Source organism: Ranitomeya imitator, chromosome 3 (genome assembly GCF_032444005.1).
Source record: "Ranitomeya imitator isolate aRanImi1 chromosome 3, aRanImi1.pri, whole genome shotgun sequence".
Lineage (NCBI taxonomy): Eukaryota > Metazoa > Chordata > Amphibia > Anura > Dendrobatidae > Ranitomeya > Ranitomeya imitator.
The window spans coordinates 811,803,123-811,875,211 of NC_091284.1; the positions used below are offsets into that span (position 1 = coordinate 811,803,123).

Genomic DNA, 72,089 nt, shown 5'->3' on the forward strand with positions numbered 1-72,089 from the left:
CCTCTCTGGTGGGGGTGGTGGTAGCTCTTCCTCAGGCGGGATGGAGTGCACAAGATGCACTGGACGAGGTGGGGTTGGTGGGGCTCCCTCCGAATCCTTGAGGGACAGCCAGACTGCAAATGTCCAGGTTGCCCACACCCATAACATCTCCTCTCTGTGATACCCCCAGGTTGTGGTCAAAACTGTTGGGGCCCAGGATTGTGAGGTGTGATTGTCATCGGCTTGCGACTAGGTGGAAGGGCAGATATAATCGGAGGGAGACGGGGCACGGGAGCAGGCCAAGGTTTATTGTCCAGAAGCCTCCTCCATTGTGGTTGGATAGTAAGGGCTTCATCGGCCAGGGCTGCAGCTCTATCCACAGCGTGCGCTCCCGGACCTATTCCCGCACCTCTGCGGTGCACTCGGCAAGAAATTGTTCTATAAGGAACGCCTGTGTAACATCTTCCACAGTAAAGGCGTTTTCGGCTTCCAGCCATCTCCGACATGCCTGGGACATCTTATGTGCATACGTCCTAAACGATCCCCCTGTAGTGCATGGGAGGTCTCGGAACTTGGCACTATATGAGTCTGGGGTGATAGCATGGTAATCCAGGATAGTCTGCTTTACAATGTTATAATCCCAATTCCACTGTGAGTCAATGGTTCGGTAAGCACCATTGTGGGGCACCTTCATCACAACACATTGCTGCTCTAAGTCCTTGAAGAACCCCTCCACATCTCCGGAAGCCTCATCAAATGGCTTAAACTCTGTCCGGGTGATCCGTACAGGCTCCCGGATCGTTGGGTTTACATTCCACATTGCGTTACTCCCTCTTTCAAGCTCCATTGCTTCTTGTCTCCGCTGTGCCCGGCGGGCAGCCTCCCCCTTGTACTCCTGAGAGACGCCTGGGCCCAGAACCGCAATCTCTTCTTCGTACCACACCACCCACTGACTTTTTGGGGTGGGGGTCCTCATCTCCTGGGCTTGTCCTTCAGACATATGGGAGGTGGTGGTCTGGCTGGCACCCACCAGTAGATAAATTAAGGCCTCTTTAGTCAGTCCCTGGTAGTTCAGGCCCAGGCTCTCTGGCTCTCTCCTGTAAACTGGATACAGTCCAATTTCTGTACTCACTCTGTGGGAGGTTCTCCATTAGGTTACACTCTGTTGATCCCACTGCTGCCACCAGTTGTCAGGGTGTCCTTCTCCAGTATCACACAATCAACAGAGCTAGAGTATAGTAAACAATTCCAAGACCTTTATTTAGGCAGAAATACAAAAGGTCCATATACAATCCACCACACAAAGGATAAAATAGTCCAGAACACGAATGCAGTTCAGTAACAGGATAAAAGTCCAACAATCCAGCAGACAGCATAGTCCATATACTGTTCTTGCTCTCTGAGATGCTGTGAACACATCATCATTCCACACAGGACTTATCTGTGTCTCACCTCCATGATATTTTAACAAGTCCCCCTCCTCATTCACAGGTCAGGAGGGGGAAGGTCTCAGGGGCTCATTGTTTCAACAAGCTAGGTCAACATGTCATTAAGGGTACCGTCACACAGTGCAATTTTGATCGCTACGACGGCACGATTCGTGACACTCCAGCATCGTAACAATATCGCTCCAGCGTCGTAGACTGCTGTCACACTTTGCAATGTACGACGCTGGAGCGATAATTTCATGACGTATGTGCGATGTAGAAGCCGTTGGTTACTATGCGCACATCGTATACGATATATGTTACACCATGCGATCATGCCGCCACAGCGGGACACTAGACGACGAAAGAAAGTTTCAAACGATCTGCTACGACGTACGATTCTCAGCGGGGTCCCTGATCGCAGGAGCGTGTCAGACACTGCGATATCGTAACTATATCGCTCGAACGTCACGAATCGTGCCATGGTAGCGATCAAAATTGCACTGTGTGACGGTACCCTAACATATTAGCAAACAATACAGTACTGTGGAGGCTCATATCAGATGGCAGCAACAGCCATTCTTCAATTAGCAAATAACTCCTTCTACAAGAGAACACCCTGAAAATAAGTAATAGAAATATACACAAAAATGATACCCACATAGCATATCACACCTTCACACGCGGATTCGGAAAATATTTTTGAGTTTGAGACGACAGGAGGAGGCAAGGGCTTGGATATGTGGCTTGAAAGAGAAGGTAGAGTCGAGGATCACCCCGTGGCACCGAGCTTGTGGGACTGGGGAAAGTGAGCAGCCACTGATATTGATGGGTAGGTATAGTGGAGGGGTAGAGTGAGATGGGGGAAAGATGATGAATTCTGTTTTGTTCATGTTCAGTTTTAGAAAGAGAGCAGAAAAAGAAGGCCGAGATAGCAGACACAGTGTGGGATTTTGGTGAGTAAGAAGGCGAGGCCGGGTCCGGATAGGTAGATCTGCGTGTCATCGGTGTAGAGATGATACTGCATACCGTGGGAATTCTATGAGCTGTCCCAGGCCGAAGGTGTAAATAGACAAGAGTAAGGGTCCTAGAGCAGAGCCTTGAAGAACACCGACAGACAAGGGGCGATGTGAGGAGGTGGTGTGGGTGAGGGAGACACTGAATGTCCGGTCTGTCAGATATGACGAGATCCAGGATAGGGCCATGTCTGTGATGCCAAGAGATGGTAGAATCTGTAGCAGGAGGGAGTGGTCCAGTGTGTCAAAGGCAGAAGACCGGTCCAGAAGGAGGACAGAGTAGTGTTGCTTGCTCTTGGCGGTTAGTAGGTCATTGGTGACTTTAGTTAGGGCAGTTTCAGTTGAGTGATGGGCTCGGAAGCCAGATTGTAACCAGTCAAAGAGGGAGCAAGAAGAGAGGTGGGAGGAAAGTTCATGATGGACGTGTTGTTCCAGTAGTGTTGAGGCATAAGGGAGAAGAGATATTGGGCGATAGCTAGACACATAGGATGGGTCGAGGGAGGGCTTTTTGAGGATGGGTGTGATCGAGGCATCCTTGAAGGAGGAGTGGAAGACACCAGTTGTGAGTGAGAGGTTGAAGAGGTGTGCTAGGGTTGGGATTAAGACTGTGGCGAGGTTAGGGATGAGGTGAGACGGGAGCTGGTCAAGCGTGCAAGTGGTGGTGTGTGATCTTGACAGGAGGGTGGAGAGTAGTGATGAGCGAATAGCATTGTTGCTCGGGTCTCCCCAAGCACGCTCGGGTGGTCGCCGAGTATTTGTTAGTGCTCGGACATTTAGTTTTCATTGCCTCAGCTCCATGATTTACGGTTGCTAGACAGGCTGAATACATGTGAGGAATGCCTGTGTTAGGGAATTCCCATATGTATTCAGGCTGTCCAGCAGTGGTAAATCATGCAGCTAAGGCGATGAAAACTAAATGTCCGAGCACTAACAAATATTCGGAGACCACCCGAGCGTGCTCGAGGAGACCCGAGCAACAATGCTATTCGCTCATCACTAGTGGAGAGGTGATCTTCTGCCATGGTGGAGAAGCTGGTTTTGGAGGAACAGGGTTGAGCAGCTAAGAGGGGGCATTGGGGGCTGCGGGCCACAGCTTTCTCTGATCGCATCAATGTTCTGCTTAAAGGGAACCGGTCATTCCAGAATGCTGTAGATAAGCCCCTGATGCCGGTGGGCTTAGCTCAACTTCCGTTTTGACGGTGACAGGTTCCCTTTAAAGTAAGAGGCAAAGTCTTCAGCAGAAATGAGAGAAGGAGGAGGTGCTGGGGGACGGAGTAGAGAATTGAAAGTGTTGAAAAGCTGTTTAGGGTTGTGAGAAAGGGAGGATATGAGAGATGAGAAGTTTGTTTTGCACCAGTGAGCATGGTCTGGAAGCTGGCGAGGGAATACTTGTATGCGATGAAGTGGTCGGCAGAGCGGGATCGCTTCCATTTCCACTCAGCGACCCTGGAAGCCCGTCTCAGTTTTTTGACGTGTCTGTAAAGACACGTCACAGACTTCCCATAAAGACACATCACAGACTTCCCGTAAAGACACGCCACCCGCTTCCCGTAAAGACACGCCACCCGCTTCCCGTAAAGAAACGCCACCCGCTTCCCTAAAAGACACGCCACCCGCTTCCCCTAAAGACACGCCACCCGCTTCCCGTAAAGCGATAAAGATCCGCCCTCACTTCTTATAATCAATCTAAGAGATGATTGTCTTAAAGTGCAGGGACCATGTAAAGGTTTACAGTGCACCATTGCCAAATGCGGCATAGCCCAAATCACAAAACAGAACATTCAAGTTTTCATTGTTAATTTTTTTTTAATTATTCTCGTTTCTCCATTACATGACGCATGATGATAGTTTTACTTTCAGACTCTTTCCGAGCAGTTAAAATTCTTCTTTTTTTTTTTTGGATTTAGTCCACTGTGAACGTTACAGTCCGTAACCATCAAAAATATTCTTAAATTAATAACAACTACTTTAAAAGGCTACAAACAAAATATTTACATAAAGCGGAACATAACCGTCCCGTCTTCCCAACGAGTCTCGTGTCTCACAAACATACAAAAGACGCCATATACATCAGACAGTAAATACATTAAAATCCGTAAAAACATTACAGACGTTACAGAAAGCTGTACAAAAATAAAAAATTGTTTTTGTCTTTTTTTTTTTTTAATAAAAGCAGCTGAATTGTAGCGAAATGACAGTACATAGGGGGTTCACTAAACTCAGCTTTGGCTGACAAGCCTCCTACAAACACTAGTCGCCAGACAGAGCACATTACACCACATTGGTCTTTCATCAGGGAAGGAGGAGGAGGGTGGTGGTTCACCGGAGTCGGTCCCAGCGCCAGATAGTGGCGTCATCGCAAACCGCTATGAGGATGCTACTGTCTCTGCTGAAGCTCGTTTGTCGGATTGCAGCCACGCATTTGGGATGAGTGAGAGTTGTGCACCTGCAAAGAGAGGATTATGGGTTACTCGTATGTACGCCTCATCTCAGGAGGCTTCGCTGTATGACCTGTCTTTAAGTGTACCCATCATTTCAGGTGACTTGAGATGTCTTGGGTGTGTGTATATGAGGAATAACACCATTTCTGGCCATTCGCTGCTGCTTTCTAGTGTTTTGTCAATGCAGAGCTGGATTCAGCGCTACGCTGCTCACAGCTGGATTCACAGCTACGCTGCTCACAGCTGGATTGGATGATACACTTTCCACCTAGTTTTCAGCCGTCTCTGGGCTAGTAGGTGTAGACTAGCTGGTATGTCTCCAATACATAGCACACACAGACATAAGAGATTCCTTTCTCTACTGTCTATATCTAGCACATGCTCAGAAGCAGCAGCTTCATGGAAGACATACATACATCATTGTACCTACCCAACCGTGGATGCGCGGAACCGTGAAACGCAGCCTCGAGTCATGAGTCCAGCTGTGAGCAGTATAGCTGTGATTCCAGCTCTAGCATGATGTAAAATACTTACTAGAAAGAAGGAGCGTGATCTGTTTCTTCTTTCCGTCTTTTCCATAGATGTCAATCAACATTTGTAATCTGATCCCAGTCTCAATTTTCACCTTACCAATTTTTTTTTTAAAGCTAATGTTAGGTTCAGGAGAGAGAAGTGGCTCGGTCATATCTGGAGAAAGCAGCTTATTTCTCTCACAAGATATTAATGATGATTAATTTATGTGAAGTTTGTTGAGACGACACTGATGTTTCTGTGGCCCTCCATTAACTAGTGCTACGTGTTCCAGATAGAGGTAGTAGTGCTTTTCTGCCAACTTTTACTTTGTTCTCTGCCTCTTTTGTCTTAAAGGGATTGTTTGGTTTGTTCAACCTGTTGGTGACATGGTTGGTCAAGAGAAATAAAGCATTGGTTGAAATTATTGGGTTGTCTGTACAAAGCCCAGATGAAACTGGTACTAGGCAGCAGCTCTTCCCCCATGGTTAATATAACTGGCCCAATCACACTCTCCATTATATATGTCTAGCCCATATGTAAACTGATCATCTAAAGCAGATGAAGGGTCGTCCTACCAACATAGCACCTATTCAGGAGATCGGTGATAAATGTAGAATCAGTTGGGGTCTAACTGCTGCTGAGACCCCCATATATTACAAGAACAGGAATTCTAAAGTCCTGTGGGTGAATGGACCTGTATGAAGATGCAAGACCACATCTATTTCAATTGTAAATTAGCCACAATGAACAGACTCTGACCCTGACTTGTATTGAAGCATCAAAGGAGTGAGTGCAAAAGTCATTATGAAGAGAGGGGAGAGGAGGTGAGCTGGGACATAACCTATTGTGAATGATGGATCCTGTGTTATCTACTGTATATTGAGGTGTTATCAGTCATTGTACAGGAGGAGGAGGTGAGCTGTGATATCACCTATTGTGAATGGTGGATCCTGTGTTATCTACTGTATATAGAGGCGTTATCAGTCATTGTACAGGAGGAGGAGGTGAGCTGTGACATCACCTATTGTGAATGGTGGATCCTGTGTTATCTACTGTATATTGAGGTGTTATCAGTCATTGTACAGGAGGAGGAGGTGAGCTGTGATATCACCTATTGTGAATGGTGGATCCTGTGTTATCTACTGTATATAGAGGTGTTACCAGTCATTGTACAGGAGGAGGTGAGCTGTGATATCACCTATTGTGAATGGTGGATCCTGTGTTATCTACTGTATATAGAGGTGCTATCAGTCATTGTACAGGAGGAGGAGGTGAGCTGTGACATCACCTATTGTGAATGGTGGATCCTGTGTTATCTACTGTATATAGATGTGTTGTTAGTCATTGTACAGGAGGAGGAGGTGAGCTGTGACATCACCTATTGTGAATGGTGGATCCTGTGTTATCTACTGTACATAGAGGTTTTATCAGTCATTATACAGGAGGAGGAGGTGAGCTGTGACATCACCTATTGTGAATGGTGGATCCTGTGTTATCTACTGTATATAGAGGTGTTATCAGTCATTGTACAGGAGGAGGAGGTGAGCTGTGACATCACCTATTGTGAGGTGTTAGCAATCTTTTTGTAATAATGATCCTGATGTAGTAAAAGAAAAAAAAGAAAACATGTTACAAAATGTAAGTACGGTAAAAAAAAACGGATTTAAACAAAAGGTGATTTTCTGGCCAAAAATTCCCTTTAATGGTGCAGTGGTCGCACCTTTCATAATGAGGGGCATAAAGCCCTGTCCTGTGTGTGTAGTGTGAACTCAGACTCAGAGCGTCAGCTCCGGGATCGGCTCTACCAGGCCGCGGCAGCACTTACTTGGCTTTGTGTGGATCCTCCACCTCCAAGTCCCAGACATACAGCTTCCCCACCTGATTTCCGAGTGCAAGCATCTGCAGGGGAGAGACATGAATCATCATAAAACTGCAGATCCCGAATACAAGGAGACTGATATGGAAATTATATTTTTATTTTACCCCATGTTCACTTTTTTTTTTTTTTTTTTTTTCAACTTCCGCTTTTTCCTCTCTATTTTCATTTATTTTTTTAATTTGACTGTTGACAGCTATATGAGGACTTTTTTCTTTTTTGAGGGTTAAGCTGTCATGTAGAATGACACCATTGTACAGCTGTGCTTTTTTGTATTTTGGTATACATACGACTCATATTTTTCTTTTTGGCTAAAAAAAAGACAACCGTAAGTCTGACCTTTTTTTTACCCCTCTTTCTGGTATATGATATGACAGATTGGGGACAGGGGGGGTGTTCGTTATACAACTATTATTCTTCTCTCTAGATCACTTGTGCTATATATTGCAATTTATAGGAATATAAATATGGAAGCAAAAAGGTGTCTTCAGGCCACCGGCAGCCATGGTAATCATCAGCACCCTAACCAGGCGGCGGATGCGTGAAAGCCCGGCCAGGAGGCAAGCAACCGTCAGTAACAGTCACGTTACCGTTACACTATAGTAAATACATTGAAAATGTAGATACTTGGACCCAGCAGCCCCTGCAGATATCCATCAGGCGCTGTATACAAGGAGTTGTCCCTGAACATTAGCAAACACCAGGCGGCATAACAAACCTTTTGCCAGAAGTCCATGGAGAATCTCATGTACCAGATATCGCACTGGCTGTAATCAAACCTCCCCAGGATGGTCACATTAGATTCGCTTGGCTTGATCTTGTCTATGTCGTCCTCCATTTTGCCCGGTTTCCAGCACACAATGGCATTTTCACAGGACTGAAAGAAAAAAGAAAAGTTAATAATTGGAAATTTTATATTGAGTCACCGGCCCTTTAACGATATTGTTATCAGTGCAATATGACAATGATCCTTGTCTGCCCGCGAGATGTCTATGCCAAGATATTAATGTTTATCTTCATCGGCTTTATTCTGAGGTTTATACCTTGGCGCTTGTCTGATAATTCTGCCCATCCCCGCATCATATTCCTGGTTCTTTCCTTTTTTTTCTGTGTTCTTAATATACAGTGGCTTGCAAGAGTATTCAGCCCCTTGGCTTTTTACTTATTTTGCCATTTCTGGTTGTAGCAACTCTCTTCATAAGTCCCATGCTTAGTGACGGGACGTCCCCTGTGTGCAATCTAAGTGTCACATGTCTGTCAGTATATACACTTTACCTTTTCTAAAAGGCCACAGAGGCTGCAACACCATTAACAAGAGGCAGAACTAACCAAACACCACCATGAAGACCAAGGATATCTCCAAACACCACCATGAAGATCAAGGAGATCTCCAAACACTACCATGAAGGCCAAGGAGATCTCCAAACACCACCATGAAGACCAAGGAGATCTCCAAAACCCACCATGAAGGCCAAGGAGATCTTCAAACAACACCTTGAAGACCAATAAGATCTCCAAACACCACCATGAAGGCCAAGGAGATCTCCAAACACCACCATGAAGACCAAGGAGATCTCCAAACACCACCATGAAGACCAAGGAGATCTCCAAACACCACCATGAAAACCAAGGAGATCTCCAAACACCACCATGATGGCCAAGGAGATCTCCAAACACCACCATGAAGGCCAAGGAGATCTCCAAACACGACCATGAAGGCCAAGGAGATCTCCAAACACCACCATGAAGGCCAAGGAGATCTCCAAACACCACCATGAAGGCCAAGGAGATCTCCAAACACCCCCATGAAGGCTAAGGAGATCTCCAAACACCCCCATGAAGGCCAAGGAGATCTCCAAACACCACCATGAAGGCCAAGGAGATCTCCAAACACCACCATGAAGGCCAAGGAGATCTCCAAACACCCCCATGAAGGCTAAGGAGATCTCCAAACACCCCCATGAAGGCCAAGGAGATCTCCAAACACCCCCATGAAGGCCAAGGAGATCTCCAAACACCACCATGAAGGCCAAGGAGATCTCCAAACACCACCATGAAGACCAAGGAGATCTCCAAACAAGTCAGGGACCAAGTTGTTGAGAAGTACAAGTCAGGGTTGGGTTATAAAAAATATCCCAATCTCTGATGAATTCTGGAGAATCATCAAATCCGTTATCACTAAACAGAAAAAAAAACATGGTACCACAACAAACCAGCCAAGAGAGGGCGCCCACCAAAACTCTCAGGCCAGGCAAGGAGGGCATTAATCAGAGAGGCAGCACAGAGACCAAAAGGTAAACCTGAAGGAGCTGCAGAGTTCCCAAGCAGAGAATGGATTATCTGTCCATACGACCACAATAAGTTGTGCACTTCATACAGGTGACCCTTTATGGAAGAGGGTGCAGAAAAAACCCTTTACTTATACACCAAAATTCTAAGGCTCGTTTTGCGTTTGCTAAAAGACATGTGGAGACGCCCCAAATGTATGGAGGAAGGTGCTGTGGTCAGAGACCAAAACTGAATTTTTGGGCCAAGGTAAACGCTATGTCTGGCAAGAAACCAACACAGCTCACCATTCCAAGGACACCATCCCCCAGTGAAACATGGTGGTGGCAGCATCACGCTGTGGGGATGTTTTTCATCAGCAGGGACAATGAAAATGATCCGAATCAAGGTGGAAGATGGTGGGCTGCGAAATACAGGGATATTCTTGAGCAAAACCTGTTTCAAGTCTGTCAGTGATTTGAGACTGGGACGGAGGTTCACCTTCCAACAAGACAATGACCCAAAGCAAAATGCTAAAGCAACACTCGTGAACGTGTAAATGTTTTGGGAGCGGCCTAGTCACAGCCCAGACCTTGATTCAATAGAGAATCTGTGGTCAGACTTGAAGATAGATGGTTCACCAGAGGAAACCATCTGACTTGAAGGAGGTGGAAATTTTGTCTTGAGGATTGGGCAAAAATGCCAGCTCTAAGATATGGAAAACTCAGACTTATTCAAAGCGACATGCAGTTGTAATTGCCGCAAAAGAAGGCTCTTTAAAGTAATGACTTTAGGGGGGTGGGGTGAATAGATATGCACATTGAAAGTTTCAGGTATTGTGTCTTATTTGTCGTTCGCTTAAAAATAAAAAAAAGAAAACCAAATAGTCAGTTGTAGGCATGTACTTTACATGAACTGATGCAAACCCTCAAAAAAAGAAGAAATTACAGGTTAGGAGGCAGCAAAACACGTAAAATGTCAATGGGGTGAATACTTTCGCAAGCCACTGTATAAATTGTGAAGTTTTTACAGTGGTCATCCATCCTCTCACCTTAGACAATATCAAGTCTCCCAGCCACCTCACACAGTCAACGTAATTTCTGTGAATATCTCTTGTGGAAAAGTCTGGGAAATGGATCTTTTGTGAAATAAATGGTCTGTGGAACAGGAAGAAAAAAAAATTACAAGAAGGTAAAACCTGCAATCTCTAAATAGTCACCCTGTAGAACAGATGGGAACGATGCATCGAACCGTTGTAGCAAAAACCTGCAAGATGCTATAAAGGTCTATCAGAACGGCTGGTTTTCTAGTGCCACCCTATAAGGCAAGATCGGACCCTTTAACAAGACTTCTACATGATTCTGGGCATTAAACTAATGTCTACTCCAAAAGCAAAATTTGGTAGCTTCTTTCTAAAGTCTATGGGGCTCCATTAAACAAAAACAAAATGTATGGAATCCGAAAGCAACATCTGGCAGGGTTATGTGAATGTAACCATAGAGGCCTTCGATGAAGATGTAAGGGGCACTTTCTGCTTGTGGAGACCACCATGCTGGCATGGAAAGACCTATAGGTCTGGGTGCATTGTGTACAGCCACCTAGACCTCAACGTGTAGAGCGGCAGTGCCGGGGTATCAGGACGCGCCCCAGAATCACCTGTTTGTTTTGTTGGGATTGTAGTCGTAGGATTCCTTTATGGCGATTTTCATCCTTTTGGAGTTCAGCCGCCACAGTTTGAGGGAGTGATCCATGCCACAGGACATTATCTTCTCCCCTAGAAGATCATAGTCCTAGGAAGAAGAAAAAACAAAAAGACACTTTCTATTTTGTTCCAATTCTGCACTACTCACCGAGATAGGATTGAAGTTAAAGGGGCAAATTCTGAGGCTGCAGCGCTCGGGGATCCAGATATCCCCCCTCTAGACGTCAGGGAGACCCTGTATAGATCCATATCGATACCTACAGCCCACTGGATTTATGGTAGTAGCTGTGTGTGATTGTGTGGGCACAGAAGCATTTGGGTGGTTTTAAAGGGAACCTGTCACCCCGTTTTTTGAGATTGAGCTATAAATACTGTTAAATAGGGCCTGCGCTGTGTGTTCCTATAGTGTATGTAGTGTACCCCGATTCCCTATGTATGCTGAGAAATAACTTACCAAAGTCGCCGTTTTCGCCTGTCAATCAGGCTGGTCAGGTCGGGAGGGCGTGGTGACATCGCTGGTTCTTCCTCAGCTTTACGTTGGTGGCGTAGTGGCGTAGTGGTGAAGACACAGCGCGCGATCTGCGCTGTCATCCCTTGCATCGGTGGGGGCGGCCATCTTCCTGGGGCCGCGCGTGCGCAGATCGAGTGCTCTGCTGCACGGGGCTTCAGGAAAATGGCCGCGGGATGCCGCGCGTGCGCATTAGAGATCGCGGCGGCCATTTTCCCAAAGCCGAGATGCAAACTCGGCTTTGGGAAAATGGCCGCCGCGATCTCTAATGCGCACGCGCGGCATCCCGCGGCCATTTTCCTGAAGCCCCGTGCAGCAGAGCACTCGATCTGCGCACGCGCGGCCCCAGGAAGATGGCCGCCCCCACCGATGCAAGGGATAACAGCGCAGATCGCGCGCTGCTTGTTCACCACTACGCCACCAACGTAAAGCTGAGGAAGAACCACCGATGTCACCACGCCCTCCCGACCTGACCAGCCTGATTGACAGGCGAAAACGGCGACTTTGGTAAGTTATTTCTCAGCATACATGGGGAATCGGGGTACACTACATACACTATAGGAACACACAGCGCAGGCCCTATTTAACAGTATTTATAGCTCAATCTCAAAAAACGGGGTGACAGGTTCCCTTTAACCCCTTCATGACCCAGCCTATTTTGACCTTAAAGACCTGGCCGTTTTTTGCAATTCTGACCAGTGTCCCTTTATGAGGTAATAACTCAGGAACGCTTCAACGGATCCTAGCGGTTCTGAGATTGTTTTTTCGTGACATATTGGGCTTCATGTTAGTGGTAAATTTAGGTCAAATTCTGCGTTTATTTGTGATAAAAACGGAAATTTGGCGAAAATTTTGAAAATTTCGCAATTTTCACATTTTGAATTTTTATTCTGTTAAACCAGAGAGATATGTGACACAAAATAGTTAATAAATAACATTTCCCACACGTCTACTTTACATCAGCACAATTTTGGAAACAAATTTTTTTTTTGTTAGGAAGTTATAAGGGTTAAAATTTGACCAGCGATTTGTCATTTTTACAACGAAATTTACAAAACCATTTTTTTTAGGGACCACCTCACATTTGAAGTCAGTTTGAGGGGTCTATATGGCTGAAAATACCCAAAAGTGACACCATTCTAAAAACTGCACCCCTCAAGGTACTCAAAACCACATGCAAGAAGTTTATTAACCCTTCAGGTGCTTCACAGCAGCAGAAGCAACATGGAAGGAAAAAATGAACATTTAACTTTTTTTTAATCAAATATTTTTATTAAACAGTAAGAAAAATATAAGTAGATTACATTACTGTAAACAGTACATACATATGTTCTGCATTTTCAATAAACTTTTTAATCCCAAACCAGCTTCCCTCCCCTCCCCTCCCCCCCCATCCCCGGAGACCCAAGAAGAACCACTCCGATCCTCCCAAACGTCTATCCTTAACCAAGAACAAGAAGGTGTCATGTCAATACTGCTCCCACGGGGGCAGAGTACCCAAAAAACTAGAAAACAATCTCCAGATCACGCCGACTTGAGCCAAGGATTCCACAACTTGTTGAAAAGGTCCATCTTGTTTCTTTTAGAATAAATGCTCTTCTCCAATGCCACGATATAGTCCACTTGTGTCATGAAATCTCTTCTCGTTGGTGGCTCTACCCTTATCCAAAACTTAGCGATCAACTTTCGAGCAATAAACAGCAATCTTGCAATGACTGTTTTGTACGAGTTATCAGTTACAATCTCCTCTACGTAACCCAATATGCATACCAAAGGATCCCGTGGTATCGAACATTTGTATGTTAGTCCCACTTTATTTAGCACCACGATCCAAAACGAGGATAACCTGGGGCACTGCCACATCATATGGAGGATACCCGCCTCGGACTGCGAGCACCTAGAGCATTCGGAGTTAGGCCTTAGACCAGCTTTATACAACATGTCCGGAGTTCTATAAGCCCTATGAATGACCAACAGCTGTGACAGCCTCCCAGGCTCACTCATCGAGATCCTGGGCACGTATTCCAATATTGAGTCCCACTGATCGCCGTCAAACATTTAACTTTTTAGTCACAAAAATTATCTTTTAGCAACAATTTTTTTATTTTCCCAATGGTAAAAGGAGAAACTGAACCACGAAAGTTGTTGTCCAATTTGTCCTGAGTACGCTGATACCTCATATGTGGGGGTAAACCACTGTTTGGGCACATGGTAAGGCTCGGAAGGGAAGGAGCGCCATTTGACTTTTTGAATGAAAAATTATCTCCATCGTTAGCGGACACCATGTCACGTTTGGATAGCTCCTGTGTGCCTAAACATTGGAGCTCCCCCACAAGTGACCCCATTTTGGAAACTAGACCCCCAAGGAACTTATTTAGATGCCTAGTGAGCACTTTAAACCCTCAGGTGCTTCACAAATTGATCTGTAAAAATGAAAAAGTACTTTTTTTTCAAAAAAAAATTATTTTCGCCTCAAATTTTTCATTTTCACATGGGCAGTAGGATAAAATGGATCATAAAATTTGTTGGGCAATTTCTCCCGAGTACGCCGATACCTCATATGTGGGGGTAAACCACTGTTTGGGCGCACGGCAGGGCTCGGAAGGGAAGGAGCGCCATTTGACTTTTTGAATGGAAAATTAGCTCCAATTGTTAGCGGACACCATGTCGCGTTTGGAGAGCCCCCGTGTGCCTAAACATTGGAGATCCCCCAGAAATGACCCCATTTTGGAAACTAGACCCCCAAAGGAACTTATCTAGATGTGTGGTGAGGACTTTGAACCCCCCAAGTGCTTCACAGACGTTTATAACGCAGAGCCATGAAAATAAAAATAAAAAATTATTTTCTCAAAAATGATCTTTTAGCCTGCAATTTTTTATTTTCCAAAGGGTAACAGGAGAAATTTGACCCCAAAAGTTGTTGTCCAGTTTCTCCTGAGTACGCTGATACCCCATGTGTGGGGGTAAACCACTGTTTGGGCACACGTCGGGGCTCAGAAGGGAAGTAGTGACTTTTGAAATGCAGACTTTGATGGAATGGTCTGCGGGCGTCACATTGCGTTTGCAGAGCCCCTGGTGTGCCTAAACAGTAGAAACCCCCCACAAGTGACCACATTTTAGAAACTAGATCCCCCAAGGAACTTATCTAGATATGTGGTGAGCACTTTGAACCCCCAAGTGCTTCACAGACGTTTACAACGCAGAGCCGTGAAAATAAAAAATCATTTTTCTTTCCTCAAAAATGATGTTTTAGCAAGCATTTCTTTATTTTCACAAGGGTAACAGGAGAAACTGGACCCCAGTAATTGTTGCGCAGTTTGTCCTGAGTATGCTGGTACCCGATATGTGGGGGTAAACCACTGTTTGGGCACACGTCGGGGCTCGGAAATGAGGGAGCACCATTTGACTTTTTGAATACGAGATTGGCTGGAATCAATGGTGGCGCCATGTTGCGTTTGGAGACCCCTGATGTGCCCAAACAGTGGAAACCCCTCAATTCTAACCCCAACACTAACCCCCCCACACCCCTAACCCTAATCCCAACTGTAGCCATAACCCTACTCACAACCCTAACCACAACACTAATTCCAACCCTAACCCTAAGGCTATGTGCCCACGTTGCGGATTTGTGTGAGATTTTTCAGCATCATTTTTGAAAAATCCGCGGGTAAAAGGCACTGCGTTTTACCGGCGGATTTTCCGCGGATTTCCAGTGTTTTTTGTGCGGATTTCACCTGTGGATTCCTATTGAGGAACAGGTGTAAAACGCTGCGGAATCCGCACAAAGAATTGACATGCTGCGGAAAATACAACGCAGCGTTTCCGCGCGGTATTTTCCGCACCATGGGCACAGTGGATTTGGTTTTCCATAGGTTTACATGGTACTGTAAACCTGATGGAACACTGCTGCGAATCCGCAGCGGCCAATCCGCAGCCAAATCCGCACCGTGTGCACATAGCCTAATTCTAAAGGTATGTCCACACGCTGCGGAAACCGCTGCGGATCCGCAGCAGTTTCCCATGAGTTTACAGTTCAATGTAAACATATGGGAAACAAAAATCGCTGTACACATGCTGCGGAAAAACTGCACGAAAACGCAGCGGTTTACATTCCGCAGCATGTCACTTCTTTCTGCGGATTCCGCAGCGGTTTTACAACTGCTCCAATAGAAAATCGCAATTGTAAAACCGCAGTGAAATGCGCAGAAAAAACGCGGTAAATCCGCCATAAATCCGCAGCGGTTTAGCACTGCGGATTTATCAAATCCGCAGTGGAAAAATCCGCAGAGGACCAGAATACGTGTGCACATACCGAAACCCTAACCCTACCCCTAACCCTACCCCTAACCCTAGCCCTAACCCTACCCCTATTCTAACATTAGTGGAAAAAAAAAATTTCTTTATTTTTTTATTGTCCCTACCTATGGGGGTGACAAAGGGGGGGGGGTCATTTATTATTTTTTTTATTGTGATCACTGAGATATAATCTATCTCAGTGATCAAAATGCACTTTGGAACGAATCTGCCGGCTGGCAGATTCGGCGGGCGCATTTTGGAAGATGGCGGCGCCCAGGGAGAAGACGGACGGAGCCCGGCAGGACCGGTAAGTATGATGGGGTGGGTGGGGAGCACGGGGGAAGGGGGGAAATTGGAGCATGGGGGGGGGAACCGGAGCGCGGCAGGCGTGGAACGGAGCACGGGGGGCGTGGAACGGAGCACGGGGGGGCTGGAACGGAGCACGGGGGGGGGGTGGATCGGAGTGCAGGGGGGGTGATTGGAGCACGGGGGGGTGATTGGAGCACGGGGGGGTGATTGGAGCACGGGGGGAGCGGACAAGAGCACGGGGGGGAGCAGAGCCGGAGCAGTGTACCGGCCAGATCGGGGGGCTGGGGGCGCGATCGGTGAGGTGGGGTGGGGGCAAATTAGTATTTCCAGCCATGGCCGATGATATTTCAGCATTGGCCATGGCTGGATTGTAATATTTCACCCGTTATAATAGGTGAAATATTACAAATCGTTCTGATTGGCTGTTGAAAGTGAAACTGCCAATCAGAGCGATCGTAGCCACGAGGGGGTGAAGCCACCCCCCCTGGGCTAAACTACCACTCCCCCTGTCCCTCCAGATCGGGTGAAATGGGAGTTAACCCTTTCACCGGATCTGCAGGGACGCGATCTTTCCATGACGCCACATAGGCGTCATGGGTCGGATTGGCACCGACTTTCATGACGCCTACGTGGCGTCATGGGTCGGGAAGGGGTTAAAGGAGCAATCCATAGAGATGAGAGAAGCAGCAGCAGCATCCGGGGGGAGGTAAGCATGGGTTCGGGTCAGGAGACCCATGGTCATCCCAGAAATCACGATTGCTAGTCAGACCGTGATATTGGAACGTCAAAATTCAGTCTCATTAAAGTATGCAGGGCTATTCTCCCCCCACGAAAACAAGCTATCCATTGTTCGTTGGATTCAAAATGGCTGATTGTACAGACCGACTACTAGGACCCCGACCATTGATCTCGAGATTGGGGCTCTGCAGCGCTGTCCTGACTTGTAGCAGAGGTGCGAATACCCGACCACTGCTCCATTCGTTGTTATGGGAGAAAAAGGAGCAACAAGTGCACTTCTGCTACCATGAAAGAAGGTGCTGTAGCCGGATCTCAAGATCGATGGGGGTCCCAGAGGTCGGGGAGCGTACAATCAGAGGGTTATGCGAATCCTAAGTATAGGCATAACTCTTTAGGCAGGCATCACAGGTACGAGTTTCCCAGCTACAATTCTCCTAACCAAATAGTCCCATGGGCACATATGAAGGATGGCTGACCTCAGGAAGGTGGGAGAGACCTGCGGCCAGCCTAGACAGACTGTAGGTGTGAAGCTGGCAATTGCTGGACCGTGGATATCCCGAGCGCCAACTAAAATAATGATAACTTACCGCACTCAACACTTCATCTCTGTGACCTTCCACACCGCCGAATATCGCCACGAGTGTGTCCGTCTGTATATTCCAGAGCCTCAGAGCATGATCTGCAGAAAAAACACAACGGTCAGTGGATCGGTAAGAGGCCGAACACGGTATATGAGGACGTGAGCGACCAAGGTGGAAATAAAGTCCAATCCGGTGTCATGGCTCATGGTGCGGCCATACTGTTCACTGCCCACTCATGCACATCACTATGACGTCCTTCACCGACATGGTGTCAGATCTGCCGGTCCCGTGTATGGTCGGACTTTTCAGCACTTCCTTTATTACTTACCTTTGCTGACAGATAACAGTAGGTTTGGATCACGTGGATGAAACTTGAGTTCGTTGATTGCATTGCCGTGGCCGACATAGTGCTGCAAATAAAGAAAAATTCTGTATTATCACAAAAAAAAAAAACACTTGTGGTTGTAGAGTTGTTCACATCGGCCCCTCGTACCTTGATACACTGCATAGTGATGGGATTAATAATCCGGATAATCCCCCGGGAGCCGGCCACTGCCAGGAGAGGGTGACTTGTGTTGCTGTCGTAAGTCCACGCACAGGTATAAAAGTTCTCGTCTGCCTAATTCTTGCAGTTAAGGAGTTAAACTTCCCAAAAAAAAAAAAATCAGTGCACATTGAGGAGATGCTGGTATATGAGCAGTGCAACCCCTGAACCCCATCATCATGACCACCAACCAACTGTAAAGTCAACTTATAGTGGGCAACTACAGTAATATTGCCCCCTTCCTGCAGACACATATACTATGCACAGGGCAGGTGCCTGCTGTGTAACACTGCCAGCCTCTAATGACGTACATGTACTGTGCAAAGGGCGGGTGCCGGCTGCGTTACACCGCCAACCTCTAATAATGTACATGTACTGTGCACAGGGCGGGTGCTTGCTGTGCAACACCGCCAGCATCTAATAATGTACATGTACTGTGCACAGGGCGGGTGCCTGCTGTGTAACACCGCCAGCATCTAATAATGTACATGTACTGTGCACAGGGCGGGTGCCTGCAGTGTAACACCGCCAGCATCTAATAATGTACATGTACTGTGCACAGGGTGGGTGCCTGCTGTGTAACACCGCCAGCATCTAATAATGTACATGTACTGTGCACAGGGCGGGTGCCTGCAGTGTAACACCGCCAGCCTCTAATGATGTACATGTACTATGCACAGGGTGGGTGCCTGCTGTGTAACACCGCCAGCATCTAATAATGTACATGTACTATGCACAGGGCGGGTGCCTGCTGTGTAACACCGCCAGCCTCTAATGACGTACATGTACTATGCACAGGGTGGGTGCCTGCTGTATAACACAGCCAGCGCCGGCCGCTAACTGCAGCAACCAGAGTTGGTTAGCAGTCACCGACATTGGCCTTTAAATGGTTTCTTACACCTGCCCACATGTTAAGAATGTGACAATGCCAATGTGTTATCCCTGTTGCCACTAACTTGGTGCACCTATGAAGTATAAGGGTCTATTTTTTTTTCTACATACTGCGATGCTGAAGTATTATAGTACAAGTGATCAAATCACAAAAATAAATTAAATTATACTGTAATTTAAACCCACTGGTATTTTGTTTTTCTGGGGTTAAAATATTCTGCAAGCCCCCAGAAACAAGTCCCATGTGAAGGATACGTCGGCGTCCACGTAGGACTGCAGGAGGCGGATTTCCCCTTGTGAGTGACATTCGTACAGCGTGACCTGCAAGGAAGACGAGGCTGTGAGAGGGACAGTCAGTGACGTCTGGTCTCCCCGAGGGGCACAGAACCGCGGCGAGTTCCGGCACCTACCCTGTTACTGCCCACAGTGGCAAACACCAGCGGGTCACCCTCCTTACTGTGCCAGTTGAACTGTACTCCGAACAGCGGCTGATTGTGGTCTTCCTGCAAAACATATAACACCCCCCGGGGGGGGGGGGGGGGAAGACCTGCAATTACTTCAGGGGGCTTTCATAGTACACTGTGCAAAACAGACCATGTTTTTGGATGGAGAGAGGAAGACCCCCTGCCTAAATAAACGTGCCCCCCGGCGGCTGCCATCTTGGTCCTGCTCTGAAGCTCAGCCACGTGCCGAGCTTCATGGGATGCTGCAATTTACACTATACACGGCAATACTGTAATATTGCACTAAATAGTCTAAGTGATCAAACAATTCCAGGCTCCAGACTAACACTTAAAGGAAAGCTTTCAAAATTAAATTTAAAGACAAAAATAACATAACGTATATATTCGAGTATAAGCAGAGATTTTCAGCCCAAAAGAATGGTCTGAAAGTGCCCCTCTCGGCTTATACTCGAGTCATGGAAGGTGGGGGGTCGGCGGGTGAGGGGGAGCGATGCCTGTCAAATACTCACCTGCTCCTGACGCGGTGCCTGCATGTCCCACCGTCTTCGGGCGCGGCAGCTTCTTCCCCTGTTCAGCGGTCACTGGTACCGCTCATTAAAGTTATGAATATGGACTCCACTCCCATAGGGGTGGAGCCACATATTCATTACTGTAATGAGCGGTACCATGTGACCGCTCACTACAGGAAGAAGCTGCCGCTCCCGGAGACGTGGGACATGCAGGGACCGCGCCAGGAGCAGGTGAGTATGTCATATTCACCTTCCTTCATTCCACCACCGCCTCGACTTCCGCGTCGTCTGAACTGACTGTTCAGGTCAGAGGGCGCGATGACGTATTAATGTGCGCACCACCCTCTGCCTGAACAGTCAGTGCGGCGAGACGGGACGCTGAGGAGCAGCGACGAGAGGCGAGTGTCTTTTTTTTTCTTTCTTTTTTTTAGTGCATCAGCAGTACCTGTGGCACAATGTTATATGGGGCATCTATGGGGCCATAAAGAACTGCATGGAGCATTATATGGGGCATCTATGGGGCCATAACTGCATGGAGCATTATATGGGGCATCTATGGGGCCATAAAGAACTGCATGGAGCCTTATATGGGGCATCTATGGGGCCATAACTGCATGGAGCATTATATGGGGCCTTTTTTGTATGGAGCATCTAATGGGGCCCATCATGAACTGTATGGAGCATTATATGGGGCTCCTGATTCAATATGGATATTCAAAAACACAACCTACTGATGTCTCAATTAATTTTACTTTTATTGGTATCTATTTTTATTTTTGACATTTACCAGTAGCTGCTGCATTTCCCACCCTAGGCTTATACTCGAGTCAATAAGTTTTCCCAGTTTTTTGTTTCAAAATTAGGGGGGGTCGGCTTATACTCGGGTAGGCTTATACTCGAGTATATACGGTATGTTTATTTTAATAATTGAGGGGGTTATTAAATAAATATATATTACAATTTTATTTTTTTTCTAAATAACCCTCCCAAACATGAAGATATTATAATTTTTTTTATTCTCACTTCTATAACACCATCAATTTCACAGCGCTTTCCAGACATTATCACTGTCTCAATTGGGGCTTCACAATCTAATTCCCTATTCTTTGGAGTGAGGGAGGAAACCGGAGAACCAGGAGGAAACACAAATCTATATATACTGTATATCTCCATCATCTCTCTGTGTCTGCAAAGCGCTGTGGAATAGCGCTATACGAGTAAAACACACACACACACACACACATATATATTCTTAATAATAATAATAATACCACTTCATAAGCAAAAAAAGTATTTAGTATCCTTACGTCTGATCTATCAAACTATAAAGTTAATCAAACCGACCGGTTAATGATGTAACTAGAAATAAAGGTCACAACACATTTAAAAAAAATTTTTTAGTCCTAAATATATGCAGTTAAAAAAAAAAAATTGTCAAAGCTCTTAAAAGGGAGCATATCTCATCCAGGGCATATATAAACCTAAATTTGTACAATTACCTTCAAGCTGTTGACACATTTAAATGAGTATTTACACTTCTTTGATCTCCATTTTCCTTTGCCCCAACCTTTCCTCCCGGGGGCATTTGCGGTATTTGTGGGGGTATCTGGTCGTTCTGTGTTGGTGCCACTCTCTATACTGACGGTATCATCCTGCAAAAGGAAAGAGAAAAAAAACGAGACTCAATACACGGCGGGCTAATAGGTAACAAATGCTGCCGAGCTTCAGAGAAAAAGTTATGAAAGCCGATCTGTGATCATAGGGAAAGATCTGTCTATCGACGGAAGCAAGACATGGAGAAGCCGGCCGGGAGCTGCGCCGGACTAGTCACATCTCTCCCTGTGGTTGCCGGACAGTTTTCCCAACTATGCCTTTTGTGAAACGCTACGATGTTTCAGGGAAAGTCATAGTCAGGCTCCGATTCGTGCATGGACTAGCCGCGGAAGTCACACTCGAGCCGGCAGAGCTGCAGCCAGTCCGTGCACTGAGATCTTGGTCGTCGGCGTACCGATACTTCGCCGGACGATCACTTAACCATCACCCTACTTCTACCTATCTCTGCGCGGCGGCCCTTAGCTATCGGTCTACAAAAGCTTATACGGCCAAGACACCGGAAGAGAGGAGAAAGACGCTGTTAGACACCACAGGCAGCGATTACTGACCTCTATAGAACACAAAAGGATGGGGCATGTTAAAAACCAACAGACCCATCCTCCTTTCCCCAACATCTGCCCTCTGGAGAGTTTAGACACGTGTGTGCAGGTAATGATGGGAATGTCCGGTAAGCCAAGCTCTAAATCTCGTAGCCAAGTTTCTATCGCTCAACTATATACAACCCCTGGCAAAAATTATGGAATCACCGGCCTTGGAGGAGGTTCATTCAGTTCAAAGCAGATCACAGACATGGCACAAAACTAAAGTCATTTCAAATGGCAACTTTCTGGCTTTAAGAAACACTAAAAGAAATCAAAAACAAAAAATGTGGTAGTCAGTAATGGTTACTTTTTTAAACCACGCTTAGGGGAAAAAATGATGGAATCACTCAATTATGAATCACCCTGTAAATTTTCATACCCAAAAATAACACCTGAATCAAATTAGATCTGCTCGTTAGTCTGCATCTAAAAAGGAGTGATCACACCTTGGAGAGCTGCTGCACCAAGTGGACTGACATGAATCATGGCTCCAACACCAGAGATGTCAATTGAAACAAAGGTGAGGATTATCAAACTCTTAAAAGAGGGTAAATCATCAGGCAATGTTACAAAAGATGTTGGTTGTTCACAGGGCCGCACTGGGACTAAAATCCAGACCAAATACAAACAACATGGGAAGGTTGTTAAAGGCAAACATACTGGTAGACCAAGGAAGACATGAAAGCGTCAAGACTGGAAACTTAAAGCAATATGTCTCCAAAACAGGAAATGCACAACAAAAAAATGAGGAATGAACGGGTGGAAACTGGAGTCAACGTCTGTGACCGAACTGTAAGAAACTGCCTAAAGGAAATGGGATTTACATACAGAAAAGCTAAACGAAAGCCATCAACACCTAAACAGAAAAAAGCAAGGTTACAATGGGCTAAGGAAAAGCAATCGTGGACTGTGGATGACTGGATGAAGGTCATATTCAGTGATGAATCTGCATTGGGCAAGGTGACGATGCTGGAACTTTTGTTTGGTGCCGTTCCAATGAGATTTATAAAGATGACTGCCTGAAGAGAACATGCAAATTTCCACAGTTATTGATGATATGGGGCTGCATGTCAGGTAAAGGCACTGGGGAGATGGCTGCCATTACATCTTCAATAAATGCACAAGTTTATGTTGATATTTTGGACACTTTTCTTATCCCATCAATTAAAAGGATGTTTGGGGTGGGTTTCTCAATAAATGTGACAAAATCTGAAGCTTTGATGCTCTCGGGACCCGCAAAACCTACGTGGGCTCAAAAGTACCCTATTCAGTGGAAAACCCAATCTATTACATATCTGGGTGTTCAAATTACTAGATCTCCAGTAGAACTACAGCGGACCAACTTGCAGGCATTTATCAGGTCATTGCAAGATGACTTGAATGCATGGAGCAAGTTCACCCTATCTTTTATAGGTCGGGCAAACCTAATAAAAATGATCTCTTTCCCGCGGTTGTTATACCTGTTTAATGTCCTGCCGTTCTATTTAAGACCTGTAGATGAACGCAACATCAATAGACTATTCCGCAATTTCATATGGCAGGGAAGGAGACCTAGAATTGGACTGTACATCCTCCAGCAGCCTAAGACTAATGGGGGAATCAATTTCCCAGATGTTAAATTATATAATCTGGCAGCCAATATGCGGATCCTTAGGGACTGGCTGAACGGTACATCCACGTATTCATCCACTACCGTAGAATCATCTCTGATAGGTAATGGGTCCCTGGTAAGCTTATTACATTCCCCTTATCCCTCATTATCATCAGACCACGAAAATAACCCCTTATTCATGTCAATGTGGAGGACGTGGGTGGTGGTGCGTAGGAGGCTACACTTGTCCAGTGGTGTTTCGCTTGCACAATCATTTTCCAATAATCCTAGTTTTCAGGATGGAAAGGCACACCCCATCTTCTCTAGATGGCAGAGAGGGGGTTTACAGTCCATTAGGGACATAGTTGACACACAGACAAGAACCGTCATTTCATTTGCTCAGGCATGCACTTTGTTCGACTATATACGCGCACACCCTTTTCACTACATGCAGCTGCAAAGCTACGCAGATAGTGTCATACATGCTTTCAACGACAATGACTGGCAGGACGAGTTACTGAGCAAGTTAAATACATGCACTCAGAACAAGGGTCTGGTCTCGGGGTACTATACATTCCTTCGTCCTCTGATGCAGTATGATGCCGTAGGGGTGGGAATCACAAAATGGCAGGTGGATGATGTCTCCTTTACACCATCTTTTATCTTGCGGGCACTACAGAAAGCACTCAAATATATACCTTCTGTCTCTTATTGGGAAATGGCGTTACAGATCCTGCACAAAACCTATGTTTCACCAAAACGTAGTTATCTGATGGGGAATCTGGCGAGCCCGGCCTGTTCTGGATGTGGGGAATTTGAAGTGGACCACTATCACTGCTTTTGGGCTTGTCCACAAATTCAATTGTTCTGGCAGCGTATACATACCTTCGTGTTGACGCACACCTCATATAACATCACACTTACTTCAGCCTGGGCTCTCTTTGGTCATATTACAGATAGTGATGTCCATATACCATATCATGGTAAAAAATTCCTTTTTATTATCTCAGCTGCAGCTCGTAAAACAGTTCTGCAAAACTGGTTGGCGCCTAAAGTGCCCACATTGCGACTTTTCCTAGAGAAACTTGCTTTTTTGTTTGGAATGGACTGGATAGAGGCTTCCCTCCAGAAAGAGAGAAGGACTCAGACATTCTTTGACACATGGGAACCATTTATAGCGATTCTTCCGGCTCACACTAAGCAAGGAATCAGAGATTGTTTTAAGATGACTACTTGGTTCTTGGAACAAATAATAGCAGGTCGTCCGCCTCTGTGAGGATGATTCGCGGATTGAGACATATAAACCTGAGGATGTAGGAGTGGAAGCCGTGTGCTCTTCCCCCTTCCCCCTTCCTTCATTTCCCTCATGTGTTCTTCTCCCCCTCCCCCCCCCCCCCCTTTTTTTTTTTTTTTTACTTCTTTGTTATGTTTAGGCAAATTATTTTATTTACTTACTGATTGATACAAGAATGTGCAAATTGTATTCCCCTTTTTTTTTTTTGTGTGTGTTTTATCTAAATTTTATATCTGTATTGTCAAAAAAGTTTAATAAAAGCATTATTGGAAAAAAAAAAAAGGATGTTTGGGGATGATTAAATCATTTTCCAAGATGATAATGCATCCGGCCATAGAGCAAAGACTGTGAAAACATTCCTTGAAAAAAGACGGATAAGGTCAATGTCATGGCCTGCAAATAGTCCGGATCTCAGTCCAATTGAAAATCTTTGGTGGAAGTTGAAGAAAATGGTCCATGACAAGAATCCAACCTGCAAAGCTGATCTGGCAACAGCAATCGGAGGAAGTTGGAGCCAGATTGATGAAGAGTACTGTGTGACCCTCATTAAGTCCAGGCCTCAGAGACTAAAAGCCTGAGGTGGTGCAACAAAATACTAGTGATGTGTTGGAGGGTTTTTTTGTCCGTTTTTCATGATTCCATAATTTTTTCCCTCAGAATTGAGTGATTCCATAATTTTTTCCCTGTGCTTGGTTTAAAAAAGTAACCATTACTGACTACCACATATTTTGTTCTTGATTTCTTTTAGTGTTTCTTAAAGCCAGAAAGTTGCCATTTGACTTTAGTTTTGTGCCATGTCTGTGATCTGATTTTTTTCTACAAAATTAAACAACTGAATGAACATCCTCCAAGGCCGGTGATTCCATAATTTTTGCCGGGGGTTGTACTATATATCTGCAATGATTCAATAGCGTGTCTTTACTAAACCTCAGATAAGAGATCACAGCTCCAATGGAAGAAAACCCAGCTCCTCATCATAAGGAAACCACATGGTGACGTCCCCATTACCTACCCTCCCCCGTCACACAATTTCTGAATAACATACATTAGCCGTGGTGTTAGGGTACCGTCACACTATACGATTTACCTACGATCACGACCAGCGATACGACCTGGCCGTGATCGTAGGTAAATCGTAGTGTGGTCGCTGGGGAGCTGTCACACAGACAGCTCTCCAGCGACCAACGATGCCGAGGTCCCTGGGTAACCAGGGTAAACATCGGGTAACTAAGCGCAGGACCGCGCTTAGTTACCCGATGTTTACCCTGGTTACAAGCGTTAAACTAAAAAAAAACAAACAGCACATACTTACATTCTGGTGTCCGTCAGGTCCCTTGCAGTCTGCTTCCCGCATTCACTGACTGCCGGCCGTAAAGTGAAAGTGAAAGCACAGCCGCTGTGCTCTGCTTTCACTTTACGGCCGGCAGTCACAGTGCGGGAAGCAGACGGCAAGGGACCTGACGGACACCAGAATGTAAGTATGTGCTGTTTTTTTTTTTTTAGTTTAACGCTTGTAACCAGGGTAAACATCGGGTAACTAAGCGCGGTCCTGCGCTTAGTTACCCGATGTTTACCCTGGTTACAAGCGAACGCATCGCTGGATCGCATCGCTAGATCGCTAGATCGGTGTCACACACACCGATCTAGCGATGACAGCGGGAGATCCAGCGATGAAAGAAAGTTCCATACGATCTGCTACGACGTACGATTCTCAGCAGGATCCCTGATCGCTGCTGCGTGTCAGACACAGCGATATCGTAACGATATCGCTGGAACGTCACGAATCGTACCGTCGTAGCGATCGAAATGTTATAGTGTGACGGTACCCTTAGTTAGGACTACAGAGTGTAAGATAAAAAGTGAACAGTCGAAGAAGTAAAAAAAAAAAAAAAAAAAATGTAGTCACATTTGCCATAAGGCTGGGGAGACATATTTGGCACAAACTTTGGCAACTTGCGGTCATGCGACTATTTTAGAGCAAATAAAACAGTCTTGTGGCAGATAGGCGACTGGTCGAGTGCGACTTGTTACCGGCAGTAAAATCCAGTGTGGCTGCTACACGTCATTGAGTATAAAGCACATCAAAATGATGCCGCACAACAACTGTCCATGTCACCGATGGCAGCAATCTGAGGATACAAGTCAGCAGCGCAGGATCCAAGCTGTCACCAAGCTCAGAGGACGACTATCGGGATGCAACTGCAGCGACATCCCCGCTGTGAGAAGCATCAGATCAGTGCAGATTTTTAGCCTTTAAATTTAACTAGAGAAGATCAAAATAAGATTTACTGGCTGCCGACCAAAGCCTGCAAACCTCCTACCTGACGGCAAAGTGGCGCCTCTTCTGACCATCGGATAATGATGCCTGCATGGTGCTGCACCCAGTGAACTAATCAGAAGCCAGAAGGAGGTTCAAAGGGCGCGGCGCCTATGGACCAGGGTCCTGCAAATCTTTGTGATCATATTTTTATTATGCTTTGCTCATATAGTGCCATCATATTCCACAGCACTTTACAGACAATATCAACCCTTCCTGGGTCTTTGTCACAATGGTCGCTGGTAGCCTGGAAGCCACCATATGACTCCTCCAGGCTCCTCCTTACCACATGGGCCTTTGCTACTCCTTCCCGTACCCTAAGGTGGTGTATAACGCCCTCTTATACCATGTGTCCTCACTTCATGCTCCGGTCTCTCTATCCCATAAACTCCTTACAGATGTTGTTCTTGGTGGGATTTGAACCCAAGACCCCAGTGCTGCAAATCAACAGTGACAACCACAGATCCACCGTGAGCTGCCCACTGTACAGCACTAACCACCGATCCACCAGGCAATGCCCACTGTACAGTGCTAACCACTGATCCACCGTGTGCTGCAAATCAACAGTGACAACCACCGACCCACCGTGAGCTGCCCACTGTACAGCACTAACCACCGATCCACCAGGCAATGCCCACTGTACAGTGCTAACCACTGATCCACCGTGTGCTGCAAATCAACAGTGACAACCACAGATCCACCGTGAGCTGCCCACTGTACAGCACTAACCACCGATCCACCAGGCAATGCCCACTGTACAGTGCTAACCACTGATCCACCGTGTGCTGCAAATCAACAGTGACAACCACCGACCCACCGTGAGCTGCCCACTGTACAGCACTAACCAATGATCCACCGGGCAATGCCCACTGTACAGTGCTAACTACTGATCCACCGTGTGCTGCAAATCAACAGTGACAACCACCGACCCACCGTGAGCTGCCCACTGTACAGCACTAACCACCGATCCACCGGGCACTGCCCACTGTACAGTGCTAACCACTGATCCACCGTGTGCTGCAAATCAACAGTGACAACCACCGACCCACCGTGAGCTGCCCACTGTACAGCACTAACCACCGATCCACCGGGCACTGCCCACTGTACAGTGCTAACCACTGATCCACCGTGTGCTGCAAATCAACAGTGACAACCACCGATCCACCATGTGCTGCCCACTGTCCAGCAATAACGACCGATCCACCGTACGCTGCCCATTGTACAGTGCTAACTACCGATCCACTGTACGCAGCCCACTATACAGTGGTAACCACCGATCCACCGTGCGCTGTCCCCTAAACAGCGCTAACCACCGATCCACCGTTGGCTGCCCCCTATACAGCGCTAACCACCGACCCACCGTGAGCTGCCCACTGTACAGCACTAACCACCGATCCACCATGTGCTGCCCACTGTCCAGCGCTAACCACCGATCCACCGTACGCTGCCCATTGTACAGTGCTAACCACCGATCCACTGTACGCTGCCCACTATACAGTGCTAACCACCGATCCACCGCGCACTGCCCCCTATACAGCGCTAACCACCGATCCACCGTACGCTGCCCCCTATACAGCGCTAACCACCGATCCACCGTACGCTGCCCCCTATACAGCGCTAACCACCGATCCACCGTACGCTGCCCCTATACAGCTCTAACTACCGATCCACCGTGCATGGCCCCCTATACAGCGCTAACCACCGATCCACCGTACGCTGCCCTCTATACAGCGTTAACCACCGATCCACCGTGCGCTGCCCATTCTACAGTGCTAACCACCGATCCACTGTACGCTGCCCACTATACAGTGCTAACCACCGATCCACCGCGCACTGCCCCTATACAGCGCTAACCACCGATCCACCGTATGCTGCCCCCTATACAGCGCTAGCCACCGATCCACCGTACGCTGCCCCTATACAGCTCTAACTACCGATCCACCGTGCACTGCCCCCTATACAGCGCTAACCACCGATCCACCGTGCGCTCCCCATTCTACGGTGCTAACCACTGATCCACCGTGCGCTGCCCATTCTACAGCGCTAACCACCGATCCACCGTACGCTGCCCATTGTACAGTGCCAGCCAGTGATCCACCGTACACTGCCCATTGTACAGTGCTAACTACCCATCCACTGTGAGTTGCCCTTTGTACAGTGCTAACCATCGATCCAACATGTGATGAATTATCTCTAAATGTAACCAAAAAATATTGCATTCACTGGCAGTAAGCAGAGAACTTGGAAACCACTAAAGAGGCAAAACTGAAATAAAAGAAAGCTGCAAACCAATTCCCAATTGATCACGTAACACAAAGAAAAATCGAGTGAGAGCAAAACATATTTCAGAGTTGAAAAATAAAGAAAAAAAAAAGATTTGCCAACCTTTAGGCTGCCGTCACACTAGCAGTATTTGGTCAGTATTTTACAGCAGTATTTGTAAGCCAAAACCAGGAGTGGAACAATCAGAGGAAAAGTATAACAGAAACATATGCACCACTTCTGTATTTATCACCCACTCCTGGTTTTGGCTACAAATACTGATGTAAAATACTGACCAAATACTGATAGTGTGACGGCAGCCTTAAAATGAATTAACTTGTACAGTAAGAATTGGTAAAAAGAGGGAGGACAAAAAAAAAGAAGAAAGAGACAAAACGGCATTTTTTAAATTGTCACCCCCCCCCCCCAAAAAAAAAAAAAATGCGTACCACTAATCTTACTACAGAGCCTCAAAGGGGTTGTCCAGGACTTTAACAATAATGGCTTATCCTGTGACACCCCCACCATCAGCTGATCTAGGTGTCCGCTGGAACTGCTTAGTGGCGGAGCCGCACATTCAATGCCTATTCAAATCAATAGGGGGCGGTATGTAGTACCCGCAGCGGCCACTAACACAAAAATAAAAAATGGCAAAGAAAAAAGCGAAACCGCAAAAAAAAAGAAAATCCCTGGCTCCCTATAGAATTTGATTCTTGGGTTCCGGCACCTGTGAGACCTCGACAGATGCTGAAACCTGGAGCACCCGGGACCTTTCTGAAAAACCTCATGCGGCATCAGAATCTGCTTACACACCAGTGCGGAACTACAAGTATCAGCATGATCTACTAACTGCCCCTCCTTCCCAGACCTGAGGAACTACAGAAACCAGTATATTCTACAAAATTCCCTTCCCACCATACCTTAGGAACTATAAGTACCAGCATGTTTTACTAACTGCTCCCCCTCCCAGACCTTAGGAACTACAAGAACCAGCATGTTCTAACAGGCCCCTCCTCCACAGACATGAGGAACTACAGGTACCAGCATGTTCTAGTAAACGCCTCTCCTCAGTCCTAAGGAACTACGAGTACCAGTATGTTCTACTAGCTGCCCCTCCCTCAGACCTGAAGAACTACAAGTACCAACATATTCTTCTAACTGCCCCTCCCCCAGATCTGAAAAAACCACAAGTACCAGCATGTTCTTCTAACTGCCCCTCCCTCATAGCTGAAGAACTACAAGTACCAACATATTCTTCTAACTGCCCCTCCCCCATAGCTGAAGAACTACAAGTACCAACATATTCTTCTAACTGCCCCTCCCCCATAGCTGAAGAACTACAAGTACCAACATATTCTTCCAACTGCCCCTCCCCCATAGCTGAAGAACTACAAGTACCAACATATTCTTCTAACTGACCCACCCCCAGACCTGAAGAACTACAAGTACCAGCATATTCTTCTAACTGACCCACCCCTATAGCTGAAGAACTACAAGTACCAACATATTCTTCTAACTGACCCACCCCCAGACCTGAAGAACTACAAGTACCAACATATTCTTCTAAATGACACACGCCCAGACCTGAAGAACTACAAGTACCAACATATTCTTCTAACTGACCCACCCCCAGACCTGAAGAACTACAAGTACCAACATATTCTTCTAACTGACCCACCCCCAGACCTGAAGAACTACAAGTACCAACATATTCTTCTAACTGACCCACCCCCATAGCTGAAGAACTACAAGTACCAACATATTCTTCCAACTGCCCCTCCCCCATAGCTGAAGAACTACAAGTACCAACATATTCTTCTAACTGACCCACCCCCAGACCTGAAGAACTACAAGTACCAACATATTCTTCTAACTGACCCACCCCCATAGCTGAAGAACTACAAGTACCAACATATTCTTCCAACTGCCCCTCCCCCATAGCTGAAGAACTACAAGTACCAACATATTCTTCCAACTGCCCCTCCCCCATAGCTGAAGAACTACAAGTACCAACATATTCTTCTAACTGACCCACCCCCAGACCTGAAGAACTACAAGTACCAACATATTCTTCTAACTGCCCCTCCCCTATAGCTGAAGAACTACAAGTACCAACATATTCTTCTAACTGCCCCTCCCCTATAGCTGAAGAACTACAAGTACCAACATATTCTTCTAACTGACCCACCCCCAGACCTGAAGAACTACAAGTACCAGCATATTCTTCTAACTGCCCAACTTGACCAAACCGCTGCACGGCCAGCTCTACCCTCACCTACTGTATCCTCACCCATCCCTTGTAGATTGTGAGCCCTCGCGGGCAGGGTCCTCTCTCCTCCTGTACCAGTTGTGACTTGTATTTTTCAAGATTATTGTACCTGTATTTATTATATATACCCCTCCTCACATGTAAACCGCCATGGAATAAATGGCGCTATAATAATAAATAATAATAATAATAATAATAATAACTGCCCCTCCCCTATAGCTGAAGAACTACAAGTACCAACATATTCTTCCAACTGCCCCTCCCCCATAGCTGAAGAACTACAAGTACCAACATATTCTTCCAACTGCCCCTCCCCCATAGCTGAAGAACTACAAGTACCAGCATGTTCTTCCAACCGCCCCTCTTCTAACTGACCCACCCCCATAGCTGAAGAACTACAAGTACCAACATATTCTTCCAACTGCCCCTCCCCCATAGCTGAAGAACTACAAGTACCAGCATGTTCTTCCAACCGCCCCTCCCCCATAGCTGAAGAACTACAAGTACCAGCATATTCTTCTAACTGCCCCTCCCCTATAGCTGAAGAACTACAAGTACCAGCATATTCTTCTAACTGCCCCTCCCCTATAGCTGAAGAACTACAAGTACCAGCATATTCTTCCAACTGCCCCTCCCCCATAGCTGAAGAACTACAAGTACCAACATATTCTTCCAACTGCCCCTCCCCCATAGCTGAAAAACTACAAGTACCAACATATTCTTCCAACTGCCCCTCCCCCATAGCTGAAGAACTACAAGTACCAGCATGTTCTTCTAACCGCCCCTCCCCTATAGCTGAAGAACTACAAGTACCAGCATGTTCTTCTAACCGCCCCTCCCCTATAGCTGAAGAACTACAAGTACCAGCATGTTCTTCTAACCGCCCCTCCCCCATAGCTGAAGAACTACAAGTACCAGCATGCTCTTCTAATTGCCCCTCCCCCATAGCTGAAGAACTACAAGTACCAGCATGCCATTCTCCCCAGCACTATAAGTCGCAGCAGTTGTAAACCCGCACGGTCCTTGTACCCCCGGACACTGCTGAGCTCAGCTATGGGGAGACATTTTATTTCTACACTGAAAGTCACCATCACCCGTGCTGCCCGGTGCCTCCTCCTCCCACACCCGCCCTGCACGCCTCCTCTTACGTTCTCATCCCCGGACAGCTCCGGGTTACTGTTCTCATCGCTGCTCAGCTTCTGCTTCTTGGCCGGCATCTCGTTTCCCGCCGCACGACCGGAAGCGTCAGACATCTTCCAGCGCCTCGGCGTGACGTCACTGGGACGCGACGGCGCCCGCTTGGAGCACGTGACAGCCCTGGAGCCCGGCGCCTGCCGCGGTGAGTGCGCACGCGTCAACAGTCAGCAGCAGCACATTCACTCTGTCCTTCCTGTGTGAGTGACGTTCCTGCTCTCCCCCCTTGTCTCTTCTGGGGGGTCACAGTGCAGTGGTGGCATTTTTTGGGGGTGGGGTAAACATTACCTTTTGGACACTTTTTTTTAGTTTCGGCCACTCTGCCATTGTTTTTTTGACTTTTATCGTTACGGCGTTTACCTATAAAACGTGATTCTTCGGGTCACTATGGTGACGGCGAAACCACATCGTGCAGTTTTTATGTATAATATAACCGTCCCTCATTGTGCGGGACTTTCCCGGATTTGACGCTTTGCCCCGCTGTCCAGCGCAGGACGCTCTCATCCCGGGAGACAGCAGGAGAACTCCGCCACACCCCCTTTGTTAGGCCACGCCTCCCTCTGTTTACCGCGGCTGCTCAGTGCTCACTGTTATCTGCAGATCAGTGTGAGTGAGATCCATGACTCCCTGACAGGTCTGTCTCCAGTCAGTGCATGGGAGGAGGAGCAGCTGCAGCTCCCTGGGAGAGGGTGACAACACGACGCTATTGTGGCTGCTATTTCCCCCCTCCGAATAAAAAGGGCTAAACCAAAGCCCCTGTGACAGTCTGACACTGTAATGTAGCAGAGCCGTGTGTGTACGAGGTGTATGGATCGGAGCAGCGTGTGAAAGGTGTATGGAGCAGAGTCGTGTGTACGGAGCAGAGCAGCGTGTGTGCGAGGTGTGTGGAGCAGAGCCATGTGTGTACAAGGTATACGGAGTGGAGCCGTGTGTGCAATGTGTATGGAGCTGAGCCGTGTGTGTGCAATGTGTACGGAGTGGAGCCGTGTGTGTGCGAGGTGTGTGGAGCAGAGCCATGTATGTACAAGGTATACGGAGTGGAGCAGCGTGTGCAATGTGTATGGAGCTGAGCCGTGTGTGTGCAATGTGTACGGAGTGGAGCCGTGTGCGGAGCAGAGCCATGTGTGTACAAGGTATACGGTGTGGAGCCGTGTGTGTATAAGGTGTATGGAGCTGAGCCGTGTGTGTGCGAGGTGTACAGAGCTGAGCCGTGTGTGTATAAGGTGTACAGAGTGGAGCCGTGTGTGTGCGAGGTGTACAGAGTGGAGCCGTGTGTGTGCGAGGTGTACAGAGTGGAGCCGTGTGTGTGCGAGGTGTACAGAGTGGAGCCGTGTGTGTGCGAGGTGTACAGAGTGGAGCCGTGTGTGTGCGAGGTGTACAGAGTGGAGCCGTGTGTGTGTGCGAGGTGTACAGAGTGGAGCCGTGTGTGTGCGAGGTGTACAGAGTGGAGCCGTGTGTGTGTGCGAGGTGTACAGAGTGGAGCCGTGTGTGTGTGCGAGGTGTACAGAGTGGAGCCGTGTGTGTGTGCGAGGTGTACAGAGTGGAGCCGTGTGTGTGTGCGAGGTGTACAGAGTGGAGCCGTGTGTGTGTGCGAGGTGTACAGAGTGGAGCCGTGTGTGTGTGCGAGGTGTACAGAGTGGAGCCGTGTGTGTGTGCGAGGTGTACAGAGTGGAGCCGTGTGTGTGTGCGAGGTGTACAGAGTGGAGCCGTGTGTGTGTGCGAGGTGTACAGAGTGGAGCCGTGTGTGTGTGCGAGGTGTACAGAGTGGAGCCGTGTGTGTGCGAGGTGTACAGAGTGGAGCCGTGTGTGTGTGCGAGGTGTACAGAGTGGAGCCGTGTGTGTGTGCGAGGTGTACAGAGTGGAGCCGTGTGTGTGTGCGAGGTGTACAGAGTGGAGCCGTGTGTGTGTGCGAGGTGTACAGAGTGGAGCCGTGTGTGTGTGCGAGGTGTACAGAGTGGAGCCGTGTGTGTGTGCGAGGTGTACAGAGTGGAGCCGTGTGTGTGTGCGAGGTGTACAGAGTGGAGCCGTGTGTGTGTGCGAGGTGTACAGAGTGGAGCCGTGTGTGTGTGCGAGGTGTACAGAGTGGAGCCGTGTGTGTGTGCGAGGTGTACAGAGTGGAGCCGTGTGTGTGTGCGAGGTGTACAGAGTGGAGCCGTGTGTGTGTGCGAGGTGTACAGAGTGGAGCCGTGTGTGTGTGCGAGGTGTACAGAGTGGAGCCGCGTGTGTGTGCGAGGTGTACAGAGTGGAGCCGCGTGTGTGTGCGAGGTGTACAGAGTGGAGCCGCGTGTGTGTGCGAGGTGTACAGAGTGGAGCCGCGTGTGTGTGCGAGGTGTACAGAGTGGAGCCGCGTGTGTGTGCGAGGTGTACAGAGTGGAGCCGCGTGTGTGTGCGAGGTGTACAGAGTGGAGCCGCGTGTGTGTGCGAGGTGTACAGAGTGGAGCCGTGTGTGTGCGAGGTGTACAGAGTGGAGCCGTGTGTGTGTGCGAGGTGTACAGAGTGGAGCCGTGTGTGTGCGAGGTGTACAGAGTGGAGCCGTGTGTGTGCGAGGTGTACAGAGTGGAGCCGTGTGTGTGCGAGGTGTACAGAGGGGAGCCATGTGTGTGCAAAGTATACTGAGCGGGTGCAATGTGGACGGAGCGGAGCCGTATGTGTATGGAGCGGAGCCGTGTGTGTACGAGGTGTATGGAGAGGAGCCGTGTGTATGAGGTGTACGGAGCGGAGCCGTGTGTGTATAAGGTGTATGAAGTGGAGCCGTGTGTGTACAAGGTGTATGGGGAGGAGCCGTATGTATGAGGTGTACGGAGCGGAGCCGCATGTGCAAGGTGTATGGAGCGGAGTCGTGTGTGTACGAGGTGTATGGAGCGGAGTCGCATGTGTACGGAGCGGACGCTGGCTGTGTCAGATCAGAGCAGATATTGCTCCTCGCTCTGACACGGACTGGCACAGGAGACACAGAGGTCTTTATCAGTGGCATATCACAGCTGCAGCGACGTGAGCAGTCAGCGGCGCAGCTGGATGACACCACTCAGCGCCGTGGGTGTGGAAGCTGCCGGCTGCGAGGGAGCGCGGTGAAAGGTGTCTGTGTGTAGTGATGGAGAAGGCAATGATGGGGGTGGGGTAACCATGTGTGGCCAGTGTACTGTACCCAGCATTATGTGTGGCCATTATTCTATACCCAGCATCGTGTGGGGCCATTATACTGTACAAAGCATAATGTGGCGCCATAATACTGTATGGACCATCACGTGGGGCAAGTATGCTGTACGCAGCATCATGTGGGGCCGTTATACAGTATGGAGCATAATGTGGCCAATGGCCATTGTACAGTATGGAGTGTCATGTGTGGCCATTATACAGTATGGAGCGTCGTGTGTGGCCATTGTACAGTATGGAGCGTCGTGTGTGGCCATTGTACAGTATGGAGCGTCGTGTGTGTGGCCATTGTACAGTATGGAGCGTCATGTGTGGCCATTGTACAGTATGGAGCGTCGTGTGTGTGGCCATTGTACAGTATGGAGCGTCATGTGTGGCCATTGTACAGTATGGAGCGTCGTGTGTGGCCATTGTACAGTATGGAGCGTCGTGTGTGGCCATTGTACAGTATGGAGCGTCGTGTGTGGCCATTGTACAGTATGGAGCGTCGTGTGCGGCCATTGTCCAGTATGGAGCGTCGTGTGCGGCCATTGTCTAGTATGGAGCGTCGTGTGCGGCCATTGTACAGTATGGAGCGTCGTGTGTGGCCATTGTACAGTATGGAGCGTCGTGTGTGGCCATTGTACAGTATGGAGCGTCGTGTGTGGCCATTGTACAGTATGGAGCGTCGTGTGTGGCCATTGTACAGTATGGAGTGTCGTGTGTGGCCATTGTACAGTATGGAGCGTCGTGTGTGGCCATTATACAGTATGGAGCGTTGTGTGTGTGGCCATTGTGCAGTATGGAGCGTCGTGTGTGGCCATTGTACAGTATGGAGCGTCGTGTGTGGCCATTGTACAGTATGGAGCGTCGTGTGTGGCCATTGTACAGTATGGAGCGTCGTGTGCGGCCATTGTCCAGTATGGAGTGTCGTGTGTGGCCATTGTACAGTATGGAGCGTCGTGTGTGGCCATTGTACAGTATGGAGCGTCGTGTGTGGCCATTGTACAGTATGGAGCGTCGTGTGTGGCCATTGTACAGTATGGAGCGTCGTGTGCGGCCATTGTCCAGTATGGAGCGTCGTGTGTGGCCATTGTACAGTATGGAGCGTCGTGTGTGGCCATTGTACAGTATGGAGCGTCATGTGTGGCCATTGTACAGTATGGAGCGTCGTGTGCGGCCATTGTCCAGTATGGAGCGTCGTGTGTGGCCATTGTACAGTATGGAGCGTCATGTGTGGCCATTGTACAGTATGGAGCGTCGTGTGCGGCCATTGTACAGTATGGAGCGTCGTGTGCGGCCATTGTCCAGTATGGAGCGTCGTGTGCGGCCATTGTACAGTATGGAGCGTCGTGTGTGGCCATTGTACAGTATGGAGCGTCGTGTGTGGCCATATTTTTTTGTTTATGGGTATTGTTGGGGCGTGGCTAGTTGTGAAATGGGTGTGGTCAGAGGTGTGGCCTAAAATTTGCCGCGGCTCGCCGCTGACTTTATCCCTCTTCCCCTTCCTCGAAAGTTGGGAGGTTTTAGTGGCAGAAAAAAATCATTTTCTGAGACCCGTAACTTTTTTTTTTAAATTCTGTTAATTTCGCGCATTTTCCTGGCGTTTTTATGTTCCCTGCATGCAACTTTTTTTTTACGGCATTTTTAATGGAGGTTTAGTGACCAAAAAAAGTTAATTTGTTGTTTTTTTTCCCTATTTACGCATTAATTCCCTTTATATTTTCATACGTCGGACTTTGATACCGGGGAGAGAGTGATTGAGTGGTAATTTTTTTTTCCAAACTTTAACTTTTAATAATTTGCCTTTTTTCCCAGTTATTTTCCAGAATTGGAGATAAAAATAAAAAAAATGTCTGAGAATGAAAACATAGAAGATGACGCAATATTATCAGCCGGGCCTGACGATCAGGTAAGGGGACGATACGGTGACTGATGGGCGCCTCTCACGTCTACATCAGGAGGAGACAGGTGCTGCTGTCAGTCGCTGGCCCGGTATCCTGCTCTTATCCACCCCCATAGGCCTGTGTGCACCTATTGTATGGAGCAGACTCGGGAGCTGAGCCCGCTCTACACAGCTGGCACTGAGCTTTGGTCAATTGTTGTGAATTCCGCTCTTGGGCTCCCTCCGGTGGTTGTAAGTGGCACTTTTGTGAGTTCTGCTCTTGGGCTCCCTCCGGTGGTTTTAAGTGGAATGGCTGCTCCTTGGATTTAGCAGTCTGCAGCTGCTTCCACTGATTGTCTTTCTGCTCGGCTTTTATGCCTGGCTCTTCCCTTCAGCCAGTGCCACTTGTCAATGATTCCTGGTTGGATTCACATCTCTGCTTGGATTTCCCTGATATCCTGACCAGTTCAGCAAAGATAAGTCCTTGCTTTGCTCTTTTCTGTCCACTTGTAGTGGACTTAATTGTTCTGTACATTCTATGTTTTGTCCAGCTTGTCAGTCTGGATTTATTCAGTTAAGCTGGAAGCTCTGGGATGCAGATTTACCCTCCACACCTTTAGTCAGGTGTGGAGATTTTTGTAAACTCTGTGTGGATTTTTCTAGTTTTTAATACTGACCGCACAGTATCCTGTCCTATCTATCTAGCTAGACTGGCCTCCTGTGCTACATCCTGGTTTCATTCTATGTATGTCTTTTCCCTCTCCACTCACAGTCATTACTTGTGGGGGGCTATGTATCCTTTGGGGATTTTCTCTGAGGCAAGATAGAAACAGGAAAGCTATCTTTAGGGGTAGTTAGTTCTCAGGCTGTGACGAGGTGTCTAGGGAGTGACAGGAGCATCCCACGGCTACTTCTAGTGTTGTGTTGAGCTTAGGAACTGCGGTCAGTACAGGTACCACCTCCTTCAGAGCTCGTCCCATGTTGCTCCTAAACCACCAGTTCATAACAGTCAATAGAGTTCACCTTCAAAGATTCTGCCGTCTGTCGAGACCGACCACTGCATGTAAGATGTTAAAAAGGGAAAGGGGAGTCATTTCCGATGCCCATTGCGCCCCTAAAATTGTGGGGTGCCAATGGGTTGTCATGGCATATAGGTCCCTGTATCACAGCCCACCCCCCACCCTCCCTTGTCTGCCACGTTGCTATACCTAAGAAGTCCAGGCTGGCACGGCTTCCTAAGAAGTTATACAATTTCAAAGTCCATGGCAATACCATAGTACAGCAGAGTATTGTAAAGGCGACAAGTCCCCTAAGGGGACTAATTAAAAGTCAACAATATATTGTGCCATAAAAAAATATTCAAAAAAGTGTTTCCTAATTTCCTTAAAGTTGCTCAAGGGAAGAGGTACTGGCACCGTGGATCTGGTATACAGTCATGGCCGAAAGTGAGGTCCTCCTAGGTCTCCTGCTATAGCATTCCATTTCATTCAGATATTGACAGATACACTACCATTCAAAAGTTTAGGGTCACTTAGAAATCTCCTTATTTTTGAAAGAAAAGCAGTTTTTTCCAATGACGCTAACATTAAATGATTCAGAAATACACTTTATACATTGTTAATGTGGTAAATTACTATTTTAGCTGCAAACATCTGGTTTGTAATGCAATATCTTCATATGTGTATAGAGGCCCATTTCCACCAGCCATCACTCCAGTGTTCTTATGGTACTTTGTGTTTGCTAACTGTGTTAGAAGGCTAATGGATGGTTAGAATACCCTTGAAAACCCTTGTGCAAGTATGTTAGCACAGCTGAAAACAGTTTGGCTGATTAGAGAACGTATAAACCTGACCTTCCTTTGAGATAGTTGAGAAGGCTTCGCAAACGCCAGAAGCCTGACAAACAAGATGGAAGAACTAGAAGCAGAAATATCTACAGGTAACTTTGACATAGTGGGAATAACCGAGACATGGTTAGATAAAAGCTATGACTGGGCAGTTAACTTACAGGGTTACAGTCTGTTTAGAAAGGATCGTAAAAATCGGAGAGGAGGAGGGGTTTGTCTCTATGTAAAGTCTTGTCTAAAGTCCACTTTAAGGGAGGATATTAGCGAAGGGAATGAGGATGTCGAGTCCATATGGGTTGAAATTCATGGAGGGAAAAATGGTAACAAAATTCTCATTGGGGTCTGTTACAAACCCCCAAATATAACAGAAAGCATGGAAAGTCTACTTCTAAAGCAGATAGATGAAGCTGCAACCCATAATGAGGTCCTGGTTATGGGGGACTTTAACTACCCGGATATTAACTGGGAAACAGAAACCTGTGAAACCCATAAAGGCAACAGGTTTCTGCTAATAACCAAGAAAAATTATCTTTCACAATTGGTGCAGAATCCAACCAGAGGAGCAGCACTTTTAGACCTAATACTATCTAATAGACCTGACAGAATAACAAATCTGCAGGTGGTTGGGCATTTAGGAAATAGCGACCACAATATTGTGCAGTTTCACCTGTCTTTCACTAGGGGGACTTGTCAGGGAGTCACAAAAACATTGAACTTTAGGAAGGCAAAGTTTGAACAGCTTAGAGATGCCCTTAATCTGGTAGACTGGGACAATATCCTCAGAAATGAGAATACAGATAATAAATGGGAAATGTTTAAGAACATCCTAAATAGGCAGTGTAAGCGGTTTATACCTTGTGGGAATAAAAGGACTAGAAATAGGAAAAACCCAATGTGGCTAAACAAAGAAGTAAGACAGGCAATTAACAGTAAAAAGAAAGCATTTGCACTACTAAAGCAGGATGGCACCATTGAAGCTCTAAAAAACTATAGGGAGAAAAATACTTTATCTAAAAAACTAATTAAAGCTGCCAAAAAGGAAACAGAGAAGCACATTGCTAAGGAGAGTAAAACTAATCCCAAACTGTTCTTCAACTATATCAATAGTAAAAGAATAAAAACTGAAAATGTAGGCCCCTTAAAAAATAATGAGGAAAGAATGGTTGTAGATGACGAGGAAAAAGCTAACATATTAAACACCTTCTTCTCCACGGTATTCACGGTGGAAAATGAAATGCTAGGTGAAATCCCAAGAAACAATGAAAACCCTATATTAAGGGTCACCAATCTAACCCAAGAAGAGGTGCGAAACCGGCTAAATAAGATTAAAATAGATAAATCTCCGGGTCCGGATGGCATACACCCACGAGTACTAAGAGAACTAAGTAATGTAATAGATAAACCATTATTTCTTATTTTTAGTGACTCTATAGCGACAGGGTCTGTTCCGCAGGACTGGCGCATAGCAAATGTGGTGCCAATATTCAAAAAGGGCTCTAAAAGTGAACCTGGAAATTATAGGCCAGTAAGTCTAACCTCTATTGTTGGTAAAATATTTGAAGGGTTTCTGAGGGATGTTATTCTGGATTATCTCAATGAGAATAACTGTTTAACTCCATATCAGCATGGGTTTATGAGAAATCGCTCCTGTCAAACCAATCTAATCAGTTTTTATGAAGAGGTAAGCTATAGACTGGACCACGGTGAGTCATTGGACGTGGTATATCTCGATTTTTCCAAAGCGTTTGATACCGTGCCGCACAAGAGGTTGGTACACAAAATGAGAATGCTTGGTCTGGGGGAAAATGTGTGTAAATGGGTTAGTAACTGGCTTAGTGATAGAAAGCAGAGGGTGGTTATAAATGGTATAGTCTCTAACTGGGTCGCTGTGACCAGTGGGGTACCGCAGGGGTCAGTATTGGGACCTGTTCTCTTCAACATATTCATTAATGATCTGGTAGAAGGTTTACACAGTAAAATATCGATATTTGCAGATGATACAAAACTATGTAAAGCAGTTAATACAAGAGAAGATAGTATTCTGCTACAGATGGATCTGGATAAGTTGGAAACTTGGGCTGAAAGGTGGCAGATGAGGTTTAACAATGATAAATGTAAGGTTATACACATGGGAAGAAGGAATCAATGTCACCATTACACACTGAATGGGAAACCACTGGGTAAATCTGACAGGGAGAAGGACTTGTGGATCCTAGTTAATGATAAACTTACCTGGAGCAGCCAGTGCCAGGCAGCAGCTGCCAAGGCAAACAGGATCATGGGGTGCATTAAAAGAGGTCTGGATACACATGATGAGAGCATTATACTGCCTCTGTACAAATCCCTAGTTAGACTGCACATGGAGTACTGTGTCCAGTTTTGGGCACCGGTGCTCAGGAAGGATATAATGGAACTAGAGAGAGTACAAAGGAGGGCAACAAAATTAATAAAGGGGATGGGAGAACTACAATACCCAGATAGATTAGCGAAATTAGGATTATTTAGTCTAGAAAAAAGACGACTGAGGGGCGATCTAATAACCATGTATAAGTATATAAGGGGACAATACAAATATCTCGCTGAGGATCTGTTTATACCAAGGAAGGTGACGGGCACAAGGGGGCATTCTTTGCGTCTGGAGGAGAGAAGGTTTTTCCACCAACATAGAAGAGGATTCTTTACTGTTAGGGCAGTGAGAATCTGGAATTGCTTGCCTGAGGAGGTGGTGATGGCGAACTCAGTCGAGGGGTTCAAGAGAGGCCTGGATGTCTTCCTGGAGCAGAACAATATTGTATCATACAATTATTAGGTTCTGTAGAAGGACGTAGATCTGGGTATTTATTATGATGGAATATAGGCTGAACTGGATGGACAAATGTCTTTTTTCGGCCTTACTAACTATGTTACTATGTTACTATGTAATCTGGAGCATTACATTTGTTGGTTCCATTAAACTCTCAAAATGACCAGAAAAAAGAACTTTCATGTGAAACTTGACAGTCTATTGTTGTTCTTAGAAATGAAGGCTGTTCCATGCGAGAAATTGCCAAGAAACTGCAGATTTCCTACAACGGTGTGTACTACTCCCTTCAGAGGAGAGCACAAACAGGCTCTAACCAGAGTAGACAAAGAAGTGGGAGGCCCCACTGCACAACTGAGCAACAAGACAAGTACATTAGAGTCTGTAGTTTGAGAAATCAATGCCTCACAGTCACAGGTACTCAACTGCAGCTTCATTAAATAGTACACGCAAAACGCCAGTGTCAATGTCTACAGTGAAGAGGCGACTCCGGGATGCTGGCCTTCAGGGCAGAGTGGCAAAGAAAAAGCCATATCTGAGACCGGCTAATAAAAGGAAAAGATTAATATGGGCAAAAGAACACAGCCATAGGACAGAGGAAGATTGGAAAAAAGTGTTATGGACAGACGAATCCAAGCTTGAGGTGTTTAGATCACACAGACGAACATTTGTGAGACGCAGAACAACTGAAAATATGCTGGAAGAGCACCTGACGCTATCTGTCAAGCATGGTGGAGGTAATGTGATGGTCTGGGGTTGATTTGGTGCTGGTAACGTGTGAGATTTGCACAAGGTAAAAGGGATTTTGAATAAAGAAGGCTATCACTCCATTATGTAAAGCCATGCCATACCCTGTGGACAGCGCTTGATTGGAGCCAGTTTCATCCTACAACAGGACAGTGACCCAAAGCACACCTCCAAATTATGCAAGAACTATTTAGGGAAGAAGCCGGCAGCTGGTATTCTACCTGTAATGGAGCGGCCAGCGCAGTCACCAGATCTCAGCCCCATTGAGCTGTTGTGGGAGCAGCTTGACCGTATGGTGCAAAAAGTGCCCATCAACCAAACCAACTTGTGGAGGGGCTTCTGGAAGCATGGGGGGAAACGTCTCCAGATTACCTCAGCAAATTAACTGCTAGAATGCCAAAGGTCTGCAATGCTGGAATTGCTGCAAAGGAGCATTCTGTGACGAAAGCAAAGTTTGCAAGAGAAACTTTTTATTTCAAATAAAAATCTTTTTTTTCGAACCTTGTCAATGTCTGGACTAGATTTTACATTCATTTGGCAACTCATTGGATTTATAAAAGTATGAGTTTTCATGGAAAAAACTAAATTGTCTGGGTGACCCTAAACTTTTGAACGGTAGTGTAGTTCGCGCTGACACAGATGCACCCTGAGCCTGCAGGAAGCTTGAATTTCTATAGAACTTGATTAAGGCTTCTTATCCACCGTTTGGACAATCCTGCGTTGCAACCTTTCATTAATTTTCTCTGCCGTCCACGTCCAGAGAGATTAGCCACAGTGCCATGGGTTGTAAACTTCTGGATTAAATGTGTGCACCGTGAACAAAGTGATCTCAAGGTCTCTGGAGATGGACTTGTAACCTTGAGATTGTTGATATTTTTCTACCATTTTGGTTCTCAAGTCCTCAGACAGTTCTCTTCTCCTCTCTCTGTTCTCCATGATTAGTGCGGCACACACAGACATACAATGGAAAGCTTGAGTCACCATCTCCCCTTTTTAGCAGGTTTCAGGTGTGATTTCATATTGTCCCCCATTTTGGGGGTTTGTGTGAAACTACATCCCATTTTCCCTTTTTTTCTCTGTGTGTATTGGAACAACACAAAAAAGCAAAGGAAATAAACCTGGTTATAATAAACCATGTGTAATTGTCATCATATTCAGGGAGAAATACTTAATTTTCTGGAATAATTTCAAGGGTGCCAACACTTTTAGCCATGACTGTAGATAAATGTGTTTCATTTTAACACATTTATTAGCTTCTGCTAAATTTCTTATTCTTTATTGGTTACAACCAAAATCACCTAACATTGACGAGTGGATTAAAGGGGCAATCACTGGAGGAATTTCCCGAACTCCACATCTCATGGTTTGCATATTTGGAACTACGTTCCTTCGTGTCGTCCCTCCAGCCGACTTCAGTAAAGAGACAGATCTGACTCCACTGAAATCATTGATGATGCAAGGGACGAGCCCTGCACACTCAGTCTCACAAGTATACTCAATTCTTATGTCAGAGCTGAGAATAAGTCATGGTTTGCCTTGTGTTGGGAACGGGAGATTGGGCTAGAGTCTTCTATTGAGCAATGGAAAAAAGCTTTTTTTGTGTGCACACAGGCTCCCTTTGGCTTGTAGGGCTCAGGAAACGAGCTTTAAACTTTTAGCTAGGTGGTACAGATGTCCCGTCCACCTTTATAAGGTATATCCACTGCTATCTGACCTCTGCTGGAGAGGCAAGGCATCTGAGGGTACCGTGCTCCACATCTGGTGGGATTGTCCACCAATTAAAAGACATTGGAATAAAGTCTTTGAAATTTATTCAAAGGTTTCTGGTGACGGATCAGTCAAAGTAACCCACAGTTGGGCCTACTGTCAATGATCTGAAGACAATAAGAGAAAAAAGGAGCAAACTGATTATATATAGTAAAATCAATCATCTCGTTTTATTATTTCATAGAAAAAATATATCAAGTGTCACAACAAAACATAAAGTACCGCAAACAATGCAATGTAAAGAAAATAACACCAACCTATCTTCCATTTTAAAGTGCAGTAATAAGTAACAAGGTATGCAAAGCTTACCGATAGATAAGTGGGAACAGGGGGGTCGGATAGAGGATCCCGACGCGCGTTTCGCGGCGACTCGAGACCGCTTTCTCAAGGGAAGGGTTATTTTCTTTCCAACCATCTGATTGATGTATGCTGATCTTCAGATGCCTGTTTTGGATGCATTGATTTTCCCTTTACGGTCTTTGGACTTTTATTGTTATTTAAGGGGTTGATATGCATCTGTGGTGTGGGGATAGGCGCGGGTTTGGGACTTGGCAATCTGCATTGTTTGTGGTACTTTATGTATTGTTGTGACATTTGATGTATTTTTTTCTATGAAATAATAAAACGAGATGATTGATTTTACTATATATAATCAGTTTGCTCCTTTTTTTCTCCTATTGTCTTCTGATATTGATTGGAGCTGATATTGTTTGATCAGGGGTTGTGGATAATTGGTGTCCCCACCCCGGTCTACAAACATGTGTATGGGATTCCTGTTGCTATCTACTGTCAAGAAAACCAACAAAGGATGGACACAGGAGCTAAAATAAGCAATTTTATTGAAGACAAAATTCTAAAAAAGTGTATAAATATACCAATACAAACGACAATAAGAACGATGCAACGATAAAAGAAAGGCAACACTAGTGCCACGCACAAGCAGACCAAGCAAGTGAGCCGTACAACAGATACATATATATATATATATATATATATAAATATTAATAAGTGCCTATACAGAATCCAAAATAGGTGACCTGGTTACTCTATATACAATCAGATCATAATAATATCAGTAATTAATAGAGCATAGAAGCAGCCGCACCACCAATGTAAGGCTCCAAGACATCATATATCCATAAGGAGGTTCAAAGCCTGAATGTGCATATACAAAGTATGCTACACTACATATATCATGAGAGACCCTGTGCAACTTATACACAATCATATATATTTCGATATTTCCGGGAAGTCCCATATACATGTGTATAATAAGTGAAGCCAGAATAATTCTTACGTGGTAATAGAGAATAAAGATGAACATAGAGATTAAAGCTCAGGCAATAAACCAACCTGCTGCTCGTGCGTGGAAAAGGAAGGCCCCGACGCGCGTTTCGCACACGCTGCTTCCTCAATGTCAATGATCGCAGGCTCTTTCAGGAGCAGCAAGGTAGGACTCCTAAACCATTGCATAACGGCCACTCTTACTATCATCCCTAGGAAGTGGCGTTCTAAGACAGCCCCCAATATCGGGGATTGGATAGTTGAAATGGATTTCCTATGTCGGATGGAAAGGCTATCCACCGTTACGACACAGCGTGAGGTTACGTTTTACAAAACATGGCAGGAATGGGTTATGTTTCGCGAATCACCAGAATTACTAACACTCTTGGAGACAAATTAGCGGAGTAGGGTACAGCAGAGAGTCAATTAACACAAACGGGAGAGATTCAACTCTCCTCATACTCCCCCCCCCCCCCCACTTTCTTCCGTCCTCTTAATCAGACCCCCCCCCCATTTCCTCCTTTCCCTTTTTCCGTACTTTCTATTACCTACTTTACACTCTTTTCTTCTTTTCATTCTGTTTTGTTTATCGTATGTTAATGATAAGAAATATGATACTCGAGACATCATTATGGCAACGCTCTGGACAATCAATGAACGGTTATCGAGTGAATCCGACTCTCGTAATGCGGTTATGCTTTACTTGGCTGTTTTGGTGTGTCTGCTTTTCTTTGTCCTTGCATGGATACTTTTTACTTTTTGTATGTTCTATATGAAAATATTCACTAAAAACTGTTTAGGAAAGAGTTTGTCCGGCCTTAGACAACAAGTCTGCAGTTACTCTGTGCGACTGCAGACTTGTGAAATCTCACACCGTGTGCACTGTGCGGATTCTCTGATGTTGGCGCCGGGTGATTTTTATACACCTGGCCCACATTCAGACTAGATGTGTTTGCATTGATCGAGGCTGAGCACATGACCGCATGTATGTAAATCACATACTTATCGTCACGTGCACCATCACCGGAGAACACTCATAGTGCTTGCAATGTGAGGATTCGCAAGTCTGTAGTCACATAGGCTACAAGTCTGCACTAACTCAAAGAAAAGGAAACCCCTTTAATAAAATGCAACTAATCTGTAGGCTCGAAAAAATATCCAGTTGGGAATCCTATACTCGGCCATGTTCTTTAGATACATGCCAATCTTGGATATATTGGTACGCTAAGGCTAAATTCCAACAAGGAGTTTTCGATATTGTCGGATAGAACACTTTTGCAATTTACTGCTTATTAAAATTTGCAGCCTTTCTTGAGACATTAACACTTTTCTTTTGTTTACAGCTCGTTGCCTAGGTGACCGACCACCGCTGCTGTTTAGCTCGTAAGCCCTGCGCTCCGGCATTAAGAGAAAACAGCGCAATCTAGTGATTTCCCCACCATCCCCAGCTTCAAGACGAGTGCTTACGAGGTCAATATGGAAGAACTTGCGCATTTTCTGTTGTCTAGCAGCGGTGGTCGGTATCCAAGGCAACAAGCTGTCAATGAAAGATAAATGTTAATATCTCAAGAATGACTGGAAATTTTAATTAACAGTAAATTACAAAACGGCTTATATTTACAAGCTCTATCTGACAAGACCCATTAAGGTAGTAAAAAAAAAAAAAAAAACCTTTAAAGCGGCCATGTCGCATTATAAACGCATGTTTTATCTATGGCAGATATCAAGATGTCAGATATCAAGCCTCATAGAGGAAGTTGGTTCATTGACTTGGTGCCAGTGCGCTAACTGTATATCGCTGCCTACCGAGATGGAGTCGGTCTGCTGTAAAGAGATTGAGAAAGTCACGAGTGTGTTACAAGGCCGGGCCTGTATCACCGAGCACCCCTTCTTCAAGGTGTTATGCCAAAATGAGACATCTGTCAATGTCATGCTCCGCATCATTCACCTATTTCCACCTCCAGCCGCAGAGAAAAATAGGTAATTAGTTATTGAAAGGGAACCTGTCAGCAGGATTGTGCACAGTAACCTACAGACAGTGTCAGGTCGGCGCCGTTATACTGATTACAATGAGACCTGGTGATGGAATCCGTCTTGTGGTTGTTGTTTAATCTTTATTTGCAGTTTTGAGTTAAATTTTTATTTTTTTTAACTTGCTCAATAACATCAAGAGCAGTTATTATTAGGACACTAAACGTGATTATGCTGCAGAGCAGGGGCCACGGTAGGCGCCTGCCTGCAGAAGGTCTTTTTTTTTCTTCATTATGTGCTGATATTCATTATGTAAACTAGGGGGCGATCAATGAGGGATCAGTGACTTGTCAGCAGGCTGCATTATGAATACCTAAGCAGAGCACCACATGAAGACCCCCACAGGCCGCCCCGGAGCACGAGCAGATCATTAACTCAAAACTAAAAATAAAGATTACACAACAACCACAAGACAGATTTCATCACCAGGTGTCATTGTAATCAGTATAACTGTGTGTAGGTTACTGAGCACAATCCTGCTGACAGGTTCCCTTTAACCACTTAAGGTTGCTGCCATTTTTCTTCTTTTTTTTTTTTCCTGGACGATTTCTCTCTTTTTTTATGTATTTATCATTAAATGCAGCCACTTTTAGTTACCAAACAATGTACTGGAAAATAGTATAAAATATTCTTTGGAAATTAAAATAAAAATATATTTTTTTTTTTACATTTTTTTTATGGCATTTACTAATTTGATTACAGCATTTTCCAAATCTGGCTACTTATTTAGGTTTTGCTTGTTAAAAAAAACCACAAAAAAAAAATGCTTTTTTTTTTTCCCGAGAGGAGCTGTATTTCTATTTGTACCATATCCAGGCACATGTGACTTTTTTATTGCTTTCATTCCGTTTTTTGGGAATGTGACCAAACAATAATCCTTTTTTATTTGACAGATAATTGATGATATATCATGTGCTTAGACCACTATGAATGTGCTGTTACCAAATGCGATTTTTTTATTATTTGTTTTGTTGTTTTTTTTCCCCTTCCCCGCCAGATATCTGCGGCAAGTTTGTTACCGCTGCTTTTCTGCTTGGATATACGGCTACCGGACAGAGAGAGATGAGAGACCGATCCCGGCCTGTGTGGTCCATAAAGTCAGAAGCGCCTTCCCAAGTCTTCAGAATGTTTTCACCGGGTTCCGATTCACTGGGGACCCTCCTGCAGAATCTATGGTGTCGATATGAATATTTGTTTTTTTAATTTAAATAGATTTTTATTAAGAATAAACATAAACATTACATTTTATCCATCTTCCAGTTTGTTACAAACAAAGTTTCTTCATTTTCGAAACCCCCAACAATCCCAACAAACCCCAGCCCCCCCCCCATGACAGCTCCTCTCCAATGATACTTCTATAACTAGTATTGATGACTCTATGAACCGCTTAACTCACTTATGACCGCTTATTCGTCTAGCAGTTTCCGCCATTCAAAGGCCCTCAGCCTCCCATTTCCTTTACCTATCCATCCCAGCTCGAGCCACGGAGACCACATTTTGTCAAACATTTCTATTTTCCCACGTCTCTTATAAACCCCCTTTTCCAGTTTGAGACCATGTTTTACATATTGCAGGAATTCACCCCTTGCAGGCGGTTCCTCCTTGATCCAGTTCCGTGCTATCACCTTCCGAGCCATATGTAATAGCCTAGCAATTACATAGTAACATAGTTAGTAAGGCCGAAAAAAGACATTTGTCCATCCAGTTCAGCCTATATTCCATCATAATAAATCCCCAGATCTACGTCCTTCTACAGAACCTAATAATTGTATGATACAATATTGTTCTGCTCCAGGAAGACATCCAGGCCTCTCTTGAACCCCTCGACTGAGTTCGCCATCACCACCTCCTCAGGCAAGCAATTCCAGATTCTCACTGCCCTAACAGTAAAGAATCCTCTTCTATGTTGGTGGAAAAACCTTCTCTCCTCCAGACGCAAAGAATGCCCCCTTGTGCCCGTCACCTTCCTTGGTATAAACAGATCCTCAGCGAGATATTTGTATTGTCCCCTTATATACTTATACATGGTTATTAGATCGCCCCTCAGTCGTCTTTATTCTAGACTAAATAATCCTAATTTCGCTAATCTATCTGGGTATTGTAGTTCTCCCATCCCCTTTATTAATTTTGTTGCCCTCCTTTGTACTCTCTCTAGTTCCATTATATCCTTCCTGAGCACCGTGCCCAAAACTGGACACAGTACTCCATGTGCGGTCTAACTAGGGATTTGTACAGAGGCAGTATAATGCTCTCATCATGTGTATCCAGACCTCTTTTAATGCACCCCATGATCCTGTTTGCCTTGGCAGCTGCTGCCTGGCACTGGCTGCTCCAGGTAAGTTTATCATTAACTAGGATCCCCAAGTCCTTCTCCCTGTCAGATTTACCCAGTGGTTTCCCGTTCAGTGTGTAATGGTGATATTGATTCCCTCTTCCCATGTGTATAACCTTACATTTATCATTGTTAAACCTCATCTGCCACCTTTCAGCCCAAGTTTCCAACTTATCCAGATCCATCTGTAGCAGAATACTATCTTCTCTTGTATTAACTGCTTTACATAGTTTTGTATCATCTGCAAATATCGATATTTTACTGTGTAAACCTTCTACCAGATCATTAATGAATATGTTGAAGAGAACAGGTCCCAATACTGACCCCTGCGGTACCCCACTGGTCACAGCGACCCAGTTAGAGACTATACCATTTATAACCACCCTGCCACCCCCAATTGCTATCTTCCAGGTGTTCCATCGGATCTCTCGGCACCCTGCATCTATACGCCCCTTCCACACGACTCAGAACTACCAGCCAAAAAGCAACCAGTCTTGGACACGTCCACATCATGTGATATATTCCTGCATTCTCAGTCCCACATCTCGGGCACTCAGAGTCAGCACGCAACCCTGCTCTATGTAACACTTCCGGTGATTTATAGACTCTGTGCAAGATGTACAGCTGCGATAGTCTATACGGCTCACTTAGTGACACTCGTGGAACCCACTCCAACACCGACTCCCAGGTTTCATTCTCCATTGGGCCTAAATCTCTTTCCCACTTAGCTCTCGCTTTTAGAGGAAAATCCAGCAAAGGGTGGAAATGACTCCCCTTGTGGACCCTTCCCCACACACGTATTCCAAAACTATGTCCTCTTGGATCCTAATGCCATCGCCCCTGTTTTGAGCTCCAAAAGCGTGTCTCATCTGAGAATATTGATACTCCCCAGAAGGTCTCAGTCCAAACTCCCCCTGCAGCTGAGAAAAGGATTTTAACACTCGTTGTTGAATTATCTGACCAACAAAATAAATTCCTTTAGCATGCCACTCTGTCAGCACTCCCAGAGCCGCAAACTCCACTAAATTATTATTAAGCCATATCGGTGTAAATTTAGTCAGTCCCGTAACCCCTTGAATCTGTCGCAGTCTGGTCCATAGCTTACGTATCAAAAACATAGTTGGATACAATTTCCCCAATGCTCCCAAGGAGCCATCCTCCAAACACTGCACCACCGGTCGTCGGTTTATCACCCCCTCCATCAAGTGTTGTACCGCACTGGAGGACGCCTCCCGCGCCCAGCCCTTCAAATGCTGACTTTGGGCTGCAAGAAAATATAACTCAGGGTTGGGTTGGGCAAAGCCAAACCCCCATCTTCCTTGGGTCTCTGAAGCGTCTCCAGGCTAATACGTGGGTATTGCCACCCCCATATCAAGCTTCTAAAAAGAGCATAAAGCCAGACTGATCCGGATGCACAAGGTTAGTAATGGCACTAGACAGACGGGAAGCTAACACCCTGGCCAAAAGCTTGACATCGATGGTTAACAGAGAGATTGGGCGATATGACTCAGGTTTCCCCAAATCCTTATCCTCCTTCGGAATAACCACTATAATGGCCTCCCTCATAGATGCTGGGAGGCACCCCTGGCACCCAGCCTCCTCCAGTACTAACTTTAATCTGGGAATCAACACCTCCCCCAAGCTTTTATAAATTTCGGCTGGCAACCCATCAACTCCAGGCGCCTTCCCATTGGCCATAGACTTCAGCGCCCGACTCAGTTCCTCCTCCGTGATAGGGGCATCCAAGCTCACCCTATCCTCCTCACTCAATTTCGGCAACCCCAGACTCTCCAAGAAAGTCTCTGTATCTCCGGCTAACCCATCAACCCTGGAGGAATATAAGTCCGCGTAGAAGTCCGCAAAAACCTTTATAATCTCAGATGTTTCAGATATCCTGCTTCCACCAACAGATACCAGCGAGTGTACATATGAGGTACTTCGCTGAGCAGAAGCCACCACCGATAGCATGTGTCCCACTGTTTCTCCCTCCTGAAAATAAGTCACCCTTTGAAACTCCCGCTTCCCTTCAGCTTTTCCCAGCAGAATCTTCTCCATATGAGTTTGCGCTGTTCTCAACCTTTTCTCTGCCTCGGAGGTCCCCAACACTACCATCTCATCCTCTGCAGCCTTCAACTCCTCCACCGCCACTCTCTCTGCCTCCCTCGTCTTCCGCTTACACCTACTAATATCTCTAAATAGTAGCCCTCTCAGGTACGCCTTCATTGCATCCCAAACAGTTAGAGCATCTGTACTCCCATCATTTAAAGCAAAAAATTCCGTCACCTCCTTCCCTATACCTCCCAAGTCAATACTATGTAACCAGTTAGGATGGATCTTCCATTCTCTCCCGCTTGCGGCCTGTGTCCCCAACAACCTAAACTCCACCTCAATTGGACTGTGATCCGAAAGGGCCCTCGGCAGATAACGCACCTCCCCCACCATTGTGTTCAACAGACGGTTACCCAGCGCCATATCAATTCTGGACAGCGTAGCATGAGCCGGTGAGTAGCACGAGTACCCTCTCTCCCCCACATGTCTAACTCTCCATAGATCAATCATGCCTGTTTCACGAACATAGGTACCAAATGTTGTAGTGTGCCCCCCCGATCTGTTCTGGGTGTTCTTATTTTTATCCCAAAAATCATCACAAAGTCCCCAATAATGAATAGTGGTAGTGGTCCCCATCGTTCCACCCTCTCCAACACCTCTCTAATCTTCTTACTTGAATATGGAGGTGGAATATACATTGCCGCAATACATACCCTCACTCCATATAATATACACTGTATCACCACATACTGACCATCCACATCCACACATACCTTCACCTCTTCGTACTGCACTCCCACCGGCACCAATACTGACACCCCCCTTGAGTACGTTGAAAAGGTAGAGTGATACCCCTTCTCAATCCATCGTCTATTTAGTACGTCCACCTCCCGTATCAAGTGCGTCTCCAGCAGACATATCATAGAGGCCCGTTGATCCCTTGCATACTGCAAACTCGCAGCTCGCCTAGACTTATCCGCCAGACCTCTCACATTCCAACTCAGTATCTTAAAGCGGCCCCCTATTATGTGGCTCATCATCTTTAGTTATGTCGTTACTCCCGGTTCTGAGCTGTCTAACTTCCCTCACCCCCCCCTACCCAAACCCCCCCACCCCCGCAATCCCCTCCAATACTATACATTCTGCCTCTTATCAAGAGTGGGGCACCATCGCCCATTGCGAACACTCTTGTTAACGTAACCTTCTCCATCCGCCTCCCGCTACCGTTTATAACAAAATTCGGTGCAATTCTTAAAAGAATAAAATATTCCAGCATGTATTAAATTGCAACTGCAAGGAAACTAAATAAACTCTTAGTACGCTGCACACCCTTCCTCCCCCGTAACCAACCGCCATTTCAGCACTCCCAGGCCATTTATTTAGTAATGCCCGGCTCCACCCTCAAACCTTCACATCCCATAACCAATGTACTGTCAGTCACCAATCTCTTTTCCTTTAACAGTGAAATATCCCTCGTCCCACCCACCCCATATTTTCAATCTCCTTTTCCTTTAAGCCTTTTAGCATTGAGATCAATCCACTGGGTAGCGTCCTCCGGCGTCTGGAAAAAATGAATCTTATCCAACGCCACCACCCTCAGTCGTGCCGGAAACATCATGGAGTATTGCACTCCCAGTTCCCTCAGCCGTCTCTTGATACCCGTGAACATCATCCGTTGTTTCTGGACCAGGGCGGAATAGTCGGGGTAAATAGCGATTCTTTGACCTCCAATTGTCAAATCCGTCATGTCTCTAGCCTTCCTCAGGATAATGTCTCTGTAATTTAGGATTTTGGCAAGCATGGTACGGGGACTCGCTCCAGGGACAGGTGGTTTCGGTGGGACCCTGTGGGCTCTCTCTACCGCAAATACTTTTGTCAGTGCTGCGTCACCAAAGGTCTCCAAGAGCCAGCTTTCAATATACTCCGTGGGATTCCTCCCCTCAGTTTTTTCAGGGATACCCACTATACGGATGTTATTTCTTCTGGACCTATTCTCCAGATCCTCATTTTTTGCAGCTAGCTCCGATATTGCCTGAGCAAACTTCTTCTCCGCTTTCTGCAGCTGCACTATATGATCTTCCGCAGTACTCTCTCCTCTACAACCCCCACACGTTTGTCAATCTTCTGCAGGGCTGCATTTATCTGGGCTGTGTCACCCTTGACGTCCTGTATCTGCAGGGTCAGGGACTGTTTGCATGAGGACACCAGCGCGAAAACGTCTCTGGGGGTGGGCTCTGCTCCTGGCACCATATCTTCAGATCCCCCTACTACCACCGCCACGCTGCTATCCCTGCTCCCCTGCTGTACCTCTTGCTCTTCTGCTGGGCTCTCCTCCTCCTCTTCGGTGTCAGCTCCGGCTTCCTCCTCTGCCTTCTCTGCGGCCTCCACTCTAGCAAACTGCTGGAGCTTTGCCGCCACAGCCATACGTTTCTGGCATGCAGCGTTCTCCTTTTCCGCCTTCTCCCTGGCGTCGGCGCCATCTTGGCCGGTCCCTGCATTGCCGGCTCCGGCGTCCCTTTGCCTCCTCCTGGTCATAATCACTGACCCCGGGGCCGCCGCTGTACACCGCCGCACTCCCGGGACTCTCCAGCAGCCGGTGAGCACCGCAAATCGCCGCTCAGCTGCGGCTTATAAGGATAATGCTAAGATTAGTAGCGGGAGCGCTCTGCCGCGCGTCCGCTCACATGGACATTCAGGCCACGCCCCCGATGTGAATATTTTTGCATTTTCTCATAAGTCACTGTTTATGTTAATGTTATCATGGGTGACTGTTCCATAAAGTAGTTTTTGTTTTGTTTTTTTGCTTTATTACCTTGATGGTTTAAAGGTTTTTTCATCTCCACACAGAAAGTTTATTTGCTTACAAATTTACAGTTAAGCTACTTTCATAAAAGTTTTCATTAAACTTTTTCTACCATTTTGCTGAGTGTCTGTAGCAATCATCCTGTACCCATCATGATTTGTCAGCCTGTGGAAAAAGGACGATAAATGATCACCGGATAACGTGTGTCTATTGGCCTGAAATAGACCTGTGTAAATGGACCAATGGAGTTAAGCCAGAATCACACAAGTGGTGTTTCGTAGTTCAAGTATGGACCATGCTGCACAGACCGGCCATGGATCTCCTGAACCAAACTCAACAGCCTTTATATGCATACATGACACTGTCAGAGTTAGGAGACCAGCGGAGGGCTGTGCATCGTGGTCTATACTCGGACCACTAATTAAGAATCCGGCCTCAGCAGGAGGGAGAGGGCTGTACACAAATCTATAATGAACAGAGTGGAATGTATTTTGTGAGAAACAGGAAATAGGCTGTAGGCAAGGAGAGGAAAGTACAGTATTTGAGCTGTACATAGACCCAGACCTCACTTTCAGCCTGTAAAGGTACCTTCACACTGAACGATATCGCTAGCGATCCGTGACGTTGCAGCGTCCTGGCTAGCGATATCATTCAGTGTGACAGCGACCAACGATCAGGCCCCTGCTGGGAGATCGTTGGTAGCTGCAGAAAGTCTAGGACTTTATTTCGTCGCTGGACTCCCGCTGAATCGGCGTGTGTGACGCCGATTCAGCGATGTCTTCACTGGTAACCAGGGTAAACATCGGGTTACTAAGCGCAGGGCCGCGCTTAGTAACCCGATGTTTACCCTGGTTACCAGCGTAAAAGTTAAAAAAAACAAACACTACATACTTACCTTCAGCTGTCTGTCCCCGGCGCTCTGCTTCTCTGCACTCCTCCTGCATCCTGTGTCAGCGCCGGTCAGCCGGAAAGCAGAGTGGTGACATCACCGCTCTGCTTTCCGGCCGCTGTGCTCACAGTCAGTGCAGGAAGCAGAGCGCCGGGGACAGACAGCAGAAGGTAAGTATGTAGTGTTTGTTTTTTTTACTTTTACGATGGTAACCAGGGTAAACATCGGGTTACTAAGCGCGGCCCTGCGCTTAGTAACCCGATGTTTACCCTGGTTACCGGCATTGTTGGTCACTGGAGAGCTGTCTGTGTGACAGCTCTCCAGCGACCAAACAGCGACGCTGCAGTGATCAACATAGTTGTCGGTATCGCTGCAGCGTCGCTTATTGTGAAGGTACCTTAATACTGGGAGAGACACACAGCTCACATCCAGCCTATATTACTGGGAGAGACACGGAGCTCACATCCAGCCTATATTACTGGGAGACACACAGAGCTCACATCCAGCCTATATTACTGGGAGAGACGCAGACCTCACATCCATCCTATATTACTGGGAGAGACACACAGACCTCACATCCAGCCTATATTACTGGGACAGACACGAAGCTCACATCCAGCCTATATTACTGGAAGAGACACACAGATCTCACATCCAGCCTATATCACTGGGAGAGACACACAGACCTCACATCCAACCTATATTACTGGGAGAGACACCCAGACCTCACATCCAGCCTATACTACTGGGAGAGACACCCAGACCTCACTTCCAGCCTATATTACTGGGAGAGACACACAGACCTCACATCCAGCCTATATTACTGGGAGAGACACAGACCTCACATCCAGCCTATATTGCTGGGACAGACACGGAGCTCACATCCAGCCTATATTACTGGAAGAGACACACAGATCTCACATCCAGCCTATATCACTGGAAGAGACACACAGACCTCACATCCAACCTATATTACTTGGAGAGACACCCAGACCTCACATCCAGCCTATACAACTGGGAGAGACACCCAGACCTCACATCCAGCCTATATTACTGGGAGAGACACAGACCTCACATCCAGCCTATATTACTGGGAGATACAGAGCTCACATCCAGGCTATATTACTGGGAGAGACACACAGACCTCACATCCAGCCTATATCACTGGGAGAGACACACAGACCTCACATCCAACCTATATTACTGGGAGAGACACCCAGACCTCACATCCAGCCTATACTACTGGGAGAGACACCCAGACCTCACATCCAGCCTATATTACTGGGAGAGACACAGACCTCACATCCAGCCTATATTACTGGGAGAGACACAGACCTCACATCCAGCCTATATTACTGGGAGATACAGAGCTCACATCCAGGCTATATTACTGGGAGAGACACACACACCTCACATCCAGGCTATATTACTGGGAGACACACAGACCTCACATCCAGCCTATATTACTGGAAGAGAGACACAGACCTCACATCCAGCCTATATTACTGGGAGAGGCACACAGACCTCACATCCTGCCTATATTACTGGGAGAGACACCCAGACCTCACATCCAGCCCATATTACTGGGAGACAAAGAGCTCACATCCAACCTATATTACTGGGTGAGACACAGAGCTCACATCCAGCCTATATTACTGTGAGAGACACACAGACCTCACATCCAGCCTATATTACAGGGAGATACACACAGACCTCACATCCAGCCTATATTATTGGGAGAGACACAGCTCACATCCAGGCTATATTACTGGGATAGACACAGATCTCACATCCAGCCTGTATTACTGGGAGCGACACACAGACCTCACATCCAGCCTATATTACTGGGAGAGACACACAGCTCACATCCAACCAATATTACTGGGAGACACAGAGCTCACATCCAGCCTATATTACTGGGAGAGACACAGAGCTCACATCCAGGCTATATTACTGGGAGAGACACACAGACCTCACATCCAGCCTATATTACTGGGAGAGACACACAGACCTCACATCCAGCCTATATTACTGGGAGAGACACACAGAGCTCACATCCAGCCAATATTACTGGGAGAGACACAGAGCTCACATCCAGCCTATATTACTGGGAGAGACACAGAGCTCACATCCAGGCTATATTACTGGGAGAGACACACAGACCTCACATCCAGCCTATATTACTGGGAAAGACACACAGAGCTCACATCCAGCCTATATTACTGAGAGAGACACACACAGACCTCACATCCAGCCTATATTACTGGGAGACAGACCTCACATCCAGCCTATATTACAGGGAGAGACACACAGATCTCACATCCAGCCTATTTTACTGGGAGAGACACAGCTCACATCCAGGCTATATTACTGGGAGAGACACACAGAGCTCACATCCAGCCTATATTACTGGGAGAGACACAGACCTCACATCCAGCCTATATTACTGGGAGAGACACACAGAGCTCACATCCAGCCTATATTACTGGGAGAGACACAGACCTCACATCTAGCCTATATTACTGGGAGAGACACAGAGCTCACATCCAGCCTATATTACTGGGAGAAACACAGACCTTGCATCTATCCTTTATTACTGGGAGAGACACACAGACCTCAAATCCAGCCTATATTACTGGAAGAGACACACAGACCTCACAAAATTAGAATATCATTAAAAAGTTAATTGATTTCAGTTCTTTAATGCAAGAAGTGAATCTCATATTTTATAGAGTCATTACACACAGAGTGATCTATTTCACGTGTTTATTTCTGTTAATGTTGATGATTATGGCTTACAGCCAATGAAAACCCCAAAGGCATTATCTCAGTAAATTAGAATACTTTATAACACCAGCTTGAAAAATGATTTTAAAATCCGAAATGTTGTCCTACTGAAATGTATGTTCAGTAAATGCACTCAATACTTTTGCATCAGTTACTGCATCAATGTGGCGTGGCATGGAGGCGATCAGCCTGTGGCACTGCTGAGGGGTTATGGAAGCCCAGGTTGCTTTGATAGCCGTCTTCAGCTCATCTGTATTGTTGGGTCTGGTGTCTCATCTTCCTCTTGACAATACTCCATAGATTCTGTATAGGGTTAAGGTCAGGCGAGTTTGCTGCCAATCAAGCCCAGTGATACTGTTGTTTGAACACCAGGTATTGGTACTTTTGGCAGTGTGGACAGGGGCCAAGTCCTGCTGGGGAATGAAATTTCCATCTCCAAAAATCTTGTCAGCTGAGGGAAGCATGAAGTGCTCTAAAGTGTCCTGGTAGTCGGCTGCGCTGACTTTGGTCTTGATAAAACACAGTGGACCTACACCAGCAGATGACATGGCTCCCCAAACCATCACTGATGGTGGAGACTTCACACTAGACCTCCAGCAGCTTGGATTGTGGCCTCTCCACTCTTCCTCCAGACTCTGGGACCTCGATTTCCAAATGAAATGTAAAATTTACTATTATCTGGAAACACCTTATACCACTGAGCAATAGTCCAGCTCTTTCTTCTTGGCCCAGGTAAGGCGCTTCTGGCGTTGTCTAATGGTCATGAGTTTCTTGACACAAGGAATGCGACACTTGTAGCCCATGTCCTGGACACGTCTGTGTGTGGTGGCTCTTGAAGCAGTGACTCCAGTAGCAGTCCACTTCTTGTGAATCTCCTCCAAATTTTTGAATGGCCTTTTGTTAACCATCCTTTCAAGGCTGCGGTTATCCCAGTTGCTTGTGCATCTTTTTCTATCACACTTTTTCCTTCCACTCATCCAGCTCAAGCTCACATCCAGCCTATATTACTGGGAGAGACACACAGAGCTCACATCCAGCCTATATTACTGGGAGATACACACAGACCTCACATCCAGCCTATATTACTGGGAGAGACACACAGAGCTCACATCCAGCCTATATTACTGGGAGATACACACAGACCTCACATCCAGCCTATATTACTGGGAGAGACACAGAGCTCACATCCAGCCTATATTACTGGGAGAGACTCACAGAGCTCACATCCAGCCTATATTACTGGGAGAGATACACAGAGCTCACATCCAGCCTATATTACTGGGAGAGACACACAGAGCTCACATCCAGCCTATATTACTGGGAGATACACATAGATCTCATATCCAGCCTATATTACTGGGAGAGACACACAAACCTCACATCCAGCTTATATTACCCAGACCTCACATCCAGCCTATATTACCGGGAGAGACACATTGATCTCATATCCAACCTGTATTACTGGGAGACACACAAACCTCACATCCAGCCTATATTACTGGGAGAGACACAGATCTCACATCCAGCCTATATTACTGGGAGAGACACAGATCTCACATCCAGCCTATATTACTGGGAGAGACACAGATCTCGCATCCAGCCTATATTACTGGGAGAGACACATTGACCTCACATCCAGCCTATATTACCGGGAGAGATACATTGACCTCACATACAACCTATATTACTGTGAGAGACACCCAGACCTTACATCCAGCCTATATTACCGGGAGACACATTGACCTCATATCCAGCCTATATTACTGGAAGAGACACACAGACCTCACATCCAGCCTATATTACTAGGAGAGACACACACAGAGCTCACATCCAGCCTATATTACTGGGAGAGACACACAGACCTCACATGCAGCCTATATTACTGGGAACGACACCCAGACCTCACATCCAGCCTATATTACCGGGAGAGACACATTGATCTCACATCCAACCTATATTACTGGGAGAGACACACAGACCTCATATCCAGCCTATATTACTGGGAGAGACACACAGACCTCACATCCAGCCTATATCACTGTGAGAGACACACAGAGCTCACATCCAGCCTATATTATATCCTGACACCTTTCTATCATATATGTCATGCTCTGTGTCTTCTGATACTTTTCTGTCATAGCGCTGATGCTCTGCATGTCACAACTCCTTTCTATCATAGCCGTATTTGTATCATGACACCTTTCTATTATAGCTGCAATGATCTGTCTTCTGACACTTTTGTGTCATATCTGCGATGTTATGTGCCTTCTGACACCTTTCTATCAGCTGCAATGCTCTGCAGGTTCTGATACCTTTCTTTCACAGCTAAAATATTCTGTGACCTCTGACAACTTTCTATCATAGCTATGATGCTCTGTCTTCTGACATCTTTTTATCACAGCTGCAATGCTCTGGATATCCGAACACCTTTTTGTCATAGCTGCAACGTTGTTTGTAATCTGACACATTTCTATCATATCGGTGATGTTCTGTGTAATCTGACAACTTTCTATATCTACTATGGTCTGCGTGTCCTGACACCTTTCTATCATAGCTGTGATGCTCTGTTTAATTTGATACATTTCTATCATAGCTGCGATGCCATGTGTATCCTGACACCTTTCTATCATATCTACGATGCTCTGTGTAATCTGACACATTCTATCATAGCTGCGATGCTCTGTTACACCTTTCTATCATAGCAGCAATGCTCTGTTTTACCTTTCTATCATAGCTGCAATGCTCTGTGTTTTACCTTTCTATCATAGCTGCGCTGTGTTTTACCTTTCTATCATAGCTGCGATGCGCTGTGTTTTACCTTTCTATCATAGCTGCGATGCTCTGTGTTTTACCTTTCTATCATAGCTGCGATGCTCTGTGTTTTACCTTTCTATCATAGCTGCGATGTTCTGCATGTTATGACACCTTTCTATCATAGCTGGGATGCTCTGTGTTACACCTTTCTATCATAGCTTGGATGCTCTGTGTAACACCTTTCTATCATAGCTGGGATGCTCTGTGTAACACCTTTCTATCATAGCTGGGATGCTCTGTGTAACACCTTTCTATCATAGCTGCAATGCTCTGTGTTACACCTTTCTGTTATGACCTGGTGGTCAGGGCAATAATGGACCTGGTGGTTAAGAGCACATGGAATGACCTGATAGTTACTGATAATAAGGACGAGCTCTGGGACGTGGGAACTCTGCTGACCGCAATCCCTAAACCTATCAAACACACTAGAAATAGCCGTGGATTGCTCCCTATGCAACTCAGCACAGCCTAAGAAACTAGCTAGCCCTGAAGATAGAAAAATAAAGCCTACCTTGCCTCAGAGAAATTCCCCAAAGGAAAAGGCAGCCCCCCACATATAATGACTGTGAGTAAAGATGAAAATACAAACACAGAGATGAAATAGATTTAGCAAAGTGAGGCCCGACTTACTGAACAGACCGAGGATAGGAAAGGTTACTTTGCGATCAGCACAAAAACCTACAAAAAGACCACGCAGAGGGCGCAAAAAGACCCTCCACACCAACTCACGGTGCGGAGGCGCTCCCTCTGCGTCCCAGAGCTTCCAGCAAGCAAGACAACAAATTAAATAGCAAGCAGGACAGAAAAATAGCAAACCAAAGAAATACAAGCTGGAACTTAGCTTCTGATGGGAAGACAGGTCACAAGAACGATCCAGGAGTGAACAGACCAATACTGGAACATTGACAGGTGGCATGGAGCAAAGATCTAAGTGGAGTTAAATAGAGCAGCAGCTAACGAATTAACCTCGTCACCTGTGAAACTCAGAAACACCCACCAGAGGAAGTCCATGGACAGAACCAGCCGAAGTACCATTCATGACCACAGGAGGGAGCCCGACAACAGAATTCACAACAGTACCCCCCCCCCCCCTTGAGGAGGGGTCACCGAACCCTCACCAGAGCCCCCAGGCCGACCAGGATGAGCCAAATGAAAGGCACGAACCAGATCGGCAGCATGAACATCAGAGGCAAAAACCCAGGAATTATCTTCCTGACCATAACCCTTCCACTTGACCAGGTACTGGAGTTTCCGTCTCTAAACACGAGAATCCAAAATCTTCTCCACCACATACTCCAACTCCCCCTCAACTAACACCGGGGCAGGAGGATCAACGGATGGAACCACAGGCGCCACGTATCTCCACAATAACGACCTATGGAACACATTATGGATGGCAAAAGAAGCAGGAAGGGCCAAACGAAATGACACAGGATTGATAACCTCAGAAATCTTATACGGACCAATGAAACGACGCTTAAACTTAGGAGAGGAAACCTTCATAGGAACATAACGAGACGACAACCAAACCAAATCCCCAACACAAAGTCGGGGACCCACACAGCGCCGGCGGTTAGCGAAACGTTGAGCCTTCTCCTGGGACAATGTCAAATTGTCCACCACATGAGTCCAAATCTGCTGCAACCTATCCACCACAGTATCTACACCAGGACAGTCTGAAGACTCAACCTGCCCTGAAGAGAAACGAGGATGGAAACCAGAATTGCAGAAAAACGGCGAAACCAAAGTAGCCGAGCTGGCCCGATTATTAAGGGCGAACTCAGCCAACGGCAAAAAGGACACCCAATCATCCTGATCAGCAGAAACAAAGCATCTCAGATATGTTTCCAAAGTCTGATTAGTTCGTTCGGTTTGGCCATTTGTCTGAGGATGGAAAGCCGAGGAAAAAGACAAATCAATGCCCATCCTAGCACAAAAGGATCGCCAAAACCTTGAAACAAACTGGGAACCTCTGTCAGAAACGATGTTCTCCGGGATACCATGTAAACGAACCACATGACGGAAAAATAATGGCACCAAATCAGAGGAGGAAGGCAATTTAGACAAAGGTACTAAATGGACCATCTTAGAAAAGCGATCACAAACCACCCAAATGACCGACATCTTTTGAGAGACGGGGAGATCCGAAATAAAATCCATAGAAATATGCGTCCAGGGCCTCTTCGGGACCGGCAAGGGCAAAAGCAACCCACTGGCACGAGAACAGCAGGGCTTAGCCCGAGCACAAGTCCCACAGGACTGCACAAAAGAACGCACATCCCGCGACAAAGACGGCCACCAGAAGGATCTAGCCACCAAATCTCTGGTACCAAAGATTCCAGGATGCCCAGCCAACACTGAACAATGAATCTCAGAGATAACTCTACTAGTCCATCTATCAGGGACAAACAGTTTCTCCGCTGGGCAACGGTCAGGTCTATCAGCCTGAAATTTTTGCAGCACCCGCCGCAAATCAGGGGAGATGGCAGACAAAATTACCCCCTCTTTGAGAATACCCGCCGGCTCAGGAACACCCGGAGAGTCAGGCACAAAACTCCTTGACAGGGCATCAGCCTTCACATTCTTAGAGCCCGGAAGGTACGAAACCACAAAATCAAAACGGGAGAAAAATAATGACCATCGAGCCTGTCTCGGATTCAACCATTTGGCAGACTCAAGATAAGTCAAATTCTTGTGATCTGTCAAGACCACCACGCGATGCTTGGCTCCTTCCAGCCAATGACGCCACTCCTCGAATGCCCACTTCATGGCCAACAATTCACCATTACCAACATCATAGTTACGCTCAGCAGGCGAAAACTTTCTAGAAAAGAAAGCACATGGCTTCATCACCGAGCCCTCAGAATTTCTTTGCGACAAAACAGCCCCTGCTCCAATCTCAGAAGCATCAACCTCAACCTGAAACGGAAGCGAAACATCTGGCTGGCACAACACAGGGGCAGAAGAAAAACGACGCTTCAACTCCTGAAAAGCCTCTACAGCCACAGAAGACCAATTGACCACATCAGCACCCTTCTTGGTCAAATCAATCAACGGTTTAGCAACAGTAGAAAAATTAGCGATGAAGCGCCGATAAAAATTAGCAAAGCCCAGGAACTTTTGCAGGCTCTTCACAGATGTCGGCTGAGTCCAATCGTAAATGGCCTGGACTTTAACAGGGTCCATCTCGATAGTAGAAGGGGAAAAAATGAACCCCAAAAATGAAACCTTCTGAACTCCAAAGAGACACTTTGACCCCTTCACAAACAAGAAATTTGCACGAAGGACCTGGAACACCATTCTGACCTGCTTCACATGAGACTCCCAATCATCCGAAAAGACCAAAATATCATCCAAATACACAATCAGGAATTTATCCAGGTACTCTCGGAAGATGTCATGCATAAAGGACTGAAATACTGATGGAGCATTGGAAAGCCCGAATGGCATAACCAGGTACTCAAAAAGGCCCTCGGGCATATTAAATGCTGTTTTCCATTCATCGCCTTGGTTAATACGCACAAGATTATACGCCCCTCGAAGATCTATCTTGGTGAACCAACTAGCCCCTTTAATACGAGCAAACAAATCAGACAGCAACGGCAAAGGATACTGAAATTTGACTGTAATTTTATTAAGAAGGCGGTAATCAATACAAGGTCTCAAAGAACCATCCTTCTTGGCCACAAAAAAGAACCCTGCTCCTAACGGTGATGACGACGGGCGAATATGGCCTTTCTCCAAGGATTCCTTTATATAACTCCGCATAGCGGCGTGTTCTGGCACAGATAAATTGAACAATCGGCCCTTAGGAAACTTACTACCAGGAATCAAATTAATTGCACAATCGCAATCCCTATGAGGAGGTAGGGCACTGGCTTTGGGCTCATCAAATACATCCCGATAATCCGACAAAAACTCTGGAACTTCAGAAGGAGTGGAAGACGAAATAGACAAAAATGGAACATCACCATGTACCCGCTGGCAACCCCAGCTGGACACAGACATAGATTTCCAGTCCAATACTGGATTATGAACCTGTAGCCATGGCAACCCCAAAACGACCACATCATGCAGATTATGCAACACCAGAAAGCGGATATCCTCCTGATGTGCAGGAGCCATGCACATGGTCAATTGGGTCCAATACTGAGGCTTATTCTTGGCCAAAGGCGTAGCATCAATTCCTCTCAATGGAATAGGCTACTGCAAGGGCTCCAAGAAAAAACCACAGCGCCTAGCATACTCCAAGTCCATCAAATTCAGGGCAGCGCCTGAATCCACAAATGCCATAACAGAATAGGATGACAAAGAGCAAATCAGAGTAACAGACAATAGAAATTTAGACTGTACCGTACCAATGGTGGCAGACCTAGCGAACCGCTTAGTGCGCTTAGGACAATCGGAGATAGCATGAGTGGAATCACCACAGTAAAAACATAGCCCATCCCGACGTCTGTGTTCTTGCCGTTCAGCTCTGGTCAAAGTCCTATCACATTGCATAGGCTCAGGCCCATGCTCAGATAGTACCGCCAAATGGTGCACAGCTTTACGCTCACGCAAGCGTCGACCGATCTGAATGGCCAAGGACATAGACTCTTTCAGACCAGCAGGCATGGGAAACCCCACCATGACATCCTTAAGGGCTTCAGAGAGACCCTTTCTGAAGATTGCTGCCAGGGCACATTCATTCCACTGAGTGAGCACAGACCACTTTCTAAACTTCTGACAATATATCTCCGCTTCATCCTGACACAGAGCCAGCAAGATTTTCTCTGCCTGATCCACTGAATTAGGTTCGTCATAAAGCAATCCAAGCGCCAGGAAAAACGCATCAACATCACGCAATGCCAGATCTCCTGGCGCAAGGGAAAATGCCCAGTCTTGAGGGTCACCACGTAACAAAGAAATAATGATCTTTACTTGTTGAACAGGGTCACCTGAGGAGCGAGGTTTCAAGGCAAGAAACAATTTACAATTATTTTTGAAATTCAAGAACTTAGATCTATCACCAAAAAAAACAAATCAGGAATTGGAATCCTAGGCTCTGACATCGGATTCTGAACCACAAAATCTTGAATGTTTTGTATCCTTGTAGTGAGATTATCCATCCAAGAGGACAGACCTTGAATGTCCATGTTTATACCAGTGTACTGAACCACCCAGAGGTAAAGGGGAAAATAGAGACAAAACACACTGCAAAGGAAAAAAAATGGTCTCAGAACTTCTCTTATCCCTCTATTGAGATGCATTAGTACTTTGGGCCACCTGTACTGTTATGACCTGGTGGTTAAGAGCACACGGAATGACCTGATAGTTACTGATAATAAGGACGAGCTCTGGGACGTGGGAACTCTGCTGACCGCAATCCCTAAACCTATCAAACACACTAGAAATAGCCGTGGATTGCTCCCTATGCAACTCGGCACAGCCTAAGAAACTAACTAGCCCTGAAGATAGAAAAATAAAGCCTACCTTGCCTCAGAGAAATTCCCCAAAGGAAAAGGCAGCCCCCCACATATAATGACTGTGAGTAAAGATGAAAATACAAACACAGAGATGAAATAGATTTAGCAAAGTGAGGCCCGACTTACTGAACAGACCGAGGATAGGAAAGGTTACTTTGCGGTCAGCACAAAAACCTACAAAAAGACCACGCAGAGGGCGCAAAAAGACCCTCCGCACCGACTCACGGTGCGGAGGCGCTCCCTCTGCGTCCCAGAGCTTCCAGCAAGCAAGACAACAAATTAAATAGCAAGCTGGACAGAAAAATATCAAACCAAAGAAATACAAGCTGGAACTTAGCTTCTAATGGGAAGACAGGTCACAAGAACGATCCAGGAGTGAACAGACCAATACTGGAACATTGACAGGTGGCATGGAGCAAAGATCTAAGTGGAGTTAAATAGAGCTGCAGCTAACGAATTAACCTCGTCACCTGTGAAACTCAGAAACACCCACCAGAGGAAGTCCATGGACAGAACCAGCCGAAGTACCATTCATGACCACAGGAGGGAGCCCGACAACAGAATTCACAACACCTTTCTATCATAGCTGGGATGCTCTGTGTCACACCTTTCTGTCATAGCTGCAATGCTCCGTGTTACACCTTTCTATCATAGCTGCAATGCTCTGTGTTACACTTTTCTATCATAGCTGCGATGCTCTGTGTTACACCTTTCTCTCATAGCTGTTATGTTCTGCATGTTAAGACACCTTTCTATCATAGCTGCGATGCTCTGTGTTTTACCTTTCTATCATAGCTGCGATGCTCTGTGTTTTACCTTTCTATCATAGCTGCGATGTTCTGCATGTTATGACACCTTTCTATCATAGCTGGGATGCTCTGTGTTACACCTTTCTATCATAGCTGCGATGTTCTGCATATTATGACACCTTTCTATCATAGCTGGGATGCTCTTTGTTACACCTTTCTATCATAGCTGGGATGCGCTTTGTTACACCTTTCTATCATAGCTGGGATGCTCTGTGTTACACCTTTCTATCATAGCTGGGATGCTCTGTGTTACACCTTTCTATCATAGCTGGGATGCTCTGTGTTACACCTTTCTATCATAGCTGGGATGCTCTGTGTTACACCTTTCTATCATAGCTGCAATGCTCTGTGTTACACCTTTCTATCATAGCTGGGATGCTCTGTGTCACACCTTTCTATCATAGCTGCAATGCTCTGTGTTACACCTTTCTATCATAGCTGCAATGCTCTGTGTTACACCTTTCTGTCATAGCTGGGATGCTCTGTGTCACACCTTTCTATCATAGCTGCGATGCTCTGTGTTACACCTTTCTATCATAGCTGATATGTTCTGCATGTTATGACACCTTTCTATCATAGCTGGGATGCTCTGTGTCACACCTTTCTATCATAGCTGCAATGCTCCGTGTTACACCTTTCTATCATAGCTGCAATGCTCTGTGTTACACCTTTCTATCATAGCTGGGATGCTCTGTGTTACACCTTTCTATCATAGCTGTTATATTCTGCATGTTATGACACCTTTCTATCATAGCTGGGATGCTCTGTGTCACACCTTTTTATCATAGCTGCAATGCTCCATGTTACACCTTTCTATCATAGCTGCAATGCTCTGTGTTACACTTTTCTATCATAGCTGCGATGCTCTGTGTTACACCTTTCTATCATAGCTGGGATACTCTGTGTTACACCTTTCTCTCATAGCTGTTATGTTCTGCATGTTATGACACCTTTCTATCATAGCTGGGATGCTCTGTGTTACACCTTTCTATCATTGCTGGGATGCTCTTTGTTACACCTTTCTATCATAGCTGCAATGCTCTGTGTTACACTTTTCTATCATAGCTGCGATGCTCTGTGTTACACCTTTCTATCATAGCTGGGATACTCTGTGTTACACCTTTCTCTCATAGCTGTTATGTTCTGCATGTTATGACACCTTTCTATCATAGCTGGGATGCTCTGTGTTACACCTTTCTATCATTGCTGGGATGCTCTTTGTTACACCTTTCTATCATAGCTGCGATGTTCTGCATATAATGACACCTTTCTATCATAGCTGCGAAGCTCTGTGTTACACCTTTCTATCATAGCTGGGATGCTCTGTGTTACACCTTTCTCTCATAGCTGTTATGTTCTGCATGTTATGACACCTTTCTATCATAGCTGCGATGCTCTGTGTTACACCTTTCTATCATAGCTGGGATGCTCTTTGTTACACCTTTCTATCATAGCTGCGATGTACTGCATATTATGACACCTTTCTATCATAGCTGGGATGCTTTTTGTTACACCTTTCTATCATAGCTGGGATGCTCTTTGTTACACCTTTCTATCATAGCTGGGATGCTCTGTGTTACACCTTTCTATCATAGCTGGGATGCTCTTTGTTACACCTTTCTATCATAGCTGGGATGCTCTGTGTTACACCTTTCTATCATAGCTGGGATGCTCTGTGTTACACCTTTCTATCATAGCTGCAATGCTCTGTGTTACACCTTTCTATCATGGCTGGGATGCTCTGTGTTACACCTTTCTATCATAGCTGCAATGCTCTGTGTTGCACCTTTCTATCATAGCTGGGATGCTCTGTGTCACACCTTTGTATCATAGCTGCGATGCTCCGTGTTACACCTTTCTATCATAGCTGGGATGCTCCGTGTTACACCTTTCTATCATAGCTGGGATACTCTGTGTTACACCTTTCTCTCATAGCTGTTATGTTCTGCATGTTATGACACCTTTCTATCATAGCTGGGATGCTCTGTGTTACACCTTTCTATCATTGCTGGGATGCTCTTTGTTACACCTTTCTATCATAGCTGCGATGTTCTGCATATTATGACACCTTTCTATCATAGCTGCGAAGCTCTGTGTTACACCTTTCTATCATAGCTGGGATGCTCTGTGTTACACCTTTCTCTCATAGCTGTTATGTTCTGCATGTTATGACACCTTTCTATCATAGCTGCGATGCTCTGTGTTACACCTTTCTATCATAGCTGGGATGCTCTTTGTTACACCTTTCTATCATAGCTGGGATGCTCTGTGTTACACCTTTCTATCATAGCTGGGATGCTCTTTGTTACACCTTTCTATCATAGCTGGGATGCTCTGTGTTACACCTTTCTATCATAGCTGGGATGCTCTGTGTTACACCTTTCTATCATAGCTGCAATGCTCTGTGTTACACCTTTCTATCATGGCTGGGATGCTCTGTGTTACACCTTTCTATCATAGCTGCAATGCTCTGTGTTGCACCTTTCTATCATAGCTGGGATGCTCTGTGTCACACCTTTGTATCATAGCTGCGATGCTCCGTGTTACACCTTTCTATCATAGCTGGGATGCTCCGTGTTACACCTTTCTATCATAGCTGCGGTGTTCTGTGTTACACCTTTCTATCATAGCTGGGATGCTCTGTGTTACACCTTTCTATCATAGCTGGGATGCTCTGTGTTACACCTTCTATCATAACTGCAATGCTCTGTGTTACACCTTTCTATCATAGCTACGGTGCTCTGTGTTACACCTTTCTATCATAGCTGGGATGCTCTTTGTTATAAACAGAATATACGGCAAAAGCCAGCTCACCGATCATTGCAAGAAGCCCGGAACTTCGTCCTGACAAGACGCAGTAGGATTCCATAAACGAAAAGAGAATGGTTCCAGCTTCAATAAAATCATGAAAATTTATTCCAACGCGTAGCCTACCTCGAAACGCGTAGCCTACCTCGCATGTGCTATGGTGCTGTCCCAGGAGTTGTTTCTCCATTTTCAAAAAATTGGAATAAATTTTCATGATTTTATTGAAGCTGGAACCATTCAATTTTCGTTTATGCTCTTTGTTACACGTTTCTATCATAGCTGCGGTGCTCTATGTTACACCTTTGTATCATAGCTGGGATGCTCTGTGTTACACCTTTCTATCATAGCTGCAATGCTCTGTGTTACACTTTTCTATCATAGCTGCGATGCTCTGTGTTACACCTTTCTATCATAGCTGCGGTGCTCTGTGTTACACCTTTCTATCATAGCTGCAATGCTGCATGTTACACCTTTCTATCATAGCTGCAATGCTCTGTGTTACACCTTTCTATCATAGCTGCAATGCTGCGTGTTACACCTTTCTGTCATAGCTGCAATGCTGCCTGTTACACCTTTCTATCATAGCTGCAATGCTCTGTGTTACACTTTTCTATCATAGCTGCGATGCTCTGTGTTACACCTTTCTATCATAGCTGG

The 72,089-nt window shown here is 46.1% G+C and overlaps 2 protein-coding genes across 2 annotated transcripts; one reads left to right on the forward strand and one right to left on the reverse strand.

The window, feature by feature from the left end:
• Positions 1–4,563: 4,563 nt before the first annotated feature.
• On the reverse strand, positions 4,564–33,256 carry EED (embryonic ectoderm development). Its single transcript, XM_069759281.1, has 12 exons — positions 33,136–33,256; positions 21,559–21,711; positions 19,497–19,589; positions 19,342–19,407; positions 18,145–18,270; positions 17,980–18,061; positions 17,658–17,749; positions 11,174–11,307; positions 10,569–10,674; positions 7,971–8,129; positions 7,202–7,275; positions 4,564–4,868 (listed from the first exon to the last, which is right to left on the reverse strand). Exons 1-12 carry the CDS (start codon positions 33,238–33,240, stop codon positions 4,742–4,744), a joined length of 1,317 nt encoding a protein of 438 aa, XP_069615382.1. The 5' UTR covers positions 33,241–33,256; the 3' UTR covers positions 4,564–4,741.
• Positions 33,141–49,921, forward strand: LOC138671264 (P2X purinoceptor 7-like). The gene is made up of 4 exons (XM_069759282.1): positions 33,141–33,326; positions 38,132–38,225; positions 48,363–48,622; positions 49,671–49,921. The coding sequence occupies exons 2-4, from the start codon at positions 38,166–38,168 to the stop codon at positions 49,858–49,860; spliced, it is 510 nt and encodes a 169-aa protein (XP_069615383.1). The 5' UTR covers positions 33,141–33,326; positions 38,132–38,165; the 3' UTR covers positions 49,861–49,921.
• Positions 49,922–72,089: the final 22,168 nt, after the last annotated feature.

Coding starts and splice junctions, on each gene's coding strand:
- EED (XM_069759281.1), bottom strand. CDS start 33,240: ATGTCTGACGCTTCCGGTCGTGCGGCGGGAAACGAGATGCCGGCCAAG. Junction 18,062..18,144: donor TCACTATGCAGTGTATCAAG/GTACGAGGGGCC, acceptor CTTTATTTGCAG/CACTATGTCGGCCACGGCAA. Junction 17,750..17,979: donor ACTGTTATCTGTCAGCAAAG/GTAAGTAATAAA, acceptor TTTTTTCTGCAG/ATCATGCTCTGAGGCTCTGG.
- LOC138671264 (XM_069759282.1), top strand. CDS start 38,166: ATGTCTGAGAATGAAAACATAGAAGATGACGCAATATTATCAGCCGGG. Junction 38,226..48,362: donor CAGCCGGGCCTGACGATCAG/GTAAGGGGACGA, acceptor TATCTATGGCAG/ATATCAAGATGTCAGATATC. Junction 48,623..49,670: donor CCAGCCGCAGAGAAAAATAG/GTAATTAGTTAT, acceptor CTTCCCCGCCAG/ATATCTGCGGCAAGTTTGTT.